Source organism: Urocitellus parryii, chromosome Y (assembly GCF_045843805.1).
Source record: "Urocitellus parryii isolate mUroPar1 chromosome Y, mUroPar1.hap1, whole genome shotgun sequence".
Lineage (NCBI taxonomy): Eukaryota > Metazoa > Chordata > Mammalia > Rodentia > Sciuridae > Urocitellus > Urocitellus parryii.
Genome location: NC_135548.1, coordinates 33,323,961 through 33,395,122, shown reverse-complemented (window position 1 = coordinate 33,395,122; position 71,162 = coordinate 33,323,961). Strand labels below are relative to the sequence as shown.

At 46.6% G+C, this 71,162-nt stretch overlaps 3 protein-coding genes across 3 annotated transcripts; all 3 read right to left on the bottom strand.

Annotated features, from left to right (window-relative positions):
• Window positions 1–20,443: 20,443 nt before the first annotated feature.
• Window positions 20,444–31,251, bottom strand: LOC144250934 (mitochondrial inner membrane m-AAA protease component AFG3L1-like). The gene is made up of 5 exons (XM_077794104.1): window positions 31,183–31,251; window positions 27,236–27,323; window positions 26,553–26,621; window positions 25,345–25,439; window positions 20,444–20,510 (listed from the first exon to the last, which is right to left on the bottom strand). The coding sequence occupies exons 1-4, from the start codon at window positions 31,243–31,245 to the stop codon at window positions 25,360–25,362; spliced, it is 300 nt and encodes a 99-aa protein (XP_077650230.1). The 5' UTR covers window positions 31,246–31,251; the 3' UTR covers window positions 20,444–20,510; window positions 25,345–25,359.
• Window positions 31,252–32,463: 1,212 nt separating this feature from the next.
• Window positions 32,464–39,460, bottom strand: LOC144251019 (differentially expressed in FDCP 8 homolog). The gene is made up of 5 exons (XM_077794150.1): window positions 39,451–39,460; window positions 36,097–36,230; window positions 35,067–35,164; window positions 33,970–34,119; window positions 32,464–32,640 (listed from the first exon to the last, which is right to left on the bottom strand). Exons 2-5 carry the CDS (start codon window positions 36,218–36,220, stop codon window positions 32,464–32,466), a joined length of 549 nt encoding a protein of 182 aa, XP_077650276.1. The 5' UTR covers window positions 36,221–36,230; window positions 39,451–39,460.
• Window positions 39,461–41,302: 1,842 nt separating this feature from the next.
• Window positions 41,303–69,480, bottom strand: LOC144251018 (ribosome quality control complex subunit TCF25-like). The gene is given in 19 exon segments (XM_077794149.1): window positions 41,303–41,341; window positions 41,679–41,751; window positions 43,166–43,245; window positions 43,897–43,987; window positions 44,795–44,953; window positions 48,464–48,551; window positions 49,960–50,119; window positions 51,415–51,520; window positions 51,646–51,738; window positions 52,760–52,853; window positions 53,541–53,640; window positions 54,164–54,294; window positions 55,855–55,937; window positions 58,721–58,786; window positions 59,726–59,844; window positions 60,467–60,535; window positions 61,069–61,230; window positions 69,288–69,347; window positions 69,349–69,480. Coding segments are annotated over 19 exon segments (1,905 nt in total).
• Window positions 69,481–71,162: the final 1,682 nt, after the last annotated feature.

Sequence of the window (71,162 nt, the reverse complement as noted above, 5' to 3'; positions counted from 1 at the left end):
TCAGAAACTTACTCAATAAGGGATTCATATTCCATGTTATGGATTTAAGACCTCTTTTTTTGTATTTGGTTCTATAAGCAATATAAATCATTATTTAACTTAATTAACTTAAAATTAGTGACTGTATAGGCAAGAACAATGCATTTCTTTTCTCATTAAAGGAACTAGGCACAATTATATTGAAGACTGGGCAATGTGAACACGGCATCTGCATTTGGAGAAGGTAATGCATGAGGCATGTAATTCATAAAAGCAGCACACAATGCAGTCTTTCAGGAGCTGACTTTTGTTAACTAGACTTGAATGGTCCTAATGTTCCCAAGTTGCTGATTTGGGAACACAAGGGACTTAGATCACAAAAATGGCATTTTGCAACAAATTTGCCTTTATTCTCTATGGTCATACCCTTGGGATATGAATCATTTTCCAAGTGACTTTTCCACATAAGGGAAGTGTTTATCACAAGATGGAAAACAAAATATTCAATGAACAGAATGCTAGGAGTATGTGCATGAAATCAAACTACTGCTCCCAGACATGTCTGGTGTAATGTAAATGGACATATTGGACAAACATGCTGGGTGGAAACACTAACACCTCTGTGCCAGTATAAGGAGAAATTTGCCTCTAATTGATGGCTGAGGAATAATGTCAAAGAGCAGGACCCCCAGTGGTGCCAGGTCCAGCTGGAGGCCTCTCCAACAATTTGTAGCCATGTGACAAAATACAAATCCTATAGAGAACAAGATGAGAGACTGGGATGATTTTGATAGATGGCCCATATCCATCTTCTCATTGGTTGATTAGCTAACTCAGAATACAAGGGCCTGTTTCTCTCATTCTTGCCTGGTATTACCTCTATCAACCACAATCCATATAAATCAAAGTTGAACTAAGAGTCCCTGAGATTCTATCTAGTGAAAATTTTTTGCAAAGTTTTCAAATTTTCAGATAACTTTATGGATGGATTTCAAGTTCTATATACATAATGAAAAAAAATTAAAATACCAACCAAAATATGTTAGGGATGTCTGGATTGATATACTAGGAGATGAGAATCAATCTAGTTCTTGTTTTCTTTGCTTAAATGTTGCTAGGAGTTGAAATCTGAATAAGACCATCAATATAATACTTTTTAATCAGGAATGATTTGAGATTTTACATGGGCTAGAGAAGTAGACTATGAATTTTAAAAAGAGGTAAATTATTTAAAAAATAATAATGCCACATATTTTCCCTAAAATAAGAGTGTTATCCAAACTTACAGACCTGTAGTTGGGTGGAGAGAAGAACCTCAGAAATAATTCTAGAAATATTTAAGAGAAAGTGCATTTCAAATGCATTTAGGCATGCTTTAATTCCTTCAGAAAAAACAAATGTTTACAGAGTATTCAGTCTGAACAGATTTGGAACACAATATATATAATAAAATTGTTCTATTTTGAATACTGGCACATGGGTAAAAGTGTCAACACCAACTACATCCTCATTAGTTATTCTCTATGAAATACTATTCCAACCCTTCACGAAAATGAGTGTGAAAAGCACTTGATAGAGGAAAATAAAATTCAAAGTAAAAACACAGGTGTTTCATCCCAAACCCAGCAAGTGGTGTGTCTCAGTGTTGCCAAAGGAAAAGCCACTGTCACATATTGTCAGGTTAGAGAAACATCCCTGTTATGGGAAAGTATGCTTGTTTTTCCTGGCATCCAGTTTCTGACATTAACCTATGTATCTAGTAAAAATTGTCATTTCCTTAGGCTTCATGTAGGTGGACACTCAGCCACCACAGTTTTAGTGCCTTGATGCCTATACTAAAGAACCAGGGAAACTTTCTTCTACTGAGACTTAATTCTGAGCAGGTTTGGTGTTATTTTGTAGTTATCACAACCTGGATTAAAATTTGGATAATTATAGATGGGCATCAAGGTTGGTTTCACAGTTTTATTATTGTGAATTGAGCTGCTATAAATATTGTTGTGGTTGCACCTCTATAGTATGCTTATTTTAGGTCCTTTGGGTATAGACCAAAGAGTGGGATAGCTGGGTCAAATGGTGGTTCCATTCTAAGTTTTCTAAGGAATCTCCATACTGCTTTCCAGAATGGTTCCACCCATTTGCAGTCCCACCAGCAATGTATGAGTATACCTTTTCCCCCACCTCTATTCCAACACTTATTATTGCTTTTATTCTTGATAACTGCCATTCTGAGTGGAGTTAAGTAAAACCTTCGTTTTAATTTGCATTCTCTAATTACTAAAGAGGTTGAATTTTTTTTCATTTGTTGATCACTTATATATCTTCTTCTGAGAATTGCCTGTTCAGTTTCTTCGCCCATTTATTGATTGAGTTGTTTGTTTTTTTTTTTTGGTGTTAAGTTTTTTGAGTTCTTTATATATCTTGGATATTGGTGCTATATCTTATGTGTGTGTGGTAAAAATATTCTCCCACTCTGTAGGCTGTGTCTTCACTTCATTGGTTGTTTCTTTTGCTGCTTTTTAGTTTGAATCTATTCCATTTAATAATTCTTGATTTATTTCTTGTGCTTTAGGAGTCTTATTAAGGAAGTCATGGTCTAATCTGACATGATGAAGATTTGGACCTACTTTTTTTTTCTTTTGGGTGCAGGGTCTCTGGTATAATTACTAGGACCTTGATCCTATTTGAGTTGAGTTTTGTGCATGGTGAGAGACAGGGGTTAATTTCATTTTGTTGCATATGGATTTCCAGTTTTCCCAGAACCATTTGTTGAAGAGGCTATCTTTTCTCTAATATATGTTTTTAGCACCTTTGTTTAATATAAGATAATGGTTTTATGTGTTTTTTTCTCTGTGTCTTCTATTTTTTACTATTGGTCTACATATCTATTTTGGTGCCAATACCATGTCATTTTGTTACTATTGCTATGTAGTATAGTTTAAGGTCTGGTATTGTGGTGCCTCTTGGTAAACTATGAAACCAACCTAGATGCCCATCAATAGATGAATGGATAAAGAAACCTAGGTATATATACACTATGGAATATTACTCATCATTAAAAGAGAACAAAATTATGGAATTTACAGGTAAATGGATGGAGTTGGAGAATATCATGCTAAGAAAAGTAACCCAATCCTCCCCCCAAAAAAAAAACCCAAAGGCTGAATGTTTACTCTGATTAGTAAATGTTGATCCATAATGGGGTGGGGTGGCAAGAATGGAGGAATTTTGGGTTGGGCAAAGGGGAGGGTGGGGAGTGAAGGAGGAATAAGGCAGAAAAGATGGTGGAATAAAATGGACATCATTACCCTAGGAACATACAGGATTGCACAAATGGTGTGACTCTACATTGTGCACAACTAGACAAATTTGTGCTCGATTCATGTACAATGAGTTAAAATGCATTCTGCTATTATGTATAACTAAGTAGAATAAATTAAAAAAATTGGATAATTCTTAATTTCTTAAGTATCTCAGGACTCTGAAATTTGCTACGAACTTTTTCAAGATGAATTTAAATTTTATTTGTTCACTGTATTCTCTGCATTTCACTGTGGTCATTGTATTCTTATGGCTAAAGATGCTACTGTTATGATTTATGTCTAATATATACAGAGCAATAGGCACAAACTCAAGATACACACACACAAAAAAAAATGCATTTCTCACCTATATATCTTCCTTTTCCAAATCTACTTATAAGCTCTAGGTTCAATTTGTGTTTCTAAAAGCACATAGCAAAATACTTTTTTACAGACATCACTGAAAAAAATATAATCGCCAAAATTTATCACATCTTATCTTCTGTGAAGCTTTGTGCTATGTGAGGTTTTCATCTCCAGTTGTCAGGTGAAGTTGAGTGAGGATCTAGTTAGGTTGTTAGAGGTCATATGACTAGTGAAAAAAAAACCAACAGGTGAGGTCAAAGCATGGTCAGACTTCAAGCAAGTGCATTTTCAAGCAAGTGAGTTGGACCAAATTTAACTTTGTAGAGTTTTAGCCTTGTTGATTTTCTCCAATAATTGTGAACTATGCTTAAGGGTTTATGTGCCTTGTGTATGATTTTAATCATCAGTGGACAACCCATTACCTATGTGTGCATCTGTATTCTGCATAATTCACACACATTGCTCCATTGACCTGCAGTGTCTAAGCATCACTCAAGGTATCAATGGGAGTTTGCTCTGATAAACACTTGGAAGTCTTTGTTTCTCTTTTGCTTTATCATTGCCTACTTTGGGTATGAAAAGACAGAACAGAATAGTGCATTGTCAAATAGGACTCAAATGTAAAGGTAAAATAAAAAAGAGACAAAAGCATAGGTGATGGGGAGAGTTTTGGAATGCAGTGTTCTGGGAGATGCTCAAGTTCAAACCCCCATCACACCATTTCCTTGGGATCTTGGAAGCACTTACAAGTGCCATCAAACCTCCCATCACTTTTCCTGACATATGCTACTCCCAAAGGTAGACCTTGAAAAGGAGCTGCTCAGAGTTTGCTCCTGCATTGTGCTGGACTGTATTTCCAACCACCAACTTGGGAATGTCTCCTGAATCCCACAGATGTCCACATTAGTTTCACCCCTGAACCACCATCCTAAAAATAAGAGCATAAACACAATCATCAGCAGAGATGAATTAATATACACTAGGATAATCTGTCTTTTTCTGGCATTCTTGATGTGCTTAACTGCTTGGGAATGTCTACCCAACCCTGAATGATCCTCCCAGAAAGAAGGACTCACATTCTGCCCAGAGGTCCAGAAGTCAGAGCCACAAATGAGCACCTTGAGCTTTCAAATGCACCAATTGTCATGATCTGGCAGGGTCTGGGGGCTCACCTTTTATCTCATGAATAAAGAAACAATGCCTAATTGTATTTTATGTTTAAAATAGACATTTCTAACCAAATCGCTTGTGTGAAAACATACTGAATTGGAGGGACTCTCAGCGCCTCCCCACTGGAGGACCTGTTGATGCTCTCCTGAGTTCCATAAAGCACCTAGTGCATGTGCCAATTAAGCCTGTAATTAAAACCTAATGAAATAGAACTGACCCAAATTTCTTTCACTGGAAAGGTGGGCTGTTTGAGAGCAAGGAGTAGCTTTAAGACCAAGCCCTATGCCAGCCACATGTCAGATATCCAAAAAATGTTTGAACTACTTTTGGAATGAATTTAGAAGGATATTGCAGAGGGCCCTCCATTTAAATTGTTATTGTGAGCACCATTTCTGAGTAACATTTCCAAAATCGGTGATTACTCTGTGCTTCAGGGAGAAAAGTACTATCGCAGGACCCTCAAGTTCTACAGAACAACTGTTCTGTGGAGGGGCAGAGCCAGCCTAGGCATGGGTCTCTCCTTGAGTCAGTTTCTGCCTCTCGCTGGTGGAGTCGCCTGGGTTTGGCACATCTGCTGTGTTTCCATCCACTTCTGACTGAGCTGGCCACCATGAATGCTCTGCTCTTATGATCCCACCAGTCAACAATGGCCCCACATAGCTCAGACTTGTTTTCCAGTATGTCTTCTGTCCAGCTAGTAAAGTTCAGCACAGTGTGTTCTGATATCATCTATCAGCAACATCAACATAAGTTCACTCACAAGAGATCTCTGTGTGCACTGTTCCCCAACTTCTGAGGGCCCTCCTTCTTCCTCTCCCAGTTGTTTTGTACCCTTGTTAATGTCAGTCATTCTGGAAAAATCAATTTGAGCAATTTTTGTGAGTTGAGAATGTGTTCTCTGAGATACTGTGTACTTCATATGCTATAATTTCTATTTTTTTTTGAGGCGAGAGGTAGAGTTTTCAATTTTCAAAATTGCCACTGCCATGTTTTTAAATGAAGCATTTGAATAAAATGATATTGTTAAAGGTGATGCCCTCATTAATCTTTTGATCCTCTATTTACAATGTAACCTGGGGTCAATAAGAAAACAATTAACTGGATAAAGAAAACAGTTACTCTCTCCCAGTACCTCTCCCCCTGGCAACAGGGATTGAGCCAATGGATGCTGCCACTGAATTGCATCCCAAGTCCTTTTTCATTGTTTATTTTGACACAGGGTCTTGCTTGTTTGCATAGGCTGGCCTCTAATGTGGTGTCCTCCTGCCATAGCCTCTAGAGTAACTGAGATTACAGGTGTGGTGCACAGCTGGGTTTCTCTTTAATGTGGCAGATACCTAGCCAACTTCCCCTCTATTATTGTCACCACTTTGTTGAGTGTGCAGTGGATATGATGCATTGGTACTTCCATTGGATTTTACAACTAAGTTTTACATTTCTGGGCCCTCCCAGACTCACTCTCTGCTGCTCACTTCCTTTCTAGTCTTCCTTAGAGTCCAAATCTTCCAGAAATATCGATGGTTAGTATCAAGCATGATTAGAGCATGGCTCTCATTTGTTCCAACTGACATTTTCTTTTAAGAATAGAACTCTTGTAATCTCAATGACTAAGGCAGATCCAACCTACACACCCCTAAAGCATGAACTTGACACAATTAACAGGCCTGGAATTGTAAAAGGGGTGTGTAGGTTGGATCTGCCTTATTGTGCTTGCTTTCTTCCAAAAAAATCTTAAAACTGAAAACATCATTACTTTTTCTTATAATCTATGGAATTTAAAAGAATTTATTCTCACATTGTTAGAGATTTTTTTCCTTCCATTTCTTCTGTCTCCAGTTAAAATAAAACGCATCCCTATAAGGAATAAAATCCCTTATCCAAAATGCAGTCATAGTATTTCATATTTCATTTTGGGTTTTGAAATATTTGCATATACATAATGAGAAATCTTGGGGCTAGGACCCCAGTCAAAGTATAAAGTTCTTTAATTTTTCATGTATACCTTGTGTGCACAGCTGGAAGGTAATTTTTTGTAATGTGTCTTGTTTTGACTTAGAACTATCACATGAGGTCATGTGTAGAATTTTGAATTTGTGAAATAACATCGGAGCACAAGATGATTTGGATTTTGCATCTGAAAGATTTCTGATTTTCAGTTTAGGATGATCAAACTGTATTTAGGTAATAATTATCTGAGAGCCTACATTAAATAGTATTACATTGATTTATGTCTATGCTCTTTGTACATTTAAGTTGAGAAATCTGATTGCTTTTTCATTTTATTTTATTAATAAGGGATGACCTTGAAGAGATTCACTGTGTGGACTAGCCCTCTTTTGCTGATAAGTACTCAGGGAGGTGCATTTGTTGTGGAGAATTTTGTTGGGACTCTGAGAGGAGTAGCCAGGGAGAAAGCAAAAGGCAATTTAACTCAAAAATGTTAATCATGTCTATATTTTTAGAATAAGTCCATCTCTCTCAAATTTCACTGATAGATCACTTGGGATCAAGACACCAAATTACCCATTGGATGTGGCAGCATGGACATCAATCATTACCTTAAAAAGAGTAGATTTGGTTTATGTTTGGGGTGGGCAAAGTAAATCTGCACAGTTTCTCTTCAGGAGAGCATGGGATATAATTATGCACCAAGAGCAAAAGCAACTCAGATTGCAACATTCTTACATAAGGAGGGACCAGAAAATTAGAATAATGTATGAAGGATATGTGGAGTCCAAGGAGGCTTTTTAAAAAAATTGTATTGAGATATAGCATTTTGGTATGCTAATGTGAATGTTCTAAAAAATGATAAGATAAAATTGCAGCTCATTTTTGGACTAATGTTTCTATATAAGTGAGAGTCATTTGAGATCCATTCCAAAAGTAGAGTGTGTGGACTAAGGCTGGCTAATTATTCCATTTTAAGAGAAAAATCAAGGTTTATGGGTACAGCAGGGTGGAAGGTATAATGGTGGCAGGATGACAAATTCCCTTTGGTTGCATTTATCTTTCCATAATGAAATAATTCAAGGACGTTATCTGTACATATGAAGGGAACATATCATAATGGTGATGTAAAGGAATAATGATTGAAACCATTCTCTGAAAATGGGAGAGTGCTTGAACAAGAGAATATTAGGAATCCTGTCCATTTGTGCTGAGTTGGTGGTTAATTTCTACTAAATCAGAGTGGTTGGCATTCCCCCTGCCCTGTTCAGGTACAGATTGCAAATAAGTGAGGAAACTTTCTAGGTAAATGTGAGAGACAGAGACAGAGAGACAAAAAGAGGAAGAGAGATATGAAGGAAAGAGAAAATAGATTATTTCTACAAGTCTTTCTATATTAAGGGTTATATGGACATATGAGGGAAGAGATGGTTAGTGAGTTACTGATTGTCTCATTGGATTGGAGCTCCTGGTGGGTGCAAAGAAAGTTTAGAAATTTGCTACTGAATGAATTTTAGTATGTCTCTGTAATATTGTATTGACATTTTAGCTTTAGCTATTTGCACTTTTTTCAACATTGCTCTGAAAACTATATTTCTACACTGAAGTTGTCAAGGTCCATTTCAAGTTACTATTATACTATTTCAGAGAAAATAAAATAATCAAAGAGCAGAGCAGTTACTGTTCTTCAACCATTTTTGTGAATGTGGGGTGTGTGTGTTTGTGTGTGTATGTGTGCACATAAACTCAATGTGCTATAAAGTTGTAATATTTGTTTTAAACAACTATTATTGATTGAATAAATTAGAAGAGGTGAACATGTTTTCAAAATGTTTTCCTTCATATTTCCACGGTGGGGGCTTGTTCTTCCTCAGGTCTGAGTCTTTGTTTGGTGTCAGTGCCACCATCTGAAGGCTTTCAGTTATGTTTCTTAAAGTCCAGGTCTGTTGGTGACCATTTGTCAATTTTTATTATAAAAAGAAATTTTTTTCTTACCTGTGGGGAAATATTTTCTTTGTATTGAGATTTTTTTTTTCAGAACTTGGAAGATATTGTTTCACTGGATTCTGATCTCCTTTGTTTCTGGCAAGAAATCTGAGGTAGCTTGCATCATGATTCTCATTATGTAATATAATCCATAAGTTTTCTGAACTTCAATTGAGTTTTTATTTAATGTTTCTCTTCCAAAGACATAATGAAATGAAATTATATAATCTAGCATTTTTTTTTCTCGTTAATTTCAAGATTTTATTTTTACTTTTGGTATTAGTAGTTTGATTATTAAATATCTAAGACTAGTTTTCTTTCTCTTTATTGAACATGATTAGAAAGTTTATGTTTTTTATCATATGTGTATATTTTCAGTTAACAATTATTCAAATATACATTCCCTTTTCTTAATCTCTATTCCTACTGATCCAATGTTGACTATGTTTCTTCTGATTTCCTTTTCAGACTTTGTTTTTGTCTCTATTTCATATCAAATTATTTTCATTGTTATATCTTCAAATGCACTGACTTTTCCTATTGCCCTTGTTTTTGTCTGATTTTTAAGGTCATTCAGTAGATTTTACTTTTCAGATATCACAAACTTAGGCTCTAGAATGTTCATTTGTTCTTTTAAAATTTTCACTTCACTGTCAAGCCCTTTCATTTGTTCTACAGTTACACTTCCTTCTCAACTATTTAGACATAAGGAAAAAAACATCTCTACTGTTTCCATTCAATATCTGAGTCATCCTGGTTGGCTCCTGCTGGAAGCCATCTCCCTGCACAGCATGGTGTGTGGGGTCTCTTAAATGTGTCCCTGGATGGCGGTGGTCCAGACAACTGCTCCCAAGACTATGATTTATAGTGTAGAAGATGGATGGGTTGAATCCTGTGGCCAATAGAGCAGTGGAGTGTTCTTGAAGGTAGGCCAGGGGAAACTTGATTACATCCGCTGGTTCTAGAAGAAAGGAGCTTGAGATAATCAGAACTAGTTTATTTTATCTTTTTCAATGAATATAATTCCTCAGTGACTAACTGGTTTAATGACATGGGAAGTATGATCACATTGGCTGACTAAGTTGCTAAAGCATTTGGATTCTTCATCAACCAAGACGGTGCTTTGGTGTATTGCCCTTAGCAAGAAAGGAGGACCTTGTAGAAAAAGCATTGTTTTCAAGTAAACCCGAAGTAATTTTATTTCAGAAAGTAATTTACTGACATTTATTAATCTATTGTCTTCATAACTTCATTGCAGGACCATTTGATGGAAAAAAAATAAATTTTTTTTTTACAAAATTCATGACTTTAGTTCACTTAATTTAGCAGTTGCCATTTTCCTAGAGAAATTGGCAATCTTCTGTTAAAAACAGAGGTTGAGAAAAAGAAGTATTTCTATATTTTTTTCTTTCAATCTCATTTACTTAAAAAATTATTTATAGAAACCTTAACACATGTACATACACACATGTTCATAAGAGAGGAAGATAACACATTTGATTTCCCCACACAAATATCATTTTATTATAATTCAAATATTAAATACATTATGTAACACAGAAATAATTCCATAATTCAGTAGTTACTTTTATTGAGTAAAATTTATGCCTAAATTTTGGGGAAATGATTTATTCAATAAATATACAACAGGTTTTTAAATATATTGATACATGTATGATTTCAACTTTTAATACATTATATGTAATGCATATGTAACATATGTATCTAAATACATACATACAGTATATATAGATAATTTATCTTAACCAAATTCCTATTTAAGAATAAATTAAAGAGATTCTGGCCTCAAAATAACAATGGATGGCTACAAACAACTCTATTTAACAGCTGGATATTGTCATTAATACTGAGGTTACCAAAAATAAAATCTAAGATGACAATTTGTCTTCATTTCTGGGATCTTCTATATGTAGTATCATGAGTTCTGATATTTTCTTATGTTGTCTTTAAACCTCAACCTTCTTACCAAAAGTCCAAACTCACACTTTGGGTTTCTATGGCTTCATTGGGCACCATGAGAGGATGCCATCTCTTCTCTTGCATGGTGATCTGACTTGTTTGTCCTCTGATCTTCCTCAGGTCACATCTCTCACGATGATAAAGCTCTGACTTCATATGATAGCTTTATGGTGGGAGTAACTGACTTTATCCCTTTTGTCTCATGCAATATACATCTATTAAAGATAAGGGTACATAAGTTGATACTTTATTCATATTTAGTGTAGAGAACATTTTACTCTGCCATTTACTTTGCCTTTCATTTGAGAAGTCATTTATACAAAATACATATTTTCTCTGTTTTGCACAAGTCTCATAGTAAAGCAACTACCTTCTGCAGCAAAATGAGAAATTTACGAATACGTTCTGACATTTTGGTTTAGTATGTATCTTACAAAACAGATTGGTTTTGGTTTTCATTGAGAACAGTTATTTTGCAGTCATGTTTCAAAGGAGCTACCTTCCTGAGGAAGTTCCACTCATTATTCAAAACTACTCAAATGTGACTTGCAATCTGAAGCTGCTGCTGACCTCCCAGGTAGTACTGAGCTGTGTTTCATTCAGTCTTTGCATGGTGCTTCATAACTATCACCTATTCCAATTACCCTATTGTGATAATTATTTGTTCATATACCCTGCTATCACTCTACTGCACTAATATAGATAGAGGATTATATTGCAAACTTTTTTTCATAGTCCTGTCTTTTGGTATATGATGTAGGAAAATCACATAAACGTACATTTGCAGAAGAAAAAGAAAAAGGTTACCTACATATTTATTTTAAAATATATGAAAACCACTGGGCACGGTGGCACACACCTGTAATTTCAGCAATCTGGGAGCCTGAGGCAGAAAGATGGCAAGTTCAAAGCCAGCCTTAGCAGGTTAGCAAGGCACATAGCAAAGCAGTGATACCCTATCTATAAATCAAAAAGGGCTGTGGATGTGGCTTAGTGGTTAAGCACCCCTGAGTTTACTACTCCATACAAAAAAAAAAAAAAACAAAGCATATACGAAAACATAAGTACTATATCATTTCAATGTGCATAATTGAAATTCTATGCCTATCTCTTGTTTGCAAAATCAATCTCATAGGCATGAAAAATTACAAAGATACTTTTAAGTATCTAATAGACTAAATATTAATTTATAAAGACATTGCAGCTAAAAATAAACAAACAAACAAACAAGCCTAGCATAGAATCTTAAAGAATGAAGGAGGACGGGATGTCAGTGCAGTTGAGGTAAATCTTGGGGGCAATTGCTTTGAACTGAGCCTCCAGCAGACCAAGCCAAAATGAGGCTGCTCATTCTAAGGTTCTGTGTCCCAAACAGAACCTGGACTCCTTAACCTTCTGAAGAATGAGGAGAAAGATGACAGTGAGATACTGAACAGGCCAGTTTTAGCCTTCATGGTAAATAAGTTGGCTCTGCTTTAGGGTTTAAAAGGAAAGAAGCCTGAAGTAGTCTGTTTCTTGTTTCTGTTAATGCTACTTTATAAAGCCAACTCCTCGGCTGTACTCACAGGAACCTTTTTCTGCACCTTCAGATGAGACTGCCAAATCCATGCCTCAGTAATAGAAGCCACTGAGATCGTTGTGGTGATTTTGTCTTTTGACATAATTTTACAGGCAGAAAACTGGCCTTCACGATAATGATGGATGATGCATTGAGATGCAGTAAAACACGTTTTCTTTAGGTCATTTGTTATTGGATTCCCATAGTTGAAGTTGGCTCATTGGGAACTTTAAATTAATTACTCCTATTTCAAACTTAAGGGCCACTAATAAAAGCCTTAATGGAAATAAAGGCATATCTATCTAATACTAATGTGTTTGTCATTAATGTAGATGATTTTATTGGTAGTATTATTATTTTATGATAAGAAATATTTTATATAACATAAAGCATTCCATAGCACTCAGGTATTTTCTGAATCTGCATGGGAAAAAAGTAGAAGATTGAGAAGGAAGAATTTCAACTTTCAATTTTACCAAATTGCTAGAGTATTATTATTCATCTCTCAATGTAAAAATGACACATATTCAGTATTTACCACTAAAGAGAACCTTTTCAGAAAATACTAGAAAATACACCTTTTAAATATAGAGGCAGTTCTATTTAGTATCATAAAAGCTGTGAAACACATGACATGCTTCTTGTATACCTTTGCTTTAATGGTTCATAAAATGCTATTTCTTCTTCTGGTAATGACATTTAGTATTCCTTATCAAGGTCAATATATACTGTGTGTGTATATGTATATGCATACATATGAATTGTTATAAATTTCCAGAGTCCGACTAAATGAATGATGCAGATTCAAAAGAATCCATAGTGAACTTATAAAAGTCAGAAGCTTTTAATACTTGGAAGTACAGCAATTCATTGTTAGATAATATTGCTAAATTAAACTAACAGAATATTTTTCCAATACAAGGAAAACTATATCCCGTAAAAATGTATTTTGTCTTATCAAATTTAAATGCATATTATAAATGATACAGAAAGGGATTACCAGAATAGAAGAATGAGGACCTTTATTTTCTTTTTCTGAGGAAAGGGCAGGTGTGACCAAAATTACAGGGCTCACTCTCTTCCCAGCTTCCTGCCTGTGATGGTTTCTCCTGGAGAGGAGAGAGGAGCAGGCTGCCTGCTTTTCCTGTGCCACCAGCCCCACACTGCAGAAGTTCTACCACAGGTCAGTCTTTCCACCAATCCCCACATAATAGACTTCAAAACCCAAAATTTTGCTAGAGATAAAACAAACATTTCATAATGAAAAATTGTGTTGACAGATCAAGAAAATTCAACTGTTATAAAACACATATGTACCTAACAAGGAGCCCAAAAATGTGTGAAGCAAAACTGACAGATCCAAGGAGAGAGGTTTACAATCAAATATTAGAACAAAAGACATTGAAATGTCACTTTCAGTAATGGATGGGACAGTGATGCAGACGATCAACAAGGAAACAGCCTAGAAAAATATAAACCAAATGGACATAACAGACATTTACAGATACACTCTTCAACAGCAAAACACTCATTCCTCATAAGCAAGCATTGAGCATTCTCCAAGAGAGACCCTACACTGGAACGCAAAAAGACAACAACAAATTTAAAATGATTAAAATTTTACAAAGCATCTTCTCCCATAAAAATGAAAATAGACTAGAAGTCAATAATAGAAAAGAATTTGAGAAATTTACACAAAAATGTGGAAATTAAACACAGTATCCTAAATATTCAGAAAATATTTTGAAGAAAATGGAAGTAAAAATACACTATACCAAAATGTATATCATGCAGGGAGAAAGAGCCTGGGAGAAATGCGTAGCTCTAAACACTTGTGTTTACAATGTAAAAAAAAAAAGGAATATTTTAGATCAATAACCTAAATTTTAGCCTAAGAAAAGTGAAAATAAAAAATGTGATATAAAGCTAGCAGAGGATAAAAATAACAAATGTTAGAGCAACAAGGAATAAAACAAAGAATAGAACCAAATATAGAAATTAAACAACACCTAAAGCTGCTTCTATAGAAAGAGCTCCAAACTGACAATTCTTTAACTAGACTGATCATGAAAAGAAGACCAAAGACTCAAGTTACTAAAATCAGGAATAAAAGAAGGAGACATCACTATGGAACTTGATAATACTAGAAGAGAATTACAAGGACTACTATAAGCAACTTTATGCTTACAAATTAAATAATTTAAGTGAAATAGAGAAATTCCTAGAGAGACACAAGTTACTAAAACTGACTCAGGAAGAAATTTTAAAAATTCAAATAGGTCTATAATAGAATAGAAATCAAATCGACTATTTAAAAACTTTCCCCACATACAAGATCCTGACCAAGGAGTCTTCACCTGTGAATTCCACAAAACTTTCTGAGGAAGATTGACATCAGTCCTTCACAAACCCTTCAAGAAAGGAACCAGAAAAGGAGGCCTTCAGATTCTTTCTAGGAGTTAATATGAATCTGATACCAGCAGCACAGGACATTATCAACAAGCAGCAGCAGCAACAACAACAACAACAAAACATCTGATATCTTTAGAACCCAAAACTTTTCACAAATACTAGTGAACTGAATTCAGCCATGTGAAAAGCATTATGTACCAGAACCATTTGTTCAGAAATAAAAGGGCTGATTAGCATCTTGAAGTGCAGAAAAATCATTTTGATAAAATTCACCACTCCTTCAAGACAAAATAAAGAAAGAAAAGAAACCACAAAAACAGCAGCAACAAAGCCAGCTTCACAAAGCAGGAGCTGAAGAGGAGTGCCTCCCATGGATAAAGGGCATCCCTGAATAGCCCAAGGTGAACACGACCTTCTAACAGTGCAAGTCTGAAGGCTTTTTCTCTACACTACCCATGCAATAATGGCAAACCCAGAAACATCTATCAGCAATGAATTTAAAAGCGACCTGACTGCATAATCATTGGTTAGCAAAGATGATGAAATGTGTATTCAGGTGGAATTTTGATGATGAGAATCAGTATTTCTCAGTCCATTCTCCAGGAGGTCTTGGCAACTTCACACCCCCTCTTTCCAACCAGAAATAAATTATAGTGCAAGTAAGTGCATGATCTACGTTAGGAAAGAATTGTATTAACCTTATATGAAGATAAAAGGAAGCATATATACACTCAAACACTAGAGTCATCCTCTTTACCTGGAATGGAGTTGGGTATTTATAATCTATTAACTCCTTGCACACCACAGACCTTTAGGCTCTAAAACAGGTGATGGCATTATTTTTTTTTTATTTCATATACAGCTAACTTCCTTGTACCAAATGCCAGTAATCTTGAAACTTTTAGAGAGGACATATTTTCTTTCAAGCCTGCATATAATTGCACTGTCCCTTTCAGAGATAATTTTTCAATCCTGAATATTCATGAGTTTTTGTATAATATTTAAGAGACACTATAATTGTCATATTTTAAAAACTTTCTGTAACTGTATAAAAGAAATACTTGTGGCTTGTAATTAATGTGGGACACACATAAGGTAAATAAAGCACACTTTTTCCAATTTTTCATGTCCCAAATGCAGTTTTATCCCAGAAAGTCTTAAGTGTTCTATTGTTTATTTTCACAGAGCTAAAGAGATTAAAATAAACAATCCTTCTTTTAAAAATGGCAGGAAGCTATTTTACTATTATTGAGAACTACATTTAATTTTCTCCATCCCTTTTCCATGGGTTCTAGAACATCATTAGTAAAACGTTTTGGTGTAAAAGTATTTGAATTTTCTCAAAGGATAGACAACTCTTTTAATACTGTAGTTAGCAAGTAATGACAACTTTGATTTCTACATTTCATATAATACCAACATAAACTATCAAAATGAATCTGTTCAAAATATCCTTGTAGGTGAGGCATGAATTTACATTTGGCAGTTTCCAAGGTGAGTGAGTTGGAGGATGTTGCACTGCTAAAATGTGGGTCAGGGGACAAACGACTCCAGTTGTGGCATTGCATTCAGGTCCTGCACACTCATCTGATGCTGAGATATTGATCTAAGCCCTGGCTGTATGAAGCCCAGAAGCACATTACAGTTTGATTGGGGAAACAAGGAGCAGGTACCTACAAATATACATAGATATTAAAGACGCCGGCTTAGGTAGAGTAATACCTTTAGGCATAGATGTAGAAATGCATTGTATAGAAATGGTATGAATATGACATACACCAGTGTAAAATAGAAGTATGGTATAGTCGTGTTGAGCATAAAGAGCACTGTCAACCTTAGTGCTAAATTTAATAAAAATTATTTTAGCTAAATCTCCAAGTCCCAACAGCCTAGAGAAGTGTGGAATCTAGGTCTATTATATGAATAACTTTCCTTTTATAGAATTTTTTCTTCAATTATGAAATAAATTATTGCCAAGGTAAATGAATTAGTAAGAGAATTCCTAAAAAAATATTGAAAGAGGTGAAATAACAGAATAACTTTGGAAATATATGTTTGGTGATAACCTTTCAAACTGTTTAAAAAAAAAAGATACATATCCTTAGAAGTCATCTTGTCTATTTTGCCTTTTACCTGCTGAGTGCTTTGTTATAGGCACTTGCTTATGTTTTATTGCTCTCACTGCTTCCAAGTCTTAGAAACTTCCTGGTCCTTATGCTTCACCTGTTTTTATTCTGACATTATACTTAGTGTAGCACTGACCTCAACCTTTACACTCAAGAAATATCTGATGAATTGAATAAAAAATGATTTTAGCTAAATCTCCAAGTCCCATGCTTTTTTTTTTTGAGAGAGAGAGAGAGAATTTTTAAAATATTTATTTCCTTTAGTTTTTGGCGGACACATCATCTTTGTTAGTATGTGGTGCTGAGGATAGAACTCCGGGCCGCATGCATGCCAGGCGAGCGCGCTACCACTTGAGCCACATCCCCAGCCCCCCATGCTTTAAAAAGTTTAAGAAAATAATTGCAGTCTACTTAGAAAATACTACATATAAAATTTATTGGTTATATAGAACACCATTTGTTGAAGCATGAAGGAGATTGTGCATTTAGAATTAATTTTAATCCATCACTTCAGATAAACCTCAAAGTGTCTTCCTGCAAATTTGCTGACAGTTAGGCAAAGTCATGAGCTCTCCTAAAATATGTGTGGAGAAGCTTGATCTTCAATGGCTTGATTAATAACTTGGAAACTTAGATCCTTTTTTAATCAGGTTTTAATCTGTCTGAACCACAGGCATAACAGGTATGAGGACCCCAAAAATATTTGTGACAGTAAGGTCCTCAAGGGTGAGAACAGCTGAATGGTATGCTGTTAATGTGTTTACTCATCAGGATTTAGAAGGAAGTGCACAACTCCTTGGCGTGTCATCCATTAACAACTGGCAGGGAAGATGTGGAATGTACGAAAATTAAAAACCTGTTTGTTACTATAAAGCAACAGGCAACATCTATCATCTATCAAAAGCAGACAGAGATGCAAAAGAAACCAGAGTTGGAAGAAATACATATATGCACCAATTTTTAATATTAGTTAAATGTTAAGAGATAATAAATATTTTGTTTAGTATTTATTTTTCATGCATTTGAAAAACAATGCAAATATGGAACATATGAGCATTCACATTTTTAATATATTTGAAAAGTTTTTATAAAATTAAGCATCATTCAATAAATACTAATGATTTAGGAAATTATATAGTGATATATAACAAAGGCTTTTACCTTTTCTTTTTAAACATTGTTTTTACTAGTTTTACATTTGTACTTTAGTATTGTCTGTATTTTAAGGACTACGGCAAGACTCAACATCTTGGTCAAGAGGTTCGACTTCCTTTCCTAAGTGAGGCTGTGGGCAAACAAAGTTACCAACAGTAATAAAAAACTCATGATCTGACAAAAGGCTTGAGATAGAACAACACAGCACAACTTGTCACCTTTTTCATTTCTATTCTCATTTTATATTTTGCCTCTTGAACCAATAGGATAAGTTTAGTGTCACATTCAAAAAAGGAAACCTGAACAAAACATGAAAATCAAGAAAAAAATGACATATTTCATGGGATTAACAGAAATTCAGCACTCCCTTAGAAAATTTATAGATTACCCCTAAGTTCTAATACTTGAATTCATACACCCATACACAGGTCACAAATTTGACTTAACCATTATATGCACAAATGCTAGTTTTTGAAGTATGCCTTGCATATGAAAAATTCTACACCAAATTGTATGAATGAGTGAAAGATTGCATAGTGGAATTATAAGTGACATTGGGAGACCTTAATATGTGTCAATTATTTATGTGTGTGTGTAAATGTGTATGTATGTGTGTGTGTGTGTGTGTATATATATATATATATATATATATATATATATATATATCATACTATTTAAATTGCTTGCTAACTAATACTTTTCAATCTTGAAACAGAAGACAGATCTCAAAATATTTCTAGTAAGGTAAAATAAACCTATACTAGTGAAAACAGCACTTTAAAAACTTATGTTGAGAAAAGCTTTATATTCCTCATTTTAAAGAGAAATTAAGCCTTTTACACAGGGCAGGTCATCTACTGCAGGACATAATCCAGTACCAACACAGAACCTGGATCATAACCATTATCATATGTATATTGAATACTTCACAGAAGTTTTTTAAGGTAATTGGATATGTAACAGAATTATTTCTAATTAATTGTTTGACACTGCGTGTACCATGTGAGGATAAATAGTATTTTCAGATACCTTATGAATGATAACCATCCTATGGACTATCTAGCTTATCCTGAGCCTGAGGGTGTAGGTCAGTGGTACATTGCTCGCCTAGCATCACAAAGGCAATTGTTTAATCTCAGCACCAGCAAAACAAACCAACCAAACCAACAAACAAAAAAACTCCCCCTTTCAGGTGATTTGCTCTTTTGGCCTACTCTTAATATTTATGACAGAATGCACGAAAATACACAGGTACTGCCTCAGACTGCACCTAAGTAAGTTCTTGCTTCTACTGAGAAAAACAAACTTGCAGAAAATATGTGGTTCAGCCAGGCATGGTGGCACACACCTATGACCCCAGCAACTTGGGAGGTTGAGGCAGGATGATCTCAAGTTCAAGGCCAGCTTCAGCAACTTAACAAAGCCCTAAGCAACTCAGCGAGACCCGGTCTCTAAATAAAAAATAAAAAAGGTTGGGGATGTGGCTCAGTAGTTAAATGTCCCTGGGTTCAATCCCTGGTAAGAAAAGAAAAGATGTGGTTCACACAGGACAATTCAACAGAGGTGCAACTGGGGAGGATCGAACTCAGGGGCACACAACCACTAAGCCATATCCCCAGCCCTTCATATATTTTATTTAGAGACAGGGCCTCACTAAGTTGCTTGGGGCCTCGCTAAATTGTGGAGGCTGGCTTTGAACTTCAGATCCTCCTGCTTCAGCCTCCTGAGCTGCATAGATAAGAAAAGTATGACAGAATGCACGAAAATACACAGGTACTGCCTCAGACTGCAGTGCCACCACATGTGGCATGTGCCACCACACCCAGTTTAACAAAGGATTTTGATCCCAGGAACTAAACTCAAAGCAATGACTGGCCTCTAAATGAAGACCAGTAAAGGAATGTATATTTGTGTTTTAAATTTTAAAAAAAGAAACAAACAAAAAAAATCACACATATTCCCATGTCCATTTCATAGACCTAACATTATGGAATTTTAGGACTTGTGGTCTCAAGTCTAACAGATAAGAAGTTTTTTTATTATTGTTTTTTGCATTACAATTCTTAATACACCTTTATACCACAATTTATCATATCTCTGTATACAAGAGGATTTTTACTGTTCTGTTCTACAAATTTCCATCCTCTATTGTTATTAATAAAATATAAACTCAAGGAAAAATCATTTGTCTAATATTCATTCTCTGAACAACAGCAATCTTTGGCTTTGACTTGGAACTCAGAGCATGACTGTTTTCTGAAATCAGTACCTTTGGAATTTTGGCTCCTAAGTCCTGATACTGCTTGGGGTTCTTCAAGAAATTCACAAACTCCATAATTTCAAGTTTGGCCTCTTCACAGCCAGCCACATCTGCAAACCGCACGCTTTAGGATCTTGGCTGTTGTCTCACCAACGCTGAAGAGGCCCCCTCCTCGTCTGCTGCGCCCGGCCCCCATTGGACCCCTTCTCACAGCATAGAGCAGGATGTCAACCAGGAGAAGAGTAGGCACCAGTCTTCGCAGGAAAGAGCTGAGAACCAAGGAGACCATTCATCATGTCAGCAGCATCACTTTCAGCAGGAAGAGTAACCCACTCTAGAATTTGTTGCACAAAAGGGCAGTTTCTTCTTGAAGAGTGTCAAGGTCTGTCTATAAATTCGGCCTCCCCAGTTCTAACAGCACTGATGCCCCAACCCAGGTCTCCCTCAGAAGGAGCTGCAGACCCCATGTAGCTCCTCACAGGTGAGGTCCAAAGACCAGTCCCATCACAGCACAATACTTGCTCCTACACTCTCCAGAGACCCAATCCCACCAGCCCTCAAGGTGGCTCTAGTCACTGTCAGCTCTTAGAACACACTTCAGCTCCAACCAGTAGTCCTGGCAACTGAGCCAGTAAGAACAAAACCCCAGTCGTCATACTCAGCAGTACCCCAAGGAACACTCAGGAGCTGCACCAGGAGACTGAGGCCCCGCAGGCCTCCCCACCAGCACTTGTAAGTCACCTCCAGAGCCCTGTCTGCCTCACTGCTATGGTGTGAATGTCGTCTCCCACACTCACATTGGAACCCAACTGTATAAGGCGAAGGCCATTCAAGAAGCAACTGATGGTGAGAGCTGGGCCCTCATGAAGGGATTAAGGTCACCACAACAGAAGTGGGTTAGTTCTGGGGGATGGGTCAGACATAAAAATGGCAAAGTTCAGTCCTACCCTCCCTCTCATCCTCTCTCCCCTGCACATTATGATGCAGCAAAGACCCTTGCCCAGATATGGCCCTTCAGCCTTGGACTCCAGACTGTAAGACAGTTTCCTTTCTTTACAAATTACCCACTCTCTGGTCTTCTGTCACAGCAGCAAAAAATGGTAAGGCACTCACCTTCCTCGTTCTCACTGCAATTCCCACTCTGCCCTGTCTAGAAGAAACCACCTAAGCCATCACCACACCGACTCTTCATACCCTCCTGGCTAAAGCTAGTCCTGATCTCAAATTCTATCCATTCAGTTTCCAAGCTGGAGAAAGGGCCAGAGCAATGATGTCCCTATGTAGTAAATATGAGAGCAGGACAACACTTGTGTGCTGTCCTGGGATGCACACAGGAGCATTAGAGATGGGTCTGCCCTCAAGTCCACAAGCACGGCAGGAACACACTGGGGGTGGAATGCAGGTTCAGAGAGCAAGCTGATGTAGGATCTGTGGGAAGTAAGTCTGTCTGTGTGCGAGTGAGCAGAGACTGCTCACCTGGATTTTTGACTCAACGGTTCAGTGGGAGTCAGGGTGCAGGGATCGCAGCACACTTTCAAAGAACTCCCACAGGGTTCTATTGCACAGTGGAATCTGCACTACAGTAATGTGCTACAACACATAGCATCTTTGTCTTATTCTTCCCATTAAATGCTTTTTAAAGGTTACCTAGATAAATATTTCTTTGCTTCAATTCTCTTCTCATTAAGACCTACGCTAAACCATGGCATATATCTGAAACCCACTTAACTGGAAGGCTAAGGCAGGAAGATCTCTTGAGCCCAGGAGTTTGAGATCTGCCTGGGCAAGACTCCACCTCAAAAAAGTAAATATAAAATTTTAAAAATTAAGCCAGACCAAATGAATATATACTCTTTTACTACGGAAACTGTAAAGATTAGCACATACTATGACATACTTTGGGGAAAAATTCCAAAAGAGATTCAATAGTATTTGTTTTGTGTTCAGAATCAGAGGCCCAAGAATAAAGTGTCTCATGTCCACCTCACCCCTGCCATTCACCCATCACTCTCAGTGGTGTAGACCACAGCAACCTGGTTGGTTGGCTCAATCCCCAGTTCCCACTGAGCATATTCCAGGTTCCGCTCAAAGGTGTCAACACTGCCGATGTTAAAACACATGTACCTCTGCAGAGACCAAGAGCAAGTTTAGGCGCACCTCTGTGTTCCCCTGAGACTCGCCCTAACACACACACACACACACACACACACACACACACACACACACCTGTCCACAGCTTGCATTCCCATTTACCAACTTCTCTTCCAACCAAGCCTCTTCTCCTAGCCCCTATCTCCACACATGGACAAATCCCACCCTGTGGCAAGCTCCAATGGTTACTACACAAACAGCAGACACTCCCTCATATCGGATCCCACAAAATTACAGGCATCAAGTTCTAGATGAAATGCTGTGATAACTGCCTGAGGTCTGCCTTTGACCTTCTGTCTTTGTCTTTTTATTCTTTCCTCTTCCCAAACCTTGATAAGTGGTTCTCACATGTTACTTGGCAAAACTGAACCATGGTTATAGTCTCATAAGAGTTCCTATCCTGCTTGGACAGCAAGACTGTGCACAGGTCAATGACATAAACCACCACATCAACAGGGATTGCTGGACACCAGGGGAAGCATCTTACTAAAAAAAAAAATTAAAACTGTATGTCATTGGGGGAGGGGAAGCCATGTGTGGAACACCCAGCCTAAAACCTAGCCCTCACCTCAGAAGACACCCCAGGGGAAGGGATGACATGAACAAACTGTTTGTTCACGACTTCCAGCCGGTCCACCTGGGAGAAGAAACCAGACAACTTAGGCCAAGCAGGACATTCAGGCAGACCCTGGGCAGTTCAGCCCAGGCCCATCTACACCCACACACACTCACAGTTCAGTACAAGCTTTGTTTTCCTGAATTCATTTCCATTTTAATCAACAGGAAACATTCAAGACTAGTTTCTAAAATCTGGTATATCTGAGCACTATCATGCCAGACTGGCTTAAAAACCCCAAAGAAACAGGAATAAGTCTTACAGCAGAGTCTAGCAGAGTCTTAAACCCAGCTGATTCAGACCCATCCTGTTCAGCCAGCTAAAGGCAGCACAGGGAAGCAGTGCCAAGCAGGGTGGAAATGCACTCCTGCAGGCTCCTCAGTTGTGGTCACCACCACACACAACCACACAGCAGGCTAGCCTGCCCCTCAGAGAAGCAATCAGAGGGAAGCAACTTGAGGGCACAATGTGTATTCTTACATGCAGCAACAATATCACCACTGCTCCAAAAGCAAGGACTTAGGGCCATGTGACTAAGGTGAACATGTTCAATCCTACGAACCTTCCCACCACAATAACACATCACTGTCAGGTCAGACACTTGGAAAAGACTTCAAGGAAGTGCTGAGAGCGGTCCAGTCCATGCACAGAAAGGCATCCTGGGCTTACCACACTTGTCTCACCACCCTCACAGATATGCCTACAGGTAGAAGATCCACAGACAGGGAAGGGCTGCAGCAGCTCTGTCCCCTTCCACCATAGGGAGAGTTGCCAAGGGCCTCTCTGAAGATAGGCATGTGCCCTGTGGTTAGACACAAAGGCTGTGGCCACAAACCTTAATGGGAAACAGGAGTTTCATCAAACAAAATTTCAGATCTTAATAATGCCTGGGTCCAGCCAACACTCTTCTGAGGGCAACAGAGGGAAGGCACTTACTCATACAGGGTTTACACTGAAGCCTGAGCAGTACTTCACCCAACTCAGCACCCCAAGGGAAAAACACACAAAAGAGGCTCTGCTGGTGCCACATGCTCCTCTGCAGTCACCAAGCCACAGTCCACTGTCAAGGAGTGGCTGGCAGCAGAAAGTAAGTGGAAAGGAAAAAATCCCGAATCAGGAATGAGAACAAAAGTCAAAGATCAGGAGACAAACAGAACTGTCTTAGAACACATCATGATGTGCTGTTCTGCTGGGGTATCTCCTGGAAAAACAAAACTGAGCCATGAAGGACACCCACCAGCAGGACTGACTCTTGGGGCACCACCTGTCTCCTGCAAGGGCATGCCACCACAGCACCTTCCTAGGCAGACTAAGTTCGCTCACCAGACCTCTGGCCAGGTAATACTGAACAAAGTGTTTCCAGGTGATCTCTTTTCCAGGATCTCGAAAATAAAGTAGAAAAATCCCACAGATACACCTGCACCCAAAATGGCCAGATTTCAGAAATCCTTGTCATCCCAGGGGAACTCGCCCTGTGGAAGAAAAGATAACAAATTTTGCAATTAAATGCAGGTGTTTCTTTCTTTTGATTTTATGTTTGTTTTTCACAATACTGGAGATCAGACCTAGGTCCTGGCTCAGCTAAGCCAGAGCTCTACCCTTGAGCCATCATGAACAACAAAACTTCTCCTCTCAGATGTTGGAGTCACCAAACCCTGCCCTCCGATGGTACCCAAGGGGGACCAGGCATGTGGGGAAGCTCAGATGCTGCTCTCAGCAGGAAAGACCTGCACACTGTGAACAGCACACCAAACCTGCTGCTCACCAGAGGCCCCAGGAGAAGCAGCAAACCCACCAAGAGCTCTGCCTTTGCAACATCACCTAGCATGTCCTCTTACCTGCAACTCTCAAAGTGCAGACAGAAATCTTGGCAGGTTTTAAAAAGTTCGTTTCTTCTAATCTCTGTGTGTTGGAATTCGACCCCCAAGGTGATGGCAGTAAGAAATGGGGACTTGGTGATGACACCACAAGGGCTCCAATTTCATGGATGAGATTAGTGCTCTTACTAAATGGCAGGAGGGAAGTCTGTCCCTTCCACCACAGGAGGACACAGTACTGGTCCCACTGAAGGAAGTCATGTTCAAGACACCACGATCTATTAGTTGAGGGCAAGCCCTCACCAGACTCTGGACCTGCCAGCACCTTGACCCTGTACTTCCCAGCTTCCATAATTATGAACAATAAATTTCAAGCTATTTAAAAACCATCCAGTCTAAGGTATTTTGTCATGGCAGGAACAGACTGAGACAAGTGTGATGCAGTCTCAGTCATGCAGCAACAGCACCCCTGGAGAAGTGACAGGTGTCTGGGTCTGGCACACTCAGATGCACACAAACCTTCTGCATCCATTTTCACCAGGCAAAATCATCCTGCCTCCCTCCTCTCTTGTTTCCATCTCCTCCAGGCTCAGCATTCTTTAGTTCACAAGATTCTAGGAAAAAACAAAGTGTGACTTCAGAAAATAATTATATACACTTTTTCACAGAAAGAGGACTCAGAGAACAGAGTAACGTTTTCCATCATAAAATTTTAATTACCCTGGCGCCTTTCAGAAACAAACAGCAGACAGGAAAAGGAAGATGCCAGGATACACTGCTGAGAAGTAGCTTCCGATACATCTAAAATCCCTCAAATTTGCCTTTGCTGGCTTCAGACCTGAGCTTTAATGACAAATCATTTTTAGCTAATAAACATGGCTGTAATTAGGGGAGAGGAAGAAAGAAAGAAAAGCAAGATGTAGGCTGGCACAGGTAGTTCCTACTCCAGAGAACCAGAACACAGGCCACCTCCCCTCAGGAAGAGTTCATCTCTCAGGAAAACCTGGACCCGTGGGTACATTTTGTGACAGTAGATAACATTAGGAGGTGGATTCCTGTGAGCCCCTTCTACAGCAATCATACAAGTTCCAGGACAAAACAAACCAGGACACAGGTAGCCCCCCTTCCATATACACTGCCACACCAACAATCCAAAACAATTCCATGCAAGACTAGAGAAGTCCAGGAGGACCCAAGGAAGGGCAGAATGAATCATGAGAGAGTAAAATTTTGCAAATTTTAAGGACAAAACACAAGTTTTCAAAAAATGTTCTGTTCATAGCAAAACATGTGGGCACACCTGCCATAATGCTTCTACCCATCTCTTCCTACTTAATGCTCACAGGTACCTAGGCAGAACACTTATTTTTGGTACCAGGGATTGAACTCAAGGACACTCAACCACTGAGCCACTCTCCAGCCCTATTTTATATTTTATTTAGAAATAGGGTCTCACTGAGTTGCTCAGCGCCTTGCTCGTTGCCAAGGCTGGCTTTGAACTTGTGATTCTCCTGTCTCAGCCTCCTGAACTGCTGGGATTGGATGTCCTCCTTGCACCCAGCAGCAGGAAACTTTTTGCGGGAGAAACAAATCTGACAAATACTGACCACACTGTTCCCCAAAACCAATCCACATCATCAAGCCATGATGTAATTTATTTTTTTTATTTTAATATTTTTTAGATGTTGATGAACCTTTATTTTGATTTATCAAACTGACCCTTTTACCTTTTTTTGGCACTGTTGATTTTTCTGAATCTGTGTTTCTTTCACTCCTCTTGAAGAATTTTTCAAATCCTTAGAGACAAAATGAAGGGGAAGTACTTTGAGAGAAAAGTCCCACTCAGAAAAGCAACACTATAGTCAAATAAGGATGGAGCCATTATCTTCAGTCTTGCTTCCTTCCTTACCCCACTCAACACACAGCCCAGGGTCCTAACACTGGCATAGGACTGAAGAGCCCCTGCCAGATCTCTAGGTGCTTTTGAGAGCACTAAGCCAGGGCCCACAGCCTGCTCTGAAGAGCAGGGCTCTAACTGGTTCAATGTGCTCCATATGACTACAGCTTACATATCATATCATCTGTCTACTTTTCAAATACGAGGCTTGACTGGCTCTCAGAATCAGACATGCAGAATAAAGGTTTACTACCACACCTTCCAAAAGATTCACCAAGCACCTTCCTTCTGTAAAGAGTTTCTTTTTCCAGTCTCTCTAGATACCAAAACAGTAAAGGGATGAAGATGATGTATTGTGGCTCAATATGCAAACTAGGAAATATGGCAAGGGGGACCTCCTAGTTGTCATGCCCCTTGCTCCCTGCTTAGTCACTGTGGGAGGAGACACTCTGAAGAAGCTTCACTGGTCCCTGCAAACCTCATATTGCTAACTTAGAAAAGACAGGCAAGTACCTTTGGATGGTTCTGAACATAGCCACCAGGAAAATGGCGCCAGTCTCCCCTGCAGAGCCAGCTTCTGACAATGGATCCCCTGGTGGCACTGAAAGAGGACAGAGAATTAGCAGATGACCAGCCTTTGCAACACAGTGCAGCATTTCCTCACAGTGGTTCCAAGAGACAGGATGTGGGCTGAGTATCAGCTTGCTGCCCTTCTTTATCTGCTTAAATATGCATTAAAAATCTAGTTGAGGGTTGGGGCTGTAGCTCAGTGGTGGAGTGCCAGCCTCGCACATGTGAGGCACTGAGTTCGATCCTCAGCACCCCCATTAAAATAAATAAATAAATATTTTTAAAAATAGTCGAAACAGGACAAACATAAAGTATATTCACTGCAGAAATGCATGATGAATTTTTACAGCTACTGCGTCCAAAAGCAGGGGAGGGAACTGACCATTTTTTGCATAAGGCCTTAATCCTAACTAATGCAGCTCAAAAGCAAACAAGATTCTAAGAAACAAATCTCACAAAATTAAAATACTGAGGCTGGGCCTGAAAGCACATGCCTGTAATCCCTGCTACTCAGAAGGATAAGGACAGAGGATAACAAGTTGGAGGCCAGCCTGGGCAACTTAGCAAGATCCCGTCTAGAAACAAACAAACAAAAAAGGTTTAAGGTTGTTGGTTGTTGCTCAGAGGTAGAGCCCTTGCTTACCATGTTTGAGGCCCTGGATTCAATCCTCAGAATTGGGGGGGGGAAAAGAAAATTTGAGGAGGATATATCTCAGTGATAGAGTGCTTGCCTACCATGTGTGAGGCCCTAGGTTTGATCCCTAGCACTATAAAAAACAAAATAATAAGGAAAAAATACTGAAAGAATCTTATGATTTATGTTTGATCAGCTAGTAGGTTAATGTCTGTCAGGTCAAGAAGGCACACAATTTTCTAGAACCTCTGTATTTCTTCAACCCTCAGGGAGGAAAATGCCAATTTTTACCATGAGCTGCTAACCTTACCTGATACATGAGTTAAGGACAAAACTAGAGGCAATTTAGATTTTTCATTAATTCAATTCAAAAGCCACAAGAAAAACTACCAAAGTAAAAGGCAACACACTGTTTAAAAAAATTTAAGCACATTCAATAACCCAGTATTAACTGTATTCAACAAAATTCTAACATAACTGAAGAATTTGGATTGTATCCAATATTTTATTATACTGAAACTAGACCCATAGGTGATAACACCCATGTTATTTCAGCTGTCAACATGAGGAAGAAGCAAGCTTTGTAGACTATCACTCTAAAGTAAATCCATCCTCCAATTGGCAAAGTGCTAATTTATTTATCCAAACATCCTATCAACAGCCTCAGTGGACTAAAAAATAAAATAAGCCATAAAAAAGATATTAAAATCAGGGTAAACCTAAACAAGCAAGTTCAGAAAGGAAAGACTGGTAGAAAAGGTGATGATGTCACATCATCAAGAGTAAACAGTGTCAGGTAGACAAGGACTTCTGCTGCAGCAAGTCCCCTCAGCACCTTTTTTGAGGATAGTACATGACACACTGAACAACAAAAAATGGCTCTATGTTACCCTGATGTTACTCTGGAACCAAAGCTGCGGGTCAACAGGGAATCCAGACAAAAGGTACAAGACGTCACTACTGGATAGTGGCCAGATATGTCTTAGTGACTTCATCCAATCCTTACAACATAGCCTAAGAAAGTAGGTAGAAAAGCAAAAATTAATACAACTGGTAGAAGGAGGTGTGTAATGACAATTCTGGTTCCCAAATCTTCTCTGGTTTCTCTAAGACCATCTCAAAGTAGGAAGCAATTTTGGCACTAGTAACTAATTTCATAGATACTGAGAGGTGCATACCCTAGAGGTAGAAAATATGACCCTTTGGGCCTCCACAACTTCATAAAACAACCAATTCCTCTGTTTCAAATCATGATTTAGTTCTGTGATTTGGTAGGAAACAACAGGACAAATGTAGTTCTCACTGTAAATGTAAACATACAGATTTTTTAATTTGTTTTTGGCACCAGGGATTGATCCCAGGTGCATTCTACCACCAAAATACACCCCTAGGCCTTTTTTTTTTTATTTTTTGAGACAGGGTCTCACTAAATTGCCAAGGTTTGGAACTTGTGATCCTACTGCCTCAGCCTCCCAAGTCCTTAGGATCACAGGTACATGCTACCCACCCCTTCTTGAAATTTGGTTTCTGCCATTAATTTGTAGTTAATAGTAGAAAACTTGTTAAAATTGGTTTCTGCAAAGCCAGGACATGAAGCTGGGCACACCAAGGTCCCTTTCTAGTCATTCTTGTACAAGTCTGGTGACCCTCATAGGTCAGTTACACAACACAGCACATAGCTGACACCATCCCAGGCTTACAAGGCCCTACCTCGGACTGTACTGCCTTTCACTAACCACTTCTTCACTCTGAGCACACAGAACCCACCAGCTGCACCTACCCTAAGGCAATGCCTTGGCTACTCCACCTGAAAAGCCTGCCTCCCCTCCCCCCAAGCAGCAAGTCACATACATGCATCCCTCCTCCATTCCCTTCTCATTATTCCCCTGATTTTGCCTCCTTTTCCTTCATACTTCATATACTCCACAAGAACAAGGTATACTCGTTTATTGTCTGGTTACTCTTTTACACACCATGTAAACTCTAAAGGTCCAAGGACTGTGCAGGCAGCTTGTAGAATGAAAATGACCACATGGAAGCCTCAAGAACATAGACTTCCCTTGAGGAGTGCTGAGTGCTAAGGTACATCTTTCAACTCTAAGGCAGATTGCTACAGCCTCTCTTTTTCACCCTCATACTCTCTGGCTAGTGAATTGTCAACTGATAAGTTTGCCTAATAGATAAGCAAGAATGACTCAGCTTGGGAATGAATTCAAAGACCACCCAACTTCCTTCTTCAACATAAAAACACGGAGGTCCACGGCAGTACAGTGACTGAGGACTCACCTGTGCTATACCAATTCACATATACTCACTATACTACTGACTCTGAACATGTTAACAACCAGAACAGCCCTCTACAATGTGGACATGCAACACAGGTCAAACACTGATTCCAGGGAGGGAACACTGATAATAGGGAGGGAGACAAAACTAAGGTGTGTTCTCCCAAAAGAACAGACACAAAGAGAGAAAATTTCTTTTTTTTTTTTTTTTTTGTATCAGGAATTGAACCCAGAGGTACTTAACCAACTGAGCAACATCCCCAGCCTTTTTAAAATATCTAATTTAGAGATAGAGTGTCGCTGAGTTGCTTAGGGTCTAGTTAAGTTGCTGAGGATGGCTTTGAACTCTCCATCCTCCTGCCTCCCCAGCCGCTGGGATTATAGGCGGGCGCCACCGCGCCCTGTGAAAAATTCATTCTTTAAGACATAACAAAAGAAAAAAAAAATCAACCCATGCAATTCTTCTATCTTACTGTAGTCTGAAAACCTAACTTTCCAGAATCAAAAACCAAAAACTGCATTAGTGTATTAGATCAAAACTCAATGTGGTTATTGTCCACTAGGATAGACAAAACAGAAGTAAAACAACTTTAAAACATAGAATACTCCATGCTCGTCCTCTTCTGTAAGATATGGCCAAACAGCACCTTCGTGCTGGACCGCGGGACAAAGCTCCAGCACCAGCCTTCCCGCAGCACCAGCCATTAGGAGGGCAATCTGGCGGGCTCCACGAGGGTTGGCAGGACAGAGAACCCTGAAGCCGTTCACGACACCTTCACGTGCACCATCGACCTGGCTCGCAGGGCGACTCTGCGGGAGGAGCCCGGGTGGCACTACGTGGGCCGCGAAGGGAGCAGGGGCTCACCATCCGGGCAGTGGCTGGCGCACTCGGATGGCATCACCTCGACGGCGCCGCCCGGCCCGCCGCCCGGCCCGCCGCCCGGCCCCGCCAGCAGCGCTGGCCTGCTCACCTGCTGGGCGGTGCCGAGGGCCCTTGCGCCAGCCCCAGCCGTGGCTCCGCATCGCCACAGCATCGAAAGAAGCCCAGCCGCCGCCGCCAGCCGGTGCGACATCGCCCACCTGCGACCTCGCGCCGCCAGGGCGCACGCCGACGCAGACAGGTCATGGAGCGCCGCCGCCCCCAGTCCCTAGGCGCTGCCGGGCTCGCGCATGCGCAGTGCAGACGCAGACGGTTCTGGGTGCGAGGCCGCACGAGGAGGCCCCAGTGCGCAATGGGGCCGTCTCTCGCAGGCGTCCACACCATCGCCTGACTGTTAAGGGTTTGGACCGCAGCGCCATTCCGCGCTGCCCTGCATCCGAGTCGGCAGACTGGGCACCGCCCAGACACCCTTTTCCGGGGTCCTCCGCGGGAATCGGCGCCCAGAGCGGACACTCCTCAGGCCGCCTCGCCTGTGCCTGGCGGCCGCCGGGCCACTGTACAAGGGCGACGTACCTCCAGAGAGGAGGACCTGCTCCTGTGCCCGTGGGGCCGCCCGGTGGTTAGGTGGTGGTTATGCCATTCCTGGGTGCCCGCCGCTGTGCGGCCAGGCATTCGGACTGACATCGCAGGGCCCCATGCGAGTGCTTGGCACCGGGGACAAGCCAGCCTGGGTCTGGGCGGCCTCTGGACCGCGTCTCCGGGGGCATCGCCCTGTCCCTCCTAGCAGCCTCGTTTTCCCTTTCCCGGGTTCTGTAAAGGCGTGTCAGGCAACCAGAGCCTTTCTAAAAGCACCTGAAACCAGTGTGCTTCCATTACGTGTTGGAAGCCCAAGGGTTTAGGAAAAGGCCCCTGGATGCGTCTGTCATCCCTAATACCAAAGGGAGCAGAAAGCAGTTACCCTCGACATCAGATTAGAAGTGTTAATAACTTGCAGCCAAAACGCGGAAGTCTCTAGGATGGCGAGACTTTTGCTGTCTCTACAATGGCGGCCATCAGAGATAGTAAGAAGTCAATGGAGCCCGAGTGGTGGTGCCGCCTGTAATCCCAGCGCCTGGGGATGCTGAGGCAGGAGGATCGCAAGATCAAAGACAGCCTCAGCAATGGGTGAAGCGCTAAGCAATTTAGTGAGAACCTCTGCGATCTGGATGCAGGCCAGTGAAGGCAGGATCTTTGCCCCTAACTGTTCCTTGTATCTCCAGCACACAGTAGGTCTTGGTCCACTGTGTACACTCTAGAGGATTCACCTGAACATGACCCACATCTGGAAGCAGAGCTTTGGACTTCTCTGCCCTGCCCCAGAGACCTAGACTGCTTATCCAGTAGGAGTGGGTCTCAGTCTTGGCCTACCTGTGCAGGTGTACCAAGTCTGAATGAGTCCCCAGATGATGGTGTTGCACTTGTGGCAGGTTTGCTTGACACTCTTGCTCTTCTCCTTGTAGAAGCGGTGCTCAAAAAGGACCCTAATGTTGGGCTCATCCTCATTGGGGTCCTACAGACAGAGAGCCAGGAAAGGGCCACCAGTGAGCTGGTTTCAACTCCTTTCCTTTATTCTAGCCCCTCTACTTATTTCCTCCAGGCACTGCTTATAGGACTTCGAGTTCCCATTAGCCATAGAAAGACGGTCAGTCAGGGTCAGATCACAGACCACCCACTCCATTTCCCGGCAGCCCTGTCAGCCACTTGCCACCTGGGTCTGCCCTGTGAGCAGGAATGATCTACTCTCCCTTTGCTGGCTGGGTGCAGATCAAAGCGACGTGGTGTGGAGCCCTTTGGGACTCTCCCAGGGAATGGCAGAGCCATGAAAAAGGATGACTCGGGTCTTCAACATCATTACCTGTCACACAGGCCCTGGACCACCTGGGGGGTTTTTCATGAGGAAAATCACACACCAATCTCCTTTAAATCACTGAGTTTTTGGATTGTGTGTGGCCACAGCCTTACTGATTTCCCAGGGTCTCCTGATGTGGAGTCTTCATTAGGAAATCAGTGAGGCTGTGGTCACACACACATTGTGGGTCACTGCAGGGCACACAATGACAGCCAAGCCGAGGAACACAATTGGCCTGCAGTGGACACCTAGGGATTTTGGACTCTGGGATTCATTACCTCCTTCTGTTCTCCTGTCAGGAAACTCCTCCTCATCATCTAGAGAGGAGGATGTGGCTCAAAGAGGTACTGCCCCACTCACTTGCTTCAGTGGGGCACCTGACCAGAGCTGGCACACTGCGGTGCTTGTTTCAGGCATGGCCATGTGGCAGGACCAGCCCATCAGAGGTCAGGAGGGCCCAGGACTGACTTCTGCCCTAACCACTGACAAAGGGGAGCTTCCGACTGGGGCTGTCTCAGTGTTCCAGCACTTGCCTAACTGGCAGGAGGCCCCAGTTCCATCCCAGAACCACCAAAAAAAAAAAAAAGAAAAAGGAAAGGAAGCTCTCCTCTGCTGCAAAGCCCAGCTGCCGTTGCTGGGCTCGTGTCTGCATCACCTGTCTGCGGACTACTGAGGAGGGGTCAAACATGGAAAGCAGAACAAAAGAGGGCAGGATTCCTGAGGATCTGTTGGTTAACAAGAAAATACTTTCCTTCTCATTTAAGCTACTTAAGGTCAGGTTTCTGTTCCTTGCAACCAAGAGGGGAAAAGCCTGCACTTGGGTTAAGGGCCCATCCCTCGCTCTGCATTTCTAGATGCCTTTATATCTCAGCCCCTCAGAGCCCAAAAAGACGCACCAGGGAGGAACTGGAGGCCACCCTGGTGCTCCTGTCCCCACTGCTACAGCCCTGGCTCTAGGCTCCCCCTGTGGCACAGCCGGCCAGCACCCACCTTCAGCTCCTGGAGCTTCAGCTGCAGGTGGATCAGCCTCACCACTGCGTCCTTCTGCTTCTCCGACTGCTCAGGCAGCTCCAGGATCACCTGCTTGCATTCCTCAATTGCCTGATGTAGTTGCTGAACATCGGAGGCCAGGAACAGACCCTGCCAGGTTGGGGAGCAGTCAGATGGCCACTCCTTGGACTCTCCCTTGGAGGCCAGACTGGTCCTAATGGACAGTTAGGCACAGAGCAGACCTCAAGCCCTTCCCCCAGATGAGGACTTGTAAAAAGCCCAGGAGAATTAGCAGCACAGTAAGAATCCATCCTGCACTGCCTGTCCCCAACTGGACTAGTCTACCCACAGACTTCTGAAGACCTAGTAATTCAGGATGCTTTCCAAAATACAACTTCCAAGGGCTGGGATGGACGCTCAGTGGTACAGGGCTTGTTTGACATGCTGGAAGCTGATGTAGTCCCCAGCCCAACCCCCACTCCTCCACACACAAGCACACTAACTGCATGGGCAACATTTTAAGGCCACATACAAAATGAAAAATGAATTAGAATCAGGTGACTTCTGGCTAAATCTTTTTAAGTTACATTCTGATTTTACTGTGTTTCTCTCAAATAAAAGTTGGAGATAGTTTGCATAAAACTAAAGGCTTTCTAACTTTTCAAATAATTCCAGCTCTTCCACATTCACTTTTCATTCAAAGTAACCCTTTTGTAGAACTTCATGTAGAACAAGCAAGAGTGGCCCTTCAGTGCTGGGTGGCTGGGGAGGCAGGGAAGGCCTCCTGCTTTCCTCATCCACTCTCACTCTACTGCAGATCTACAAGACCCCTGAAGACCCCAAAGGGAACCAATGCTCACACTGGCTCCCCAAGAATCTGGAGCAGGAGCCTAGAGGAGGGCGGAAGCCCCAGGTTCTCAAGCTCCAAACCCAGGCTTTCTCCATCTGCTCTCAAACAGGCTCAGATTCGAGCTCCAGGGGACTTGGCTGAGGAGGGGACTATCAACACCTGAAAATGGTGGTTCCCTGGGGAGGGAAGACTGCACACCTCAAACCTCATGGTCCAGCCCCTCTCCCCTCCCAGTCCCAAACCTCACCACAGGGCGGGAGAAGTGGTCCTCAGACAGGCCAAGATCCATCATGCGCTCAGAGTAGTGGAACCCAGGCTCCCCAGGGGGCAGCTCAGGCAGGGTCTCTGGAGGAAGAGAGGAGGGGCATGGACGATGGTAGGAAAGAAAACTCAGCCTGCTCTCTCTCATGCTCCTCATCCCCCAGGAAGGAAGCTGGGGCCACTGGAGCTGGGAAGTGGGACGCAGGTAGACACAGGAAGGAGGCCCTGGTGAGCTGGGCCTGCTCAGCTCTGCACGCCCATTTGGTTTAATTCAAAAAGATGAGGTGGAGGGGCTGGGATTGTGGCTCAGTGGTAGAGCGCTCGCATAGAACGTGCAAGGGCCTGGGTTCGATCCTCAGCACCACATAAATGTGAAATAAAGATATTATGTCCACCTAAAACTGAAAAATAAATATTAAAAAAAGATGAGTTGGAATGGTATTCAATGGTGCTAAAAGAGCTACAAGATAACTTTATAGAAACATCTCAGTTTCTACAGCAGATACCTCATGTATAACTACATGGACTCTGCACTGATTCTACACAGCCAAAAAAGCAACTGAATTTCTAAAAAAAAAAGGAAGTGTGTGTGTGTGGTGTAGCCACTGAACAGTTATAACACAAAATCCATACTCTGGTGTGTACTGCAGGCCACCTCTGCAGTTCCTGGATTTATACCCTCCTGACCCCTAGGTGAGCAGGGGCCTCTGCACAGGATGCTCCACCTGCTAACTTCCCCCACCAGTCTTGGCTCTGAGTTTGTTCCACAAGTGTCCTCTGAGCGTGGACTATGTGCCAGGCCCTGGGATTCAGCAGTGGCACACCAGACACAAATCCCTGCCCTCAAAAGCTCCTGCTGGCAAGAAGGCAGAAGCAATCCACAGAGCAGGTAGAAAGCGATTGTGCCCTAGGGAACCCACTCTGGGAGAAAGCCAGCATGCTGGAGAGGGCAGTGGGAGGAAAGGTGGTGGGCTGGGAGAAGGGTCAGGGGGCCCACAGAGTCCCCCAGCACCTACCTTCAGAAGAAATGTCCAGGGCCTCCTCACTAGGTCCCTGCTCATGCTGCCTTGGCCCCAGCTCCTTGTTGAAGGGGTTGAGGTGGGCCTGCCGGAACGGGGCCAGCTTCTCATCATATTCCATAGCATTCCACCTGCAGTAGCCAGGCAGGGCAAGATGAGGACCCAGGTCCCAGCCTCACCATGGAGCATTCCCATTCCCGAAAATCCCTGCCTCTTTCAGGAAGCATCCCCACACTACAGCCTCCATCCTCAGACTCTCCCTCTACAACCTGCAGACCCCCTCCAGGCCCCTTGGCAGGCTCCCCTGGGGAAGTCTACAGTGACCGGCCCTTCTGATGTCCGTCATGTATATGACTTATCCAAGGGTGCCCAGCCAGATGCTCTGGAACCCAAGGTCTTCCCTCCCAGCTCAGGGTTTTTTTACCCCAGACACTATAGGGCTCCAGCGCTGGGGTCCCCCATACATTTAAACTGGCCTCACTTGGCCAAGTCCTGCCATGTCCTTGCTGTTGGCCGACTTCCCTGAGACACGTCTCCTACAACTGGGATCCTCCATCCCAACCTAAGGTGCTCCTTTTCCACCACAACTCCTGGAACTGCAGCCAGTGGGGGGCCCACCCTGCTTTTCTGTCTGTTGTGTGACTGGCAGGGCCCACCTTCACCCTGCTCCGGGAATGCCTCCAGGTTCTAGACTCTGCTGGCACCTCTCAGGTCTGGGTTCCAGTCCTGCTGAGAGCCACATGACCTGGGACATTCTCACAGCTCCGTGCCTTGTCCTCCAAGGTAACAAGAAGGAAGCGCCTAGTCAAGGATCAGTAGCTGTTCTTTCCCGTCACAGGACTCAACAAACTAAGGACACACAGGGCTAAGGACTTAAGGCAGGAAGGAAGGGCTTTGTCTGGGCAGAAACACAGGCAGCCAAATATGGCTCCCACTTAATTAGCTGGGTCACACTCCTCAACCTCTCTGGCCCTGTTCCCTCCATGGCCTCCCTCTACCTCCATTCCATCATCCACAAGTCAGCCACTTTCCAGGTGAAATTGGTTCACAGAAGTTGAGCATAAAATAAGCTCTTGGTAAGATTTACTCTGATAGGCAGGGTACAGTGGCAGACACCGCTTTGAAGGCTGAGACAAGAGGATCACAAGTTCAAGGCCAGCCTCAGCTACTTAGCAAGACCTTAAGCAACTTAGTGAGATCCTGTCTCAAAGTAGAAAACAAAAAGGGCTGGGGATGTGGCTCAGTGGTAAAGCAACCCTGGTTTAAATCCATTGTATAAAGAAAGAAAAAAACAAAAACAGAAAAGATTTACTATCATAGGAAGTCAAAAGATAATTTTTCAAAGCTGTGCAGTAAGTCCAGGGGTCCTGGTTATGCTTCTTCCATACCTGTTACACAAGACAATCCTGTGACTTCTCCTCTGCTCCCTCACCCAAAATAAATGGAAGAGAACTGAGTCCAGAGGGAAAGGCCCTGCCCTGGGTCCCAGTGTCACCTCACTGGCAGCTAAACAGCCCCACCCCAGCCCCATGCTGTCCTTACACTGGAGTCAGGAGCTCCACAACACCTGTGGATCCTGTCCTGCTTGTTATGCCTCTGACGTGGAGTATGGGTTGGGCAGCCAAAGTTCTAGTCTGGCAGGAGCCAGCACCTGTTGACAGGCAGCTCCTGGGTCAAAACCGGAAGGTACAGAAGAGGATGAAGGTGCTGTGGCTCAAGCCTGGCCTCTCACTATCACCTGGTGACTATGGGTGGCTCACACTGGGCACCAGAGTCAGAGGCAGCCATCTGATACCCACCTCCCAAGTGCCCAGAGAATAGCAGGAGAGATTATGCACTCCCAATATTCACTGATGCCTTCATCTTGAGTAGGGAGTCCTCGTTTTTTGGCTTGTCACATGATTTCCCAGTCTCTCCTGCAGCTAGACATGGTAATGTGACTATGTTCTGACCAATAGGAAATGAACAAAAAGATCACACAAGACTTCTGGGAATTGTTCTTAAAGGGAGGGCTGCCCCTCTGCAGTCCTTCCTTCCTCTCTTTTGCTGTCTGGGGTGAAGATGTACTGAGTAGAGCTGGAGCAACTACCTTGGGCAGGGACATAGAAGTCACAATGCAAATGGCCAAATGACAAGATTGCAGGAGACGCCATCTAAGCCCTGAGCACTCACTGCAAAGTTTCTTTCAAGTGAGACAGAAACAAACTTCCATTCACACCACTGTTATTGGGGATAGAGTTCTGTCTTTTGCAGCCCAAATAAAACCTGATTCTTCACCCTAGTTGCCTCTTGGTGTTAAGATGAGCAAGCTCAATTTAAACCCCAGTTCCGCCAGTTCCCCACTACATGACTTGGGTAAAAGCCTACACATTTCTCTACTTCCAACTTCTCATCTCTCACATGAAGATATGATAGTACCATATGGGCCTATTGTAAATATTGGTTAATACAAAGTTCTGAAAGTGCTGGCCAGCACATAGTAAGCCCATGATAAGTACCAGCTACAACTTGTTATTATCATTGTTACCATTATTGTTGAGATGACAACTCTGATTTAAATTCTGGCTTTCCTAGTGATGAGCTACAGGACCACATTGCCTACAGTCAGGGAGAACACTGCCTCCTTAAGTGGATGAGAGGTTAAATGTTCATATAGACATGAAAGTCAGCAGCCCAGAGTTGCTGCTGAGAAAACTATCACTGTTATCACATGATAATGAGCCCAATAGAAAGGAATTGGAGTAGAGGGCTTGGAAGCCACCCCCAGGAGCTCTCCCTGCAAACCTTAGCCTGAGACTCAATATCTTTACACTTCCCAGCAACTGTCTTGGGGCTGCAATCTCCTGAGGAAACAGCATCTTTTATTCAACTCCTGAGTGGCATTGTCACCCCCCCAGGCCTGGCACCGAGGCAGTGGATGGATGAAGCAGTGGTGTCATTTGACCTCTCAGTGCTAGTTTCTCTCCTGACTGGTTAGGGAATCAAGTTTCCCTGTCTGCAGAGCGCAGATAGATGATGTCCCAGCACATGGCTGCAAGAGTACAGCTGCTGACTTTAGTAGAGAGCCAGCAAACCATTCCCTTCAAAGTCACCCCACAGAGCTCTGCACCCATTATTCTGGCTTGAACTTAGAAAGGAACAGGCAAGAAAGGGGAGAGAGAGAGGAAAGAACCCCACTCTCTATCCTCTGCCCTCTAGAGATCTCCCCTCTTGTAGTGGAGGTGACTGCAAACATAGCAATCAAAGAAATGTCAGAGTGTAGCCAGAGGAGCCCCAGGGGCAGAGGGACACTGAGCTGAAGCTGAGGATATCTTCAGGATCCATGCATCAGACCCCCGATGTCCTGCCCACCTGGCTACCATTCCAGCTGTCATCTGGAGGTCCTGAGAGTTCAGCCTGGAGGGGGATAAAGTGCGCTTCATCCGTACCTTAAACAAGGCCTGCCAGGACCCAGGTGTGCCCAGGGACAGGGTTACCATTCCTTTAAGGACGACCCACCAATGAGGCTAGCTGCAGAGACAAACCTCCCCCAACCCATATCTCCACCTTCACCCACCACCCGAATGCACCCTGGGGATACTCAGGTCCTGGTGGGGATCAGTCTGCCACCACGCCCACCCATTTCATAGAGGGGAAACCCGAGTCTCAGAGCAACCCAGCATCACTGAGGAAGGCACAGTGATGCGGGTCTTTGGGCCTCCCGGATCCCATACTGACGGTGACAGTTAACTGGGTGGAAAGGTCCCTCCGTCTAGGTCCTAAACTCTGCCAGATGGAAGTGCCTGGCACTCCCGGGAGAGGACCAGAGGATGGGCAGCTGGGGCCGTGAGTCCGGAACCCTGCCTCCGGCGCGCGGGGGCCTCCCCCCGGCTCTGCGCTCCAGCGTCCACGTCCGCAGCCGGGCTTCAGGAGGTCCTGCCGGGCGGGCCGTGCTCGCCCGAGGGCCAGCGCTCCCGCTCCCCGCCCGCTGGCCGGGCCCGCCGGCCGGAGGCCGCTCTGCGCTCACCAGAACTCAGCCGCCGCCGCCGCCGCTACAAAGGCGCCTCGGCGGCTACATTGTGTCCGGCCCCACCTCTCGCTGCTGCAGGCTGCTGCAGCCTGCTGCACGGAGGCTCATGACACCAGGTCCCCAGGGCGCGCGCCCTGTCCGGCGCCCGGCGGCCTCCACGTCCCGCCCCCCGGGGACACAGCTCACCGTGGTAAGTCTGGAGGCTGCAAAAGTCCTGGTTAAAACCGAGCCACATCACTTTAAAAAAGAAAAGTGGAACTGGGGATGTGGCTCAAGCGGTAACGCTCCCCTGGCCTGCGCGGGACGCTGGGTTGGATCCTCAGCAGCACATAAAATAAAATAAAGATGTTGTGCCCACCGAAAACTGAAAAATAAATATTAAATAATATTCTCTTTCTCTCTCTCTCTCTCTCTCTCTCTCTTTCTCTCTCTCTGTCAAAAAGAAAAGAAAAGAAAAAGAAAAGAAAAAAGGAAAAGAAAAAGAAAAGTGTGTGTGAGGGGCATGCCTGCAGTCCCAGTCACTCCAGAGTGACTCCAGAGGATCAGGGGTTGGAGCCTTGGCAATATTGCAAGACCCGGTCTGGGGCGGGGGACCCCTCTTGGTTGAGGAAAAGCGAGAGCCGCCTAATAGGCAGCAGACGTTGTGCTGGACCTTGTTGGTCTTCTCTGTTGGTGAGCAGGTAGCTTCACTCATCTACCCCAGTTTCCTCTCAAGTCCATCCTCGACCCAGGGAGGCTGGGGCTGTTCAGTGCAGCAGCAGTGGGAGACAGCCTCTGCCGCAGAGGCTGGAGTTACTACTGCTTTCTGGGAGTTTGTAGACAGAAGCAGGGTTGATCCAGCTCACAGTCCTGCCCCCCAGCTCAGGGATAAGCTTTATCCCTGCAGGGAGGAACTGAGACAGAGGAGGGCAGCTGTGGGGCATGGTGCCCCTGTTTCTGGTCTCTGTGGAAAGACTCTGGAAATGGCCACTTTGCTCAAAGAGGGCACCATGATGATAGAGCCTATAACTGGGGGCTCCCAAGTGGGAACTCCAGACCACCTCTTTTAACCCTATCCAAGCCTGGAGGTGGGTGGTCTACAGGTGGGATGGCTCATCAACTTCACAAAGATCACATCACCAATAAGGAGTGAAGCAAGATTGCAACCCAGCTCTGGGTGACTTGGTGCCTTGTGCTCATCCTCTCCAGACCTGTTCATACTGGAGGGGAATTTCCTTCCTCTGGCCTCTCTCCCTGCAGCAGCGAGACATGTCTGAGCAGGGCCTCTCTGTGCTGGGACTGGGGACCTGGGGCCCAAGCAGGGAGATGCGTCATCAAGCCCGAGGCGGCCTGCACCCCAGCACGGGGCCTGGACAGTCCTAAGGTCTCTGTTGAGGACATGAAGCTCTGAAAAACCAAAGGCACATGTCTACCCAGGCCAGTGCGAGGCAGGAGGCCGAGGAGCCCTGCGGTTCCCAGGAGCTGTCGGCCCCGCTCCTGTACTGCCCAGCATGGTGCTGACGTTGGACATCTGCATGCAGACGACTGGCTTGAACCACTCAGCATAGAAGCTGAGATGTGCCCAACCTACCTCCACAGTGTTATTTGGCAACAGTGACCGGAAGAAGAGGGCAACCGTGTTTCCATGGCTGACAGGACTTAACCTGAAAGAGGAAGTCAAGAGAAGTCATAAAACAAAGCTAGACTCCCCTTGACTCCTCCCAAGGCAGGGCAGGGTCCGGCTTGGGGTGGGGCCATGGACACCCAAGGACAACTGGGAAGGAAAGGAAGGGGCCTGGGGGTGGCTCTTCAAGGAGCCTAGTCTGTGAAATGACCACAGCCAGGCTGTCCTCTGCCATGGCACAGGCCTTGTTTCCAAGAAGAACTGCAGTCTCACTGGGTGTGGTGGCCATGCCTGTGCCAGCGACTTGGGAAGCTGAGGTAGGCAGATCATGAGTTCAAAGCCAACCTGGGCAAATCAGCAAGATGGCCCCAAGATTTAAAAAAGTGCTGGGGCTGTAGCTCAGGGGTAGAGCACCCAGGTTCAATCTCCAGCACCACAAAACAGAAAAGGGCCGCAGGTGCACACCTCCTTCAGCACCAGGACAGCAGAGAACAGAGCCACAGGCAGGAGACGCCAAGGCCACTGTCTGCTGGATGCCAGGGCCACACCCATGCTCTGAGGAGGAGAAAGCCCATGTGGGCAGAGAGCAGAGCAAGGTGCCTCTGTACCGCTGACCAACGACCTCCTCCTGAGCTACTGGGGAGCTTGACACAATGGGCTTCACTGTGAGCACACAGTCCCATTATAACTCCTACAAAGTTGGTGGGGAAAGGTGGGGCTGGAAGGCAGCTTGCCTTAAAAGGGAGGGCCGCCAGCAGTTCTGGGGCTTACTCCAGACAAGCAGCTCCTCAGCACATTTTTCCCCTGCCAGGATGGAACCCAGGTCACACATACTAGGCAAGTGCTCTGCCACTGAGCTGAACCCTGGTCCTTTGGATTTTGAGAAAGGGTCTTGCTAAGCTGTTGGCCTTGAACTTGTGATCCTCCTGGTCTCAGCCCTGAGTAGCTGAGATTATAGGTGTGGCTCTAACACCAGAAGTAAAGGTGAAAGGGCTCTTGTTGGCTCTGAAAGCTGCCCACACTCCGGGAGCAGCCTGGAGACGGGCTCTGATGTCACTTTCTGTCCCACCAACCCACTCTCCTTGCCTAGCCTCATGGGCCTTCTTGCTGCCTTCCTGCTGCTCTGGGTATCTCTCGGTGCACTTTGGACCTTACCCTTATCTCTAGGTTCTACAGTTCTCATCTGTTCCTACCACAGCAGCTGACCACAGGCAGAGTGGCTTCTTATTCTGCTTCCCACTGTGTTTCTAGTACCTGCTACAAAATCTGGAAAGAAACGCTCAGAGTTGGGTGGATATGTGCAAAGGCAGCTGTGTCCTGAGTGTCACTGCTGCTCCCTCTTCCCTGTGCCTGACCGCTGGCCTTCTGGGCTGCCTTCGGTGGGCATCGAGCCCCGGGGAGCCCCGAGGCACTGACCTGGGTCTGCACAAGCACAGTGGGGGTGAGGGCATTACCTCTCTGGTCTGACGTAGGAGTAGATGGTGTCCAGGGGAGGCAGAGGGTCAAACCCCATCACAGACTGTGTGGTCACATCCTTTAGAAAGGGGAGAAACAGTGACGCTAGAGCCTTCTGGGGCAGGTCACTCAACAGAGAAGGGGAATGGGCTTGGCTTTCTGCCCCTGGGCAGGGGCATGGTGGGAAAGGTCAGGCACACAGGAAGTGCCCACGCATGCCATGATCAAACTCACTGTGGTGCCCAAGCCACACAGCACGGGCTGAACCACGAGTCACACAAAGCCGGCACAGCCCTGTCCAGCCTCTCTACCCTCTCCCGCCAGCACCATGCTGTCACTACTCATCAGAACAAGCCTTCCTGGCAAGAAGAGGTTGGCAGTGCTGTCCTGAGGATCAGCAGAGCAGCTTAGGTAAATTAGTGGTGTCGAGGGCCCCAAGGGACCCCCTGTCCTGGCCGCCCTGACCTGCCTTTTCCTACGCACCTGTGGTGCCCTTGAGGTTTCCCCACAGCAGCAGCCTGCTCTCAGCAGTGTTGCATGCAGGCCTGGCCACCAGCAAGGCACGTGGGGCCAAGACCATGGGTGCAGCTGCTCCTGGATTGACCAGCACCCCAGTAGGCCGAGGGAAGGTACTCATGCCCCCTTTGGCCTCACCCGCCCTCCTGCCTGTGGGCTGCCAGGAGCAGGAGGGGAACAGTCACACAGCCCACCATCAGACCCTCCTCCTTACCAGGGGAAGCGCAGCAACAGCCTCCCTGATCTCCAAGAGGATCACATGGTGATGGATGTTTCTGGGTGCATGCTGGTAGAGCATCTTCTGCCTGAGGCCAGGGCAAACAGCAGCAGATTAACCAGTGCCCACCCTGCAAACTGCCAAGCCCTTCCTCCCTGGCAGGTCTCCATCTCCCAGGATCTCCAGCTTCACCCCCAGACGGCCAGGCAGTCAGTCCATGGTGTGCTGAGTGAGTCTCTGAAGGACCCGAGTGTCACTACAGCTGAGGCATGGGGCCTGCCCCTGCTGGACACGGTGGGGCGGAGAAGCTGCACAGGGAGCAGAACGTGCTCCTGCCCACTGAAACATCCCCTCTAGTTTGGAGAACAGATGAGTGCACAGTGAATACTGGCTGCGAGGGCCAGGGTGCCAGGGCCCCCACTCTCCCATCATTTCTTCAATTTTACTTCCACAGCAGAGGGCTTCCTCTGGGCAGTTAGGGGAGACTCCTGGCCAGCACAGACCACAGAGTCCTCACTGTACCAGCCAGCCTGGCCACAGCAGTCCCCAGACCACAGTGCTAACAGGGCCAAAGGCCAGACCATGGGTGGGAGTGGGCCAGGGCTGCTGCTTGCTGCTATCTCTGCCAGCAGGTGTGAGCCTGGCACCTGCTATAGCAGATGTGAGAACCAGGCGCACAGCAGTAGGCAGGACAGAATATGGGCAGACCCATGCCATACCTACAATCCCACCTGGACAGTGGCAGCACCCTTAGGGTCTACATGCTCACCCACAGGAGAGCAGGGCTATGCCAGCGGCAGCAGACATGAAACCACTCTGGCCCACAGCATCTAACATCAGAGGGTGCCCTGAGAGGGCAGGAGGGGCTGACCTGCACGAATACCCAGCATCTCACCTGTTCTCACAAGCCTCCACAGCGGTGTCCCCAGCGTCCACTGCCTGAAGAACCTCACGGACATTTTCCTCCAGCCAGCTCATGGTGGCAGGCTCTTTCCAGAGGACGTGCGACCTCCCGAGGTACAGACTCACCAGCTGGATCAGGGCAGGGGGCTGGCTGTGGGAGCAAGGCCTGGGTCAGGGATGGGGGGCTGGCTGTGGGAGCAAGGCCAGGGTCAGGGATGAGGAGCTGGGTGGAGCAAGGCCTGGGTCAGGGATGGGGGACTGGCTGTGGGAGCAAGACCTGGGTCAGGGATGGGAGCTGGGTGGAGCAAGGCCAAGGTCAGGGATGGAGAACTGGGTGTGGGAGCAAGGCCTGGGTCAGGGATGGGGAGCTGGGAGGAGCAAGGCCTGGGCCAGGGATGGGGAACTGACTGTGGGAGCAAGGCCAGGGTCAGGGATGGGGAGCTGGGTGGAGCAAGGCCAAGGTCAGGGATGAGGAGCTGGCTGTGGGAGCAAGGCCAGGTTCAGGGATGGGGAGCTGGGTGACACAAGGCCAATGTCAGGGATGGGGAGCTGGCTGTGGGAGCAAGGCCAGGGCAGGGATGAGGAACTGGGTGGAGCAAGGCCTGGGTCAGGGATGGGGGACTGGCTGTGGGAGCAAGACCTGGGTCAGGGATGAGGAGCTGGGTGGAGCAAGGCCAAGGTCAGGGATGGGGATCTGGGTGTGGGAACAAGGCCATGGTCAGCGCAGGGGACTGGCTTTGGGGGCAAGACCTGGGTCAGGGATGGGAGCTCGGTGGAGCAAGGCAAAGGTCAGGGATGAGGAGCTGGGTGTGGGAGTAAGGCCTGGGTCAGGGATGGAGAGCTGGGTGGAGCATGGCCTGGGTCAGGGATGGGGGACTGGCTGTGGGAACAAGGCCTGGGTCAGGGATGGGGAGCTGGGTGGAGCAAGGCCAAGGTCAGGGATGGGGAGCTGGCTGTGGGAATAAGGCCAGGGTCAGGAATGGGGAGGTGGCTGTGGGAGCAAGCCTGGGTCAGGGATGCGGAGCTGGGTGGAGCAAGTCCTGGGTCAGAAATGGGGAGCTGGCTGTGGAGCAAGGCCTGGGTCAGGGATTGGGGGCTGGCTGTGGAGCAAGGCCTGGGTCAGGGATGGGAGGCTGACTGTAGGAGCAAGGCCAGGGTCAGGGATGGTGTACCGGCTGTGGGAACAAGGCCTGGGTCAGGGATGGGAGCTGGGTGGAGCAAGGCCAAGGTCAGGGATGGGGAGCTGGGTGGAGCAAGGCCAAGGTCAGGGATGGGGAGCTGGGTGGAGCAAGGTCTAGGTCCGGGATGGGGAGCTGGCTGTGGAGCAAGGCCTGGGTCAGGGATTGGGGGCTGACTGTGGAGCAAGCCTGGGTCAGGGATGCGGGGCTGGCTGTGGGAGCAAGGCTTGGGTCAGGGATTGGGGGCTGGCTGTGGGATCAAGGCCTAGGTCAGGGATGGAGAGCTTGGTGGAGCAAGGAAAAGGTGAGAGATGGGGGGCTGGCTTTGGGATCAAGCCTGCGTCAGGGATGGGGAGCTGGGTGGAGCAAGGCCTGGGTCAGGGATGGGGATCTGGCTGTGGGAGCAAGGCCTGTGTCAGGGATGGGGAGCTGGGTGGAGCAAGGCCTGGGTCAGGGCAGGGGGCTGGCTGTGGGAGCAAGGCCAAAGTCAGGGATGGGGAGCTGGGTGGAGCAAGGCCTGGGTCAGGCATGGGGAGCTGGGTCGAGCAAGGCCAGGGTCAGGGATGGGGATCTGGCTGTGGGAGCAAGGCCTGTGTCAGGGATGGGGAGCTGGGTGGAGCAAGGTCTAGGTCCGGGATGGGGAGCTGGCTGTGGAGCGAGGCCTGGGTCAGGGATTGGGGGCTGGCTGTGGAGCAAGGCCTGGGTCAGGGATGGGGGGCTGGCTGTGGGAGCAAGGCTTGGGTCAGGGATTGGGGGCTGGCTGTGGGAGCAAGGCCTAGGTCAGGGATGGGGAGCTTGGTGGAACAAGGAAAAGGTCAGAGATGGGGGGCTGGTTTTGGGAGCAAGCCTGCGTCAGGGATGGGGAGCTGGGTGGAGCAAGGCCTGGGTCAGGGATAGGGGGGTGGCTGTGGGAGCAAGATCTGGGTCAGGGATGGGGAGCTGGGTGGAGTAATGCCAGGGTCAGGGATGGGGAGCTGGGTGGAGCAAGGCCAAGGTCAGGGATTGGGGGCTGGCTGTGGGAGCAAGACCTGGGTCAGGGATGGGGAGCTGGGTGGAGCAAGGCCAATGTCAGGGATGGGGAGCTGGCTGTGGGAGCAAGGCCAGGGTCATGGATGGGGAACTGGGTGGAGCAAGGCCTGGGTCAGGGATGGGGGACTGGCTGTGGGAGCAAGGCCATGGTCAGGGATGGGAGACTGGCTGTGGGAGCAAGGCCAAGATCAGAGATGGGGAGCTGGGTGGAGCAAGGCCAAGGTCAGGGATGGGGAGCTTGGTAGAGCAAGGTCAGGGCAGGAGGATGGCTGTGGGAGCATGGCCAAGTTCAGGGATAGGGAGCTGGCTGTGGGAGCAAGGTCAGGGTGCAGGATTGGGGCTGGCTTTGGGAGCAAAACCTGGGTCAGGATGGGGCGTGACTGTGGGAGCAAAGCCTGTGAGCAGACCCCCCAGCAGGACCGTCTGGAGCAAAAAGAGGCTGTCTCTCAGCTACTGAGGGACAGTCCACCTCCTGAAGGGAGGGCAGAGAGGTCTGCGACTTGAATCAGTGCTGTCTGTGCTCCTCAGCTGACTGAGATGCTCAGTGTACATTTGTGTCTGCAGAGAGCAAGTGCAGAGGATGAAGGCTGGCTAGGGGACGGGGATTCTGGGGTGGACCCCCATAACATGTTTTTCTTTCATTTATGTTTTCTTTTTATTTCTGGTACTGGGGATTGAACCCAGGGGTACTCTACCACTAAGCCACATCCTCAGCCTTTTTATTTTTCATATCTTATATATATTTTTAGTTCTAAATGGACACAATATCTTTATTTTATTATTATTTTTATGTGATACTGAGGATCAAACCCAGTGCCTCACAAGTTCACAGCAAGTGCTCCACCACTGAACCACAACTCCAGCCCCCTTTATTTTTTACTTTGAGACAGGGTCTCGCTGAGTTGTTGAGGCTGGATCCCCCTCCTCAGCCTCCAGAGTTGCTGGGATCATAGGCTGTGCCACTACACCTGGCTGACTCCTCTGTATTTTTTATGAGAAACATGAAAAAGGTGATATGTGCCAATGCAGAACGTGGAACATACCAGCAACGAGAGCCCTTCTGCCCACAGCCAGTGCCTGTGGGTCATGCTGTCTGACCTTAAGCCCTGCTGCCCACTCCTGTCAAAAAGCATCTCGTGAACCTCATGTCTTAGGCCAGAGGCCATTTACTTGACCCACCAGTGTTTCTCTTCAGACGTAAGGTGACCCATATGTGGACACAGACTCCAGGCCTTCCTTAGGGGACAGTAACAAACATCCCCAGGGGTTTCCTGTCTCCGAGATTGCCATCAGGCTGAAGCAGGTTTCCAGGAGACTGAGCCACACACACACCCTGACCCTGCGGTGCAGAGCGCACCTGCCACCCCTCCACTGCCCTGAGGGTAAGCGAGGGCCCCCAGGAGGCGATGAGGATGCCCACCAGGAGTTATCCCAGCAGGGCACCAAGGCTCTACCTTATCTCAGCATCTGGTCCAAAGAAGCGGTGATTGGAGACGGTGGCATTGGCCTGCACACTGCAGTACTCGAGCAAGGGCATGAGGACTGCAGGAGGAAGCAGAGGCTCAGGTGCTCAGTGGCCAGGACAATGACCCGGGGCCTTGTGGGCCCTGATCACAGACACGACTGGAGTTGGGACGTCACAGAGGCTGCAAGGCCACGGGGTCCTTGAGTCTGACCAGTGTTCCGAGCTGCTGCAGGGGGAGTGGCTGAGCATGGGGGTCCACAAAGGATGAGCAGGTACCTCTGCACCCTGGAGGCAGACCCTTGTCCTCCAAGTGCCCTTCCACATCTCAGGGAGACTTGCCATCACCCTTCAAGCATGAGCAACAGACCCTAGGACAGACTGGTGAGAGTGGGGTCGGCTAGTGCCCTGGAGGAGGTGACCCTACAGGGCCCCAGGGTAAGGACAGTGGCCAACACATGGTCACGGGCTCTGGGTGTACAGTCCTCTGGGTCAGGGCCTCTCCAGCTCTAGTACTGTCCCCATGCAGTACTCTCCGGCTGAGTAGGCAGGGCTTCCCTACACTGCCCACATGCTGAGACCCTGCCAGAGGCAGCTGCTGGGAAAGCCGGCCTACCAACTGCCTCCCAGGGACAAGCCGCAGTAGGGTCTCTCCTAAGGGATAGCCATGACAGCTCTGTTATTCAACGTGGGCCCCGTGGCCCTGTGTCCCCCACCTCGGCTGGCCTACCGAGGGCTCCCAGTTGCATCGAACCCGAGGGGGACAGAGGTGGCTGTTGGGATGATGGGCTGAGCCCTGAGTTGGTGATCTGGCTCTGCTCCTGACAGGGAGCTCTGGACACTGCAGGTGGGTCTGCCTGTGCTCGCGTCCACCCAGTGCTGGGGCCTCTCCATGGCTTTGTCAGAGCCAACAAAGCAGTGCTGACTCTGGGACTTCCCCTCAGAGGGGCAGTCACCGAGTGTGTGCACACCTCTGTCACAAACACTCCTACCCTCAAGTGCAAGGACGGCCTCCTCTAGAGGGTCACTTCCTGCGTGCTTGTGGAGAAGGTTCGCCACCCGTCGCCTGAGTAGGCAGCAGCCCCCTGGGCCTGCCCTGGGTGCAGATAGAGGCCTAGTGTGTGTGTGGGGGTACCCTGGAAATGCAGCGCCGTACCACACACTGCCTCTGGATCAGGTCCAGGCCCCGCTCAACCCTCTGCTGCTGTTTCTCTCCCTAACACTAAACACCAATGTGCATACCCTGTATCTCTCTCCTGCCCTGTAACTAACAGCAAAGTTAGTGGACACACAGTTTGTCCCTCACCCAAGGCCCCCTCCCACCTGGCTGGCATGCAGTTGGCCCGCTGAGGTGGATAATCAGCTAACTGCAACATCAGCAGTTTTTAGGCTGGCTGGAGAACACATCTTTCTTTAAGCACCAGGTAGGGCTGGGACCAGGTCTCCACCCTCAGGAAGAACCACTGCACAGGCCAGTGTGGTACCTACCTCCAGGGAACATGGTGAGTGCCTGCTGGATCAAGAGGGAGGCCTTCTCTCTGGCAGAGCTGAGCTCATGCTGGGGGAGGTCTGTCTGCTGACTCAACAGGAAGTATGCCAATGGAACCGAGAAGGCAAAATTTGGGAGGTGCGACAGGTTTCCATGAGCCTACAAGGGAGCAAGAGGCCAGGTGAGGGGCCTGCCCTCTGTGAGGACCAGGTGCACCACAGTGAGCTGACAAAGCAGGCCCCCCCACACCTGGATGGAGGACTTGCTCCACCTGGGGGTCTTCAATGTGCAGAAAGGCAACGTCAGTTGGAAAAGAGCTCTGTTGAGCCCCTCAGGCTCAGCACTGTGGGGGAACGGAGCGACTCCCTCTCCCCACACAGCAGGGTCCAGAGTGAAGGCAGCCAAGCTATGACTGCCCCCACCTAGAGGGGCCACTACCCTCTTCAAACATTTCCCCGCCTTTCTCTGTGTGCGATGTAACAGACATGATCTACTCCATGCTTTTCCATTAACAGCGAATGCTGGTCTCCACAGAGTTCTGTAATCTTATAAACCACCACAAACACTCCTCTGTGGCTGGTTCTGGGGACCCCGTGGGTTTCTTATAGCCATTCTCCTGAGCTCCTGGAATCTCTATAAACTAGATCCCTGGAAGTGAGATTTCTTGGCCAACTGTATAAAGAGTTATGTGATTTTAAATGATTTACCTGTTTTTCATTACTTATTTTTTATGAAAAATGTTTTTCTTTATTCACAAAAAATATGTACTATGAAAGGTTCAAGCAGAAAAGTAGAACAAGTACAGGCTCCTCCCCCTCCTCCCCTCCTAGGCCTGAGCCCCCTCTGGACAAGCTCTGTTCAGCTGTTTGTCCCACTCAGTTTGCAGCAGCTACACTAAAGCGAGAGGTGAGACTGATCTTCACACATGGAGCCTGACCCAACACACCTACACTGCTGCTTCGACTTGTGTGCACACCCCAGCTGTAGCAAGATAGTGCATGCTCCCTAGCACTCAGTGGAGCCCAAGACAAACCCCACTCTCCTGGGTCTGGGGACCCAGGATGGCAGGTGGCATTTATGTGCGACTCTGACCTGGAACAGGTAACCAATCGTGACTACCCAGACTGTCGTCCCCACACTCAGGACCTAGGGTTCCTGTCAGCCCTGCATCACAACCTCCCTCCCTGAGTGGCTGTCCCTTTCTGTGCCTAGCATGCCCAGCTCTGTGGTCTGCCTGACTGTCCATTACTAAGCACCATCTCTACACGCACACTCGATGCAGTTGTGTGCTCATCTTGGGGTTCTGATGCAAGGCTGCTTCCCTCTGGGAAGACCTGATTCTGCTCAACAGCAGAGATGAGGGAGACTAAAGGGCAGGAGGTCCCTGGAACCCACCCTGGCTCTGCTTCATGGCCTCACCATGGCTACTAGTCACACAGCAAGCGCACACCTACCTCCCACTCTTGGAAGAGGCGGATCAAGTACTCATAGTTCCGGGCCCGCAAGGCCAGGTGGTCGACAAGCAGCAGCATGCACAGCGGGTACTCGTCTGGCTCAAGGCTTCGCAGGCAGCACAGTGAGAGAAGAGCAAAGAGAGCTAGGAAAATGTCAGGGCCCAGGGTCTCTGCAGCCCAGAAGCCCCTGCCGTGAGGACTGGCAGGAGTGGATCCCTGGTGGACACTCACCTCAGGATGAGCTTGCAGAACTCCAGTGCGGTGCGCGGGCAGCCACGCTTCTCCAGGAAGCTCATCTGCTTGTAGAGGGCCAGGAAGAAGCTCCTACATCCAAAAAGGTCCATGTGAGTTCAAGTGGAAGCAAACAGCAGAGCAGCCTCTGAGGGCCACCTGGCTCCACGCCAGTGTCCAGGTCCTCATAGGAGTCTGCGAATGCCTTTTGTGTCTGGGGAGAAGCTTTGTGTGTGCCTGAAGAGCTGAACACACACCAATGTACTGAAAGTTTTTAAAAAATTTTGTTGTTGGGGCTGGGATTGTGGCTCAGCGGTAGAGCGCTCGCCTAGCACAGGCGGGACCCGGGTTCGATCCTCAGCACCACATAAAAAAAAGGCACTGTGTTGTGTCCATGTACACCTAAAAAATAAATATTTAAAAAAAGGGTTTAAAAAAATTTTGTTGTTGCTGTAGATGGACAGAATATTTTTTATTTTATTTATTTTTATGTGGTGCTGCTGAAGATCAAACCAGTGCTAGGCAAGAGCTCTGCCACTGAGCTACAGCCTCAGCTCCCTGAAAACCAAGCTTTTTGAAATCATTATCTTGCTTTTGGTTTGCTACTTGTTATTGAAGGGAAATGAGCTAAAAACGGTTATAATTATGATCTTAATTTACCCTCAAATTTCAATGGCGCTACTGTTGGGTACATAAAGCTGTGTAACTTTAGTCATCCTGTAGACTTATTTTTAGAACTGAGAGTTTACTAGAAAAAGAAACCAGTGGAGAAAGTCTAGACAGAGTGCCCGGTGCAGCCAAGTTGCTGCACTGAGACAGGGCATGGTGGCCATAAGGTGGGGGCCATGCCACAGCCAAGCAGCACTGCCCAGAGCAGCAAGAATACACACAGGACAGCAGGGAGACTGCTGCAGTCATGCAGGCTTGCCTTGGGGCTGATGCCAGAGGTGGTCAGCACAGAAATGTCATAAAGCAGAGCATAGACCCAGGTCTGCTCTGTCAGGCTGAATCTGACTTAAGCATCACTGATTTACGAACCAAGACACAGGCCTGTGAGGCCTGCAGAAGTATCCCAGACCCACAGGGAGGGCTGCCCTCAGGAGAGGCAGCTCACCTGTTCTCAGGTCTGCGGTAGTCCAGCCGGCATGTCCCACTGGTGAGACTGAACAGGGGGTGGAAGGCACACTCCATGCTGTACAGCGCTCGCTCTGTGGGCAGCAACAGAGGCAGGAATCAGCCACAGTAGGCGCCTGCAACTCCCAAGACCCCAAACAAGCGAAGCACTCGAAAGAAGGGGTCACAGAATTGGGACCCTGCAATGGGACCTCCTAGGTTTCCCTGGTGCCACGGCATTAATTGCAGTCACAGAACTTGTGAGCCTGAATGAGAAACGCCCTCAACACCATGGAGTGCCACTGCCACATGTCCTGTTCATGCCCAGTCCCCAGGTGATACAAACATGGCCCAGACACCCACAGCAGCGTGTGCGCACACACGGAAGAGCAACCAGAACCACCAACTGATGACAGATTCGCCAACCACGTCTGTCCAAAGGGGGAGTACTATCCAGCCAAGAGCACACGCAAACCTGGGTCACACCACACATGGGGCACACAACCATGGGCAGAGACCACGCACAGTGCTTCCACTGAATGGCTCCCACATAGGTAGGGCCACGGAGAGTCTGACCAGAAGTCAGGGGTTCTGGGGCCTGGGGAAGATAGAAGATGGCAGGCTGTTTTCCTGGAATGGACTGCAGTGACGGCTGCCCAGTTCCGGGACACACTAAACCAGGCATGACACACCTTCCACAAAGTGCTACTTGACAACGTCCTGCCACCTGCATCTGCTCTAGTGGCGAGAACAGGCAGGCTGCACTGCCTACTGGGTCTCACCTATGAGGTCTCGTGCCATCTCCTGATCCTCTTGAAACCGGCAGGCATCACTGAGCTGCAGGAGTGAGTCCACATGGTAGGGGCTTGTCTGGAGCAGAACCTACCAGAAAAGAAGGGCAGCTCTGGAGGAAGGTCACAGGCAGGGACCCACAGGACACCCCTGCAGTCCACCAGGACCTGTGCACACCAGGAGACATGATCACCAGGTGACAGACAAAATTCCCTTTGGACTCCAGGTGTGCACTGCTATTACCCAGCCAAGGCCTGGACCTGACTCCAGGTAGGAACTGGGGACCCTCCCTGCCCAGTGGGGCTGTCTTGGCTCCCAGGTCTCAGGACAGAGGACTGAAAGCAAGCAGGTTCCCGCCCCCCTACGTGGAGGACATGGGGCCAGCAGGATCTACATGCTCCCCCTGCCTCCCCAGTGAGGCCAAGACAGAGGCAGCACCTGGGAAGGACCATAGTGCCACTACACGCAGCTCCCAGCAGGAGAGCACCTGAGTGCCAAGTCTCCTGAGTGCCAAGTCTTCACAGTGCCCCTCGGGTCCGGGGGCCCCACTGCCAGGGAAGCAGCTGCCCGGGCACTCGCCCTCCACCCACTGGCAGCTGCGGGGCCCACGCACCACAATGTTGTTTGGCTCCATGGACTCCATGGCCACCAGGAACTTGTGCTGTGCCTGCTGGTACTCCTCACTGTGTTCAAACGCAAAGAAGGAAAGGCCTTTTTTCGATTCCAACAGCCGCATAGACAGACCTGGCAGGTGAGAGTGTACAGAGGGTATGCTGGAGGCCAGGACATGGCGCCTCTACAGAGCACAGCAGCCCCAACAGTCTCCCTTGTGCTGTTCTCAGAAAGGACTCTGTGATACCAACCCACTCGATCTGAGGGGTCTTACAGGTCACCCAGGCCTGGGGCTGGGCTGCCTCTGGGCCAGAGGCTGACGTCTGGGGACTCTCTCAGAACACCTGGGCCTGCTTCCCACTGCTTGCTTGGCCTGTCCTGGGAGCTGGCCTCCGTCTGCTTTCCACAAAGACTCACTTCTCTATAGAATTCAGATGAGCTCTGGGAAAGGATGGAGCCGAAGTGGCCCAGGACAACAAACCTCAGGGATGGGAGTATGGAGGTCCATCTGGGTGCCCGATCACATCTGGTTGGGACCAGCAGCCAGGGTGGCTGTGAGGGGCTGGGGCAGGAGGCGTGCAGTAGGCACAGGGCCAGGTCAGAGGCCTTGGCCACGTGTAACCCCTGAACAAATACGGTTCTGCTCTTTTTGTGTGACTGTATGGAGGGACCATTTCTTCTGGTTAACCTGAAAAACTCAGTCTGCTAAGACAACCGCTAAATGGCCAATGGTTCTCATGGGCTTCCCCTGAGCTACTCCTTCCTGAGAGCCCGGCCCAAGGTCCAAGTCCTGCAGATTGAGACAATGAGCCCCTATCTCTACCATGTTCGGGTTCCTTTGCTAGAAGGGCAAGAGGCCTGGTGGGAACAGAAGATACATGAGAGGCATCAGGGTTGATCCTACAAGCACAGGTCCCGAACTCCCAGGCGATCCTCACTGGGAGTCCAAGGGGATTCTTCTAGAATCCCAACCCCACAGGCACAGCAGGTGAGGTGCATTGGTTACCACCCTCCACACATGTCCTCCACACACCCATGACCTCTTCTACAGTATGTGCCCCATCAACCTGCAGAGGGCTGTCTGGATGCTTCTCTATGCTGTGCAGCCGATGCCCAGAGAGGGCATTCACTTCCTACCCTGCACCTTCTGCATGGCTGTTTTCTTTAAACATAAAACTATCATACATTATTGATTTTTAAAAATATTTTTAGTTGTAGATGGACACAATACCTTTATATTGCTTATTTAGTTTTATGTGGTGTTAGGAATCGAACCCAAGGCCTCATACATGCTAGGCAAACGCTCTACCACTGAGCTACAACCCCAGCCCCCAAATTATCATAATGTGAAAACAAACTCAAGGGCTGAGGATGCAGCTCAGCAGCAGAGCCCAGCCTGGCATGTGAGGCTTGGAGGGCTCAGGCTCAGTGCCAGCACACACACAAAAAAAAAAACACTTAAAAATGCAAGCCTCTGTTCAGCTGCTTCCTGTAGCATGGCACCCAGAGGACGAGGCAGATGGCACGGAAGTTGAGAGCTTCTGCACAGGCCAGGCCAGCTGGGGACATAGAGGCTGCTGCACCCTCAGGAACTTTATACCTCACACGTAGCTGTACATGGTGCTGCAAGGCCCACCTGGAAGGCACTGAGGCCAGCGTGCCAGCCCCCTGCTGCAGGAGTGACAGACTCACCTGGCTTGCTGTACTGCGGCCAGGTGCTCTTGGGGGTTGTCAGCCACGTGCACTTGGGTTATACACGCTGCCTCTGTCGCGGCCTGGGGAGGAGGAGACAGGCACAGCTTTACCTCCATGGGTCAGGGACCAGGCTGGCCACCCAATCCCTCCAGCTCTCCCTGGAGGCAGAGCAGTGGGCAGGGGGCACACAGGGAGGGAGAGCAAAGCACTGCTGCGTGAAGAGGGGACCCCAGCTGCGACCTGTGCAAGCAGCTACCATCAGATCCAGGGGAACAGGGAGGCCAACAGTCCAGCAGGAAGGCAAGAAGGACAAAAAGGAAACAAAAGTGAAACCCTAGAACATGGTGCAGAGCAGGAGCTCAGGGCCACTGCAATTCCCTGAGCAAATGAGCTGCTTCCTGTGGGACACGCTGCACAGGAGGAATGCCTGGCCATGGCCAGAGGCAAATTAGGGAAGTGGACCTGTGACCCAGACCCCAGCAATATGACTCCAATCTTTGAAAAGGAAAACATGGAAACAATGAGGAAAACTGAGGAGTAATTTGGCATATTTCTGCAAGGAAGAAGACCGAGAGCAGAGTGTTGAGGGTCCTCAGGCACCCAGCTCCCTGCGACTCTTATGTGAGCGACAAGTTGAGGGTACCAGGCCCCCTTTGGGCAAGAGTTCTTAGCTGCTGTTAGGGGGTCTGGCTCCCTTGCCAGGTGGCATCTTAGCCAGGCCTGGAAGGGCTGCACCCTGAGCTGAGTGATGGGATGTGGATGTGTGTAGACCAATCTCTAGGCTTTTCAACAGTGCCCTATTTCACTAAAACAAAACAAGGAATAAGGAGCTGGACTACCCAGAACAGGACAAAACAGCATCTTTCTTTTCTGAAAAAGAGACATGAAAACTGTGTGAGAAGAACAAATACACAAAAAGAAAAGTATGGCCAGAGGCTGAAAGGCACAACATGGCACAACTCTGCACATGCAGCAAACAGTGGAAAGGAAACCACCGGTGCCTGGAAGTCTACAGCATCCTGGGCACCACCAGGTCTGTCTGAGGTGAGCTGCCAGCCAGAAGTCTAGGGGAGGAGGCAGCCCTGATGGATGCTGGAGGGAGGGTCAGGAGGAGCACCTTAAGGGTTGTGACACTGGGGGTGTGGAGACAGCACAGACAGGGGGAAGGGAGCAGACCCCATCTGTATCAGGAGGAAGTCAGATTCCCCCCAAAGATCAGTGCACAGCTATATGGAAACCCTGAATGGTCACCAGGAGGGAGGAACAGAAAGGAGCTAAGGTTTGGTCTCTGAACAACAGGACAAGGGTGGGGGACCAAGAAGGAGGGAACCACAGCTTTTCACTGGACATACTTCAGTAGGACTTAAATTTTTGAAGAAACAAACAACAAAAAAGTGTGCTACTATAAAGGTAGTAAGTGAGCTGACCTGGTTACAGACCTGTGGTCCTGGCTGCCTGGGAGGCTGAGGGGGAGGTCCATGCAGACTCATGAGTGTGCGACCAGCCTGGGAAGCACGGAGGGCCTCACCTCAAAAATAGATACATAAAACTGAAATATGTGCAGGGGGCAGCTCAGAGGTGTGTGGCTCGGAGGTGTGTGGCTGTGGGTTCACTCCCTAGCACCACAAACACTAAAAAACAAATGTAATTATTAACTAATGACTGATAATAACTATAATTTACAAAAATAAGATGATGCAAAAATGTAACACAGGGGCAGGCAGACAGAGCTGGGCTGAGCGGCAGAACTCGGCCTGAGCAGCACAGGTAGTGGCTCATGTAAGTGCTTTTCACAAATAACCCAAAACACACAGAAGTCAGAAACCCATGAGTCCTCAAACACTTAAAAACAAAAATACAAGGCAAAAACTGTTAAACACAAGGAAAGTGGGAACAAACGAAGTCTGAAAATAATCCTTGGCCCACTCATGACCCAACAGACACCAGTCAGACAAGGGCGCCGCGTGCACACCTCACACAGTTTCAAGGCACTGTGTGGTCACGGATGTAGCTGAGGACGACCGAGTGCAGGTGGGCCTCGGTGGCACCATTCCTGGGAGGGCAGCTGGGCAAGGCGCAGGTACTCGAGGAAACCCACAGTGGGCCACTTCTCGGAGGGCTGCATGGATGCAGGGGGCCTGCAGCCAAGGTGTGGACACGCCTATCCTTGGCCTAACAAAGAACCCTGTGCATCAGGCACAGAAGACACCTGGGACTCCGACATGCCAAAGCCAGCACAGCTTCCTCGAGAGGCATGCAGAAAGGCCTGAGGACATGGCCACAGGTGATCAGAATAAGAGGGAACATTTCTACACTGCTTCAGAGTTTTAACAAAAAGCATTCAGCTCTATAATCAGAAAATACATACTTAAAAAGACACAAACTTCTGGATGTTTCGGTAAGGAGATGGAGAGTGGAACTCCCACCTCCTACAGAAAGTCCCAGGATGGGCCCTGACTTCCCCTGGAAAAGCCAAGGGACACTCCACTGCCTGCTCACCATCAGCTGACACTGCAGAAGCTGACTAGCCAGGAACGAGTTAGGTGACATAAAACTGATCTCAGAACCCAAACTTTTTGTCATTTTTCCTGCTGGTGGAGAAACAAAATGGATCTGGCTAAAATTTCAGGATTCAAAGTTTAACAGCTTTTAGGACCCTTTTAAAAATATGAGGTGCACAGTTGAGAAGGTGTGAAACAGCCTGGCCTCCTGGCGTCTCAGCCATCTGCACAGGCCCTGGAAGGGCTCCATCTGTCCAGTGTGGCTTTCAGTACTCTCCCCCAGGGTTTTCAATGGCTGCCCCACCCATAAGAAATGAAAGCAGGTAAAAACAGCTTGAGAATGCAGCTACTGTGGGCCTTACCTTTGCTCCCCCAGGACCGCTCGAGCACCAAAATACCATTTCAGTTCTGTGTCTGGATTCAAGTGTCTAGAATGTGGGAAATGTGAGGAAGAAAACTTAAGTCAGGCTTTCCTACAATGTCTCAAAATTGCAGAAAGCTAAGTAAGAGTCCAGCCAAAGAACAATGATTTTGGGCTTGAAAGGTGATTTCTAGGCCTGCTTTCTTTAAATCTGCCACCTGCAAAAGGACCTGACCATGACTGGCCCCATGGGGCACCCAAGGGATGCAGTTGGTCACTGCTAGGAGAGAACCTGCGGGTCCAGTGTTCATCTGCCAGGCTTCGTACAGGGAGCATGCACCCTGACGCAAAGTGGAGGGCCTCAACAATACAGGCAGCTTGCTTGTCAAAGCTGGCAAAGATCAGGTTTCATTAAGCACCCACCAGACCAAGAGATGGGTGATCATCCAAGGGTGACACTACACTGGTACAGCTCAAAACGCCTCATGAGACATACAAAGGCAAGCTATTTGGAAGTCCTGAGCTGGGCATGATGGTGCCACACCCGTGTCTACTCAGAGGCCAAGGCAGGAGGACTCCTTGTTAGAGGTTGCCTCAGCTACTTAGCAAGCCCTAAACAAGCTAACAATACCCAGTCTCAAAATCAAAAATAAAAAGGAGCCAGGTGCAGTGATGCTCCGGTATGATCCCAGCATCCAGGAGATCGAAAATTTGAGGACCGCCTCAGCAAATTAGTGAGGCCCTAAGCAACTTGGTGAGATCCTGCCTCAAAAAAATAAAAAGGGCTGGGGATATGGCTCAATGGTAAAGCACCCCTGGATTCAATCCTCAGTACCAAAAAAAAAGTCCTTTGAAACACAGATGTCTTTTCCTTACTTCTTTCTCCTTTTTTCTACTTCCTAAATGTTTAATAATGAACTCTTAACACTTCTAAATAAATAAAGACAGCAAACTGTCCTCTTTCTAAATCACTCCTCCGCGTCAAAATCAGAGGCCGAGGCCATACCTGTGCTCCACATACAGGACATGCTTCCTGGAGCTCAGTGGTGGGCGACCCGGGCGGCTGAGCCCACTGCCATCCTCAATCCTCTTCAAGATGTGGTCGATATCCTCCATCCCACTTTCCTAAAAGCCCAGAAGGAACTGTTAATCACCACACTGGCTTTCAGAAGGAGGAGATGTATTATAGGAGGAAGCTCAGAACCATCACTAATCCAGAAGGCCCTGGGAACCATCGGGCCAGAGAGCCACACTTCATGTCTCACAGGTGAGCTCACATCCTCAGGCGAATGGAACTGGGACCTGTGACTCCAACTGAACAGCAACAAAGCTACCACCTCTCTTCAGGATGAACAATGAGACAAGGAGGATCAAGGCAAGAATGAAACGTGCTGACTGAGGGGGATCTGGTCTGTGGGCTTCCACACCCAGCACCCCTCGTGCACTGGCGGGATGACGGCTGGGTGAACAGCAACAGGAAGCAGGGCTGGGAAGGGACTCTCCCTGCAGAGGGCAGCTGGGACACGGAAACTAGGAGTAGGCCATGACAACCAAGGAACAAAGGGGCAAATCACAAGCAAAACTGTAGGTGACTCTTCTTTGTCCTTGACCTCTTAGATAGTTATACTCCTGACAGGAAAAAATGAAGACATCAAATAAAATGGTCTTCTCCCAGCACCACCGTGAGGGACACGGCCCAAGGGGCACGGAGGGATTGGGTAGGGGCTAGTCAAGTCTGGTCGCATACCGAGGCTTCTCCTGTACTGTTTTTCTTATTTTTCTGCTTCTTCTTCCAGAGTTTTCCACTTGCATTAGACTAATAAAAATAAGATGTTTTAATCAATGGAGAGAGAAGCAAACTCTTAAACAATGAGAACCAAAGCAGCAAGCCAGCACCACTTGGAGCACCTGCGGCCCCTCACATCCTTCTGCAGCAGGACCCTGCCCGTACCCCCTGCTGTCAGTGTGGCCTCTCTCTCCCACCCTGCCCTGCTGCAGAGCTGGTCCAGGATGCCTGGGGCGCCCACCTGCCCCTGACTGGGCCAGCTCCTCTGGGCAGCGAGAAGCTCCTCAGGGACCCTTCACCAGAAGTGGTTGCTCCCAGAAGGCACAGAGCTGCCTGGAGCACAGTGGGCAGCAGGCAGGGCAGGGACCTGCATGCAATACCCCTGGGGCTGCCACTGATCTCAAGGACTTTAGCACAAACTTCATCAGGGTTCCCACAGAATCAGCCAAAGCAAATTCAGAAAATTATACCTCCAAGAAAAATCCGACACAGGTGGCATGTGGCAGGATGCCACAGCCCTTCCCTGACATGCCAGCCTCCTTGTTACCATGGGGTCCCCATACCTGCTCCGGGGGTGCAGCCTTGGCCACATTTCCTTCCCGCTTGGTCTCTGGGTTTCCACGCTGAAACCTTCCTTTGTTCCCTGACACTGCAGCATCTGTTAACACACAATCAGACTTCTCTCCGTTCACTACCGGGTCGTCCTCAAGATCCTCGACATTTATCTGGTGAAACAAGCCGAGGTCATTTCTGCACAGGGGTCACAGTGTACGTTGCGAAGTAGAGCTGAGCCAGATGTGAAGACGACTTGCCATGCCTGTCACCCCAGAGACTCTATTTGGGAGGCTGAGTCAGGAGGAAGGCAAATTTGAGGCCAGCCTGAGCAACCTCAGTGACAAAGTGAAAAATAGAGGGCTGGGGGTATAGTTTAGTGGTAGATCACCCCTGAGTTCAATTCCAATACTTCAAACTAAAAAAAAAGGGGCGGGGGCTGGGGATGTGGCTCAAGTGGTAGCGTGCTCGCCTGGCATGCGTGCGGCCCGGGTTGCATCCTCAGCACCACATACAAACAACGATGTTGTGTCCACCGAAAACTAAAAAATAAATATTAAAAAAAGGTGCGTATTATAAGGATTATAATTTTCTAATATTGTTCTTGTTCATGTTAAAATAATTTTGTCCTCAAGTCTGATGAGGCAATTCTCCTGTCCCAGCCTCTAGAGTTACTAGGGTTACAGGCATGACCACTATGCCCAGCAGGGAGTTTTGTTCTTGATGCAATTAACATCAAATGACTAATTGTTGTCACCACTCTGGAAAACAACATGGAGATTCCTCAGAAAATCTGGAGTGATACCACCATTTTACACATTTATCCCACTCCTCAGTTTATACCCAAAGGACTAAGTTCTATAATGATACAGCCACATCAATGGTGATAGCAACTCAATTCACAATAGCTAAACCATGGAACCAACCTTGGTGCCCTTCAACAGATGAAAGAACAAAGAAAATGTGATTTGTATGTATATATATATATATATATATATATATATATATATATATATATATACACACACACACACACATATATGTATATGAGTATATATATATATTTATATACATATATAAAAAATATATACATTTATATTTCATTGTGTGTGTGTGTGTATATATATATACACATACATATGTGTGTGTGTGTATATATATATACACACACAATGAAATATTAATCATCTTTAAAAAAGAATAAAATTATGGCATTGCTGATAACTGGACAGAGCTGGAGAATATGATGCTAAGCAAAATAAGCCAATCTCGAAAAACCAAAGCGGAATATTTTCTCTGATATGTGAATGCTAATTCATAGCAAGTGGGAGTGGGGTGGCTAGGAAGACTAGAAGCGCTCTGGATTATATAGAGGGGAGTAAAAGGAAGGAAGGGGGGATGGAGGTAGGAAGAACAGTAAAATGAATCAGACATTATAACCCTATGTGCACATATGACTACATGAACGGTGAAACTCTACATCATGTACAACCAGAAAACAAGAAGTTATACTCCGTTTATGTATGATGTGTCAAAATACATTCTTTTTTTTTAAAAAATTACTTTTTAGTTTTTAGATGGACACAATATTTCATTTTTTTGTGGTGCTGATGGAAACCAGTGCCTCATGCATGCTTGGTAAGTGCTCTACCACTGAGCCACAGCCACAGCCCCAGCCCCTGTCAAAATGCATTCTACTGTCATGTGTAACTAATTAGAATAATTTTTTAAAAAATTTATTTATATATGACAGCGAAATGCATTACAATTCTTATTACACATACAGAGCACAATTTTTTCATATCTCTGGTTATATAAAAAGTGTATTCATACCAATTCATGTCTTCATACGTGTACTTTGGATAATAATGTCCATAACATTCCACCATCATTTCTAACCCCATGCCCCCTCCCCTCCCTTCCCTTCCCACCCCAATGCCCTATCTAGAGTTTGTCTATTCCTCTCACTCTCTCCTCCCCTACCTATGAATCAGCCTCTTTATATCAGAGAAAACATTCAACATTTGCTTTGGGGGATTGGCTAACTTCACTCAGCATTATCTTCTCTAACTCTATCCATTTCCCTGCAATGTCATGATTTTATTCTCTTTTATTGCTGAGTAACATTCCATTGTGTATATATGCCACATTTTTTAATCCATTCATCTGTTAAGGGCATCTAGGTGGTTTCCACAGTTTAGCTATTGTGAATTGTGCTGCTATAAACATTGAGTGGCCGCAATTCCTGTATTATGCTGTTTTTAAGTCCTCTGGGTATAGAACGAGGAGAGGGATAGCTGGGTCAAATGGTGGTTCCATTCCCAATTTTCTAAGAAATCTCCATACTGCTTTCCTTATTGGCTGCACCAATTTGCAGTCCCACCAGCAGTGTATGAGTGTTCCCTTTTCCCCACATCCTCACCAACACTTGTTGTTTGTATTCATAATAGATGCCATTCTCACTGGAGTGAGATGAAATCTTAGAGTAGTTTTGATTTGCATTTCTCTGGTTGCTAGTGATGATGAACACTTTTTCATATATTTTTTGACTGACTGTATATCATCTTCTGAGAAGTTCAGGACAAATAATTAAAAAAAAATAAAATGACTATCACAGGTGTGGTGGTACATGCCTATAATCCTAGTGGCAGGTTCAAAGCCAGCCTCAGCAACTTATCAAAGCTGTAAGCATCCTAGTGAGAACTTGTCTCAAAAGAAAAAAAAATTGGGGCTGCAGTTGTGGCTCAGTGGTGGAGCGTTCACCTAACATGCGTGAGACACTGGGTTCAATCCTCAGCACCATATAAAAATAAAATAATAAAATAAATATATTGTGCCCACCTATAACTAAAAAAAATTATTAAAAAAAAAGAAAAAAAAAATTAAAAAGGGCTGTGGATGTGGCTTAGTAGTTAAGCACCCTTGGGTTCAATTCCCAGTACCAAAGGGGGAAAAAAATCAAATGACTATCAAAAATAAAGATGACACAGTGTTGGCAAGTTTAAAACCACCACAGCATTTCAAGTCTTTATTCCAGCCTAACAGCAGCAGCCTGAACACTGAAATTTATTTTTTTTGGTTATTTAATAGCACAATTTAAATGTATTTCAATTACCATCAGGGAACAGGAACTATACTGTACATAAAAACAAGACAGACATACACACATAATTCTTTGAAAGGGACTGAGGGAAAATTTTTCAATGCAATAAAGTAAACTCATGATTTTTAGGTATCTGGTTTCCACCAGCATGTCAAAGTAGCCACTGGTCCCAAATACTAAGACGTCCTGCTGCATAACATCATTTCTCAATGGCTGCACTGCACTGTCACCCCTTAGCATTTGTGCGTGCGCAGGGGGGTGGGGGAATGTTTCCAGTCCCCTCTATGGAATGTGTTGTGTTTGCACAGAGCCTGTGCACACCTGTGTGTTCTGCCTAACTTAACTCAAATCCTGTCTCAGTAGCCTGCACACTGTGCTGTTCAGGGAGCGATGACAAGAAACACATTTACACACAAGAAGCACAGCTGTGAATTTGAGACATATTTCAACCTGTGGTTGGTGGGAGCTGCAGGTATGGAGGGCCAACTGCATCAGGTTACGTGCCCCCTGTAAGCAAGCCCGCCCACCACAGCACTTAGGTCAGTTATAAGGTCAGGCCAATGCATTCACGTTCCAGCTGTGCAGTCATGAAGCAGCTCTATGTCATGCACACCTCTGCTTCCTCATACAGAACACTAACAAATGCTGTGTGTACAGGCACATATGCATGGTGCTGGGGATCAAACCAGGGCCTGTGCATGTGAAAACACTCCTATTATTTCCACCTATGAGTTATAAGGGCAAAAACCCATAGAACACTTGAATTGACTGAATAGAACCTCTTTGGAAATCCATAGGCAGCAGCAAGATGAGCAGCCACATGTCTGGCCAGGTGTCAGTGCTCCATGCTCACAGAGCAGCCTTGGAATCCACCACAGGCAGCAAAATGTGAAGAGACGGTTCACAAAAGAAGACAAACAGGGGCTGGGGTTGTGACTCAGCGGTAGAGCGATCACCTAGCCACATGCGAGGCCCTGGGTTCGATCCTCAGCACCACATAAAAATAAAATAAAGATATTGTGTCCATCTACAACTAAAAAATATTAATAAAAAGAAGACAAACAAATGGACAATAGGCACATGGAAAGACACCCAACAACATCTTTATTGAAATGTAAATCAAAAGCCATTGAGGAGCACTGTCCCTGCTGAGGGATGGGGGCAGAGGCTGCCAACACCAATTCCCTGGAGGCTGGAGGACCTTCAGCCTCACACAGCCCATAGGCAGGTGGGATAAAACGCTGGAGGAGCACTCAGCACCTGCTGGTCCAGGTATACGCATCCACTCCCGATGCAGCAGTTCTCCCTGTAGATGCCCCATCAGCCAAAATGAAACCCAAACCCACAAAACACCTGTCCTTAGAGCTCAGCAACTCCAGGCAGAGCAGCCCCCAACCAGAACTGAGTCAGACCCCTGAAACACCATGGATGAACACCCTGCAATACACTGCTACTCAGCAAGAAGGAGCTGACCGCGAAAACCCACAGCCTGCATGAAACTCAAAAGCACAGGCTAAGCAAGCGAGGACAGAAGGAAAGAGCACATTCTGGAAGACTCTGCTAGTGGGAAATGCAGACACAGGCAGGACTCACACACACGCAGGGAAAGGGGGCACACGCTGCAGGTGGCAAGCTCTCAGAATGTGGTGTGGCACTCATGCTGTGCATGCCTCTGTCAAGACTCACTACATACCCCTGGGGTGCATCTGACGGCACTTCATCTGACTTAACTTCAGTAAGCTGTCTTTAGGACCCCCTGACTGAGACAGTAAAGGTGATTTCTAACCAAAGCCAAAGGTACACCCATGAGCCATGCATGACACCAAGGTCCACACTCTAGGCGGCAGGTGGGGACCAGGCCTATAGGTGTCTGCGTCCATTTCCCCGGGAGGCTTTTCTTCTAGAAAAGCTCTCTTGCTTCCTCCATTTCAACATCACATCATTTCCGTACTTGCTGAGTGCCCACTGAGGGCCCAGCATCTCTTCACCACAGTCCCACAAGGCCAAGGAAAGCATCCCAAAGCTTTCATCAGGTATCTCATCAATGCTCCTACATCCAGAAGAGGTGGATCCCACATTGGAATGGAAGTCACTGACTCTACAGCCCAGGAGCCTGCACCCTGAGGAAGACATGCCTTCGGTCTTCCAGGAGGAGCTCTGTGCATGCCTGCTGGGTGGTGGGGACACACAGCTAGCAACAAAGTCCTTTCAGGAAGCAGACACTTCAGCCCCAGGAAGCAACCCATGCAAAACACAAAGAACAAACAAGTAATGTATACAGTATGTTCGCAGGTAACTGCCAGAAGATGGAAAAGGGCCAGAATAGAGGGAATGGGACTGTAGGGCAACTGTGACCATAATCAGTCTGTATGGCGGTGTGACGGGGAAGAGACTCTGCCTCTGAGGGAGGAAAGATCCAACCATGTGTTGGTACTTGAACGTGGGGAACTGTAGGCATAGAGGGCAGCAAAGGAAGGGCAGTGTGGCTGAGCAGAGCAGGCTAGAAAAGCGAGTGAGGAGAGCTGTCTAGGCAGCCTGGACAAGCAGAGGTGGAGACTGGGAAGAATGGGTCACAACCCTGTGCACTTAGAGCCACACAGGACTTTTCAATGGTTTGCACAAATGTCAAGAGACCAGGGACATCTTCCAGGTGGCTGATCTTGGCATGTGGTTTTCAACAGAGACAGGGAAGCCTGAGGAGCAGGTAAGCCCTAGTCTGTAAGGTCAGGTGCATTTGGACACATGGATACAGATATAGAGCTCATGCACAAATCCAGAGACTGGGAAGGGGACCTAAGTCAGTGATACTAATACCCTCAGAAAGCAGGGGCTGGGGGTGCAGTTTGGTGGAAGAGGATACTTAGCATGCACGAGGCTCTGGGCTCAATTCCCAGCACCAAAATGCAAGATCCCAGCAACTAGAGAGGCTGAGACAGGAGGACCAACAGTTTGAAGCCAGCCTCAGCAATTCAGTGAGACGTGCAGCAATTTAGCAAGACCCTGCTTCAGTAATAAAATGCCCCTGATTCAATCCCCAGTACAAAAGTCAAAACTAAACAACAACAACAACACAACAAAACACCCCACACAACAAGCAGAAGGCTTACACAATCACAAAGCCCCAAGCCAATCTCTTGGACCAGAGTGATTTCAAGGAGGGATTCACATAAGCATCATTTTTTCCCATTCAGACATACAATCATCTCTTCTTTTTTTTCATAACCTTGAACACCTCTATTTCTCTATTCACCCACCAATTTTCACCAGCAGGGACAATATCATTGTGTGGTTTAGAGAGCACAGGTTCAAATAAAAAAGCCTAAATTTAATTATGTGTATGTGGTTTTTTTCCTGTTTTCTTCTTTTCCAGTGCTAGGGATGGAGCCCTTGCCTCCAATGCCTGAGGCAAGGGATCCAGCACTGAGCCACAGCCCAGTATAAATTGAAGATGTCACCGCTGCTGTCAACATCACCCCACTTCCCAAACTGTGAGGAAGAAATGAGTGGTACCCAGAACATGTAAATGCCCTCCGCCTGGGAGTTATTCTTAAAGACAATCTGGAGGGCATTTGAATAAGGACAAAAGGTTTGTGAAGTGGCAGACTTCACAACTGATCCTGAGCTGGTAATAATGGGACAGGATGAAAAGTGGTGCACCCTGAGAGTTGTCAGAAACAGGACTGGCAAGTTTAAGGGCAAGTGGTGTGCTGTCTGGGATGTTTTTAAGTCATCCCTGGAGAGAAGGGAGTGAAAGTCCAAGGCAGATAGTAGTTGCCAAGTGTCCATAATTAGGGATCCCAGGGATGGACACACGAAGTACCTGTACTACCATATCTCTGTGTTTGAAATTTTCCATAATAAAAAAGATAGAAAGAAATAGAAAGCTGGGGAGAGTTACTTTCAGGCTGAGAAACAGAAGAGGTCGGGTACAGACATAGAATTCAAAGAAGGGACTTCAGTCCCACCTCCACCAGACTATGGGGTTAGACCAGCTCTTAAGTGGCAAGGTCAATAACTTTTAAAGCAAATCCCCAAACTATCTAAGGACAATTTCCATACTCCACAATGTCTTTTAACATTATAGCCTTTTAACTTGCCAACTCGATAAAAACTCAGGGGCAACTGAGACTGATACAAGGTGAGCAAAACAGTCATGCTACCTGCCAGCTCAGAGAAGCCACTATCAGATAACCCATACAAACGAGAAACTACAGATGAGGCCCATACTAAGGGGAAAACATCGTGGGACCAGCGGGCATTTCACTTTCCTTTACCTCCCTGTAGCGGACACCTAGGTGAGGGAGGCAGGAAGGAGCAAGATGCAACATCCCCGGTTAGGCAGAGGTGTTATGAATAAACTGAAAGGTTTTGGAGATACTAAACTATGAAATCTAGGATGACCCGAATCAGGAAGCCCTGCCCCACCCCTTCACTGCAGCGCAGTCAACAGCCGCACTCTGCCCTGGCACTCTGCCCCTGGACGCCGCTGCCCCACCCTCCCCTCTGCAGTGAGGGGACCCCTCCTTTCTGACGCCGCCCCTGCTCACCCCAGCCTCACTTCTAACATCACACACCACCGTCCCCACAGCAGCAGCCGCCCTCCCTGCAGAAGCTCAGTCCCATCACTCATCCCCTTAGCCGGTCCTGCCCGCCACAACCCCTCCCACCGTACAGAGCCACACCCTCCCCGCTGTAGTTCAATTTCATCAACCCACCCCAGCTTTCCCCTTTAGTCCCACCCCTGAAGTTCAGAGCCACACCCTCTTAGCGAAGCCCCCGCCCTGCCCAATGCAGCTCAGTATCGTCACCTGGGCCCTTAACTGCTCGCCCCGCCTACTTGGCCCTTAGCCCCGCCCCTTATCGGCACAGCCCCACCTTCTCCTCGGCGACCCTACCTGCCCTCGACACCGCCCCTGCTCGCCCCGGTCCCGCCCTAGCCCCGCCCCTTACGTCTGGCCCCGCCCTCTCCACTGCAGAGCTGCGCGTAGCCCGGCCCCACCCATGACATCAAGACCCCGCCCACCAGTTCACCGCAGTACAGACCCAACTTTACACCCACCCCGCCCTCCCATGACGTCACGCTCCGCGCCCCCGCCCCCAGTTCCCACAGGTTGCCCCGCTCCTCACCAGCTCCAACCATTTGTTGACTTGGACACCCTCCTTCCCTGAGCCCCTGGGGCGCCGGCTCACCCGGACCCCGTTTTGGTCCTTCTTCTTCTGTGTCCCCATCATCACGGAGGACAAACTGCAGGGCGCCGGGCCCCAGGGGCTCCTGGCCGCGCTGTTCCCCTCTCAGCCTCTGGAGGGCCCGTGGCGACATAGGACGCAACGGCCTGTAGAGAGAGAGAGAGAAGGAAGAGCAGAAAAGAGAGCGGCCGGCGAGCCTGCGCACTGAGGGCGCGCTGGCGCGAGGCTGGCGTGTGGCGCCTGCGCGCTGCGGCTAAGGTCTTAGCATATTCCTGAGTGAGCGTCCAGATACTTCACTTTCCTCATCTGAAAGGTGCAGTGAGGACCATACCACCTCAGGGTGTGTGTGAGGAGGCAGGTGCTCAGCACAGTGCCTGCCTGGAGCCACCAGCTCCCATGAGCTCCAGGCACATCATCTCCTTGGAGAATGAGGGCAACAGGCTGAGACATTTATCTTGGTGTCCTCAGCCTTGAAAGGGTTCAAGGTGGGTTGTACATATGTTATGGTTAGATAGAAGATAGCCCCCGAAAGCTCATGTGTGAGAAAATGCAAGAAATTTAGAGGTAAAATGATGGGGTTATGAGAGTCTTAACCTAAGCAGTGCATTAGTCCCCCTATAGGGATTAACTGGGTGGTGATTTTAGACAAGTAGGGTGTGGCTCGGGAGGTGAGTGCCTGGGAATATGCCTTTGCACTATATATTTTGTCCTTTGTGAGAGGAGAAGTCAGTCTGTTTCTCTGCTTCCTGGGGCAATTTCCCCAGATGCTTTCCTCCAGGACACTCTTCCACCATGATGTTCTGCCTCATCTCTGGCCTAAAGCAATAGACCTGGCCATCTATGGACTGAGACAACTAAAACTGTGAGACCCAAATAAACTTTTCCTTTCTAAAATTATTCATGTCAGTTCTTTTGGTCACAGTGGTTAAAAAAAATAGACTAAAACCTTGTATAACCAGTTTCTAAACAGACACTCCTTAAGTGATTGACATGACTATATACAGAGTTGAGGAGAATACAACCTAAAGTTTAAGGCAAAGGAGACAGGCACAAATTGAAGGTAGAGGGGCCAAATCTTAATTTTTCTTTTAGTTATCCATCAGGTATCATTAGGCCAAGTGAAATCAGTGCTTTCTAACCCAAGTCCTTGTTATGATTGGAAGCTCTGACTAATCCATTCTTTGTGGTACTTTTCATGGTTGATCGTTCATGAGTTAAGGCATGAGAAATGCATCTTTCCTTTGTGTCTGTGGTAGTCTCTAACTACTGGTATACTGGTGGTCCCTACTCCCTGGTATAGCTCACACCATTTATAAATATTAAATAGAAAAAAAAATTCATAAGTCTTATTATTTCTTTGTGACATGTCTGATTGTATCTGTGCATGCCTGTGTCTACCATGGTGTGGCTCACGATATCAGCAATGAACTAACAGCTTCTATCTCTCTCCTCCCTCCTCTTTCCCCTTATATCTTTTCCTACATCACAGCTGGAAAATGAACTGGAATTTTAAATTCATTGCTTATAATTGGGGAGAAGCACTAGAAAGGGTATAAATAGAATTCTTTCAGAGTTCGATACATCTCCATTTAACAGCTTCTTGATTTAATTTATGGTTGTAGAATATATTATAATTATTGGACTGTAATCATTTTGCATGCTGAGACTGCCAAGTGTTTTTGCTTATTGTACATTTATTTAACAGCTACTTACAGATTTCCTACAACATGTCAAGCATTTTTTATTTGTTCCTACTTTTATTCATAAAATTAAATAATAGGTTTTGGTAGGACTTTTAAAATTAGGCTTCTACAA

Bases quoted from the DNA above. Each gene is read 5' to 3' on its own strand.
- LOC144250934 (XM_077794104.1), bottom strand. From the start codon at position 31,245: ATGCTGTGGCGATGCGGAGCCACGGCTGGGGCTGGCGCAAGGGCCCTC. The intron at 27,324-31,182 runs GTGAGCAGGCCA...GTCCTCTTTCAG, and splicing joins CCCTCGGCACCGCCCAGCAG to TGCCACCAGGGGATCCATTG. The intron at 26,622-27,235 runs GTACTTGCCTGT...TTTGTCTCTAAG, and splicing joins ATGTTCAGAACCATCCAAAG to GATTTGAAAAATTCTTCAAG.
- LOC144251019 (XM_077794150.1), bottom strand. From the start codon at position 36,220: ATGGAATATGATGAGAAGCTGGCCCCGTTCCGGCAGGCCCACCTCAAC. The intron at 34,120-35,066 runs GTGAGGTTTGGG...CCAACCTGGCAG, and splicing joins ACCACTTCTCCCGCCCTGTG to GGTCTGTTCCTGGCCTCCGA. The intron at 32,641-33,969 runs GTGGGTGCTGGC...CTCTGTCTGTAG, and splicing joins TGAAGCTCCAGGAGCTGAAG to GACCCCAATGAGGATGAGCC.